Consider the following 72,089-nt stretch of genomic DNA (forward strand, 5'->3'; position numbering starts at 1 on the left):
CCCCAATGCAGCTATGTGTCCCCAGTGCAGCCATGGGTCCCCATTGCAGCCATGGGTCCCCAATGCTGCCATGTGTCCCCAATGCAGCTATGTGTCCCTATTGCAGACATGTGTCCCCATTGCAGACATGTATCCCCATTGCAGACATGTATCCCCAATGCAGCCATGTGTCCCCAATGCAGCTATGTACTCACTCTTATTGCCAGTGGTTTAGACATAAATGGATGTGTGTTGAGTTATTTTGAGTGGACAGCAAATTTACACTGTTATACAAGCTGTACACTCACTACTTTACATTGTAGCAAAGTGTAATTTCTTCAGTGTTGTCACATGAAAAGATATAATAAAATATTTACAAAAATGTGAGGGGTGTATTCACATTTGTGAGATACTGTATAATTATGAATATAAGAAACCACTATAATTCCATTTGAAAGCATTATAAACCTTCCTACCTGCACCTTGTGCTTTGCACCTGCATAGGATGTGCATTGATCGTGTAGTTTCATGGTGTCATTTGTTGCCTTGTACACACCAGGCAGGGCCTTCTTTCTGATTGGGCACACCTGGGCACAGGAGGAGGCGGGGCTGTGTGTGACGGCGAGCAGAGCGGAGGCAAAGCTGTAACAGTATGCTATCTGCTCTGTCTGCTTCGATCTCTGGCTTTCCTCTTCCTTCCAATGGGGGCACAGTGATGCTGCAATGGGGGCACAGTGAGGCTGCAATGGGGGCACAGTGAGGCTGCAAAGGGCACAGTGAGGCTGCAATGGGGGCACAGTGAGGCTGCAAGGGGCACGGTGAGGCTGCAATGGGGGCACGGTGAGGCTGCAACGGGGGCACGGTGAGGCTGCAATGTTGGGCACAATGAGGAATTATACTGTAATTCTTGAGAGTAGGTGCGAAAATTGGGACAGGCTTGTAGGGGCCCAGTGCATTACTTTGTCCAGGGGCCCATGATGCTGTTAAGATGGCCCTGACACATCGGGGCAATGGCTAGTGTTGAAACCATTGGAAACTCTCAAATATTTAACTAGCTCATTATTCAAGCCCCAACACCCCTAAAGGTCGTGATTCCTCCCTCTATGTGTGTATAGTGTAAATATTACTGCTTAGCGTCCAAATGCCAAAATTAAATAAATTGTAACAATGTTAAGATATCACACTGGGGAGGATGATCACCCTGATGCGTTTCGCCTTATCGGCTTCTTCAAGGGCTCAGAGGAGTGCGGAAAGAAAGAGTTGCTAGAGAGAAATATACATAACATTCCATATATACATCCAGAGCAAATTGTTCATCAATTATATATTTCAAAATCAACTGTTTAGTTGTAAAAACTTATAGTGGGTATGAGTATATCTCAGGATGATTCAGAGAGATCTCTACCACTGCGGTCATAAGATGGAATTCATCAGACGAATACACAGATTTAGGGTGGGCAATACCCTCAATACTCACATCGGGTGCCACTGACACAGTCCCAAATGAGAAGAGTGACATAATAAATTTATGATTCAAGACAGTATATAACACTTTGGCAAAAAAGGAGGGGAGGACATCGGTCATTAACATATATACTCCATCTGCGTGGTAGCATATTCAACAGCGCTGTGACTCTGGCGTGAATACACTGAAGGTGGCCACGAGAAGAGTCGCGTTTTGGCACCAGTCCCATCCTATATACAGGGTAGATTAGCATCCACCTGCTGAGCATTTGGAGTATTTGGATGAAGGATTTGTTTGGAGCAAAAGCCATATTTGTGGAGATAGAGGCAGGAGACCATTGGACTGTTTCTTTAAAAGGTATTGTGGCTGAAAACATTTCCTGGGATATCTCATGATGGGATTTTTTTCCCCTTGGGAACCACTAAGGAATAGGGATGAAGGAATTGTTGTTATGTCATTTCAGACCACTATGCTTTTAAATAGTCTACTTTCCCCCACAGTGGAGGCACTCGTATATTTTTACAGGTGTGTCTATGGAGTTTGTTTCTCAGTAAGATTATTGTGGTTGTTTGTATACACTATTGAGTTGGAGTTGATATATTAATGACCAATCTCCTCTCCTCCTTTTTTGCCAGTGTGTTATATACTATCTTAAATCATAAATAAATTATGTCACTCTTCTCATTTGGGACTTTGTCTGTGGCCCCTGATGTGAGTATTGGGGGTATTGCCGCCCCCCTCCCCCCAGATTTGTGTATTCGTCTGATGAATTCCATCGTATGCCCATCCTGTGTATGACCGCGGTGGGGGAGATCTCCCTGGCTATTTCATACCCACTGTAAGTTTTTACAACTAAACAGTTGATTTTAAAATATGTACTGTATGATGAACAATTTGCAATGGCTGTATACATTGTATATTATGTATACAGTGCTGGGAAAAGGAATTGTCCCTTCCTGATTTTTTTTAGTTTTTTGCATATCTCTCACACTTAAATGATTCAGATCATCAAACAAGTTTTAATATTACACAAAGATAACCCAAGTAAATCCAAGATGCAGTTTTTTAATTATTTAATTTATTAAGGGAAAAAAGCTGTTCAAACCTGCCTGGCCCTATGTGAAAAAGTAATTGCCCCCCCCCTGCTGAATCATTAATGAACTGCGATTAACTAAAATTTTTTGGAAAGCTGAGTTAAATTTCACTTGCCACACCCAGCCTGATTACTGCCAGACCTGTTGAATCGGGAAATCACATAAATTGAAGCTGTCTAACAAAGTGAAGCACGCTAACAGATCACCAAAGGCCACACATCATGCCACAATATAAAAAATTCAAAAACAGATTAGAAACAAAGCACAGTAAAAGTATCATTCTAGGAAGGGTTTCAAAGCCATTTCTAAGGCTTTGGAACTCCAGTGAACCACGGAGAGAGCCATTATCCACAAATGGAGAAAACTGGAACAGCGTTGAATCATCTCAGGGGTGGTCGCCCTACAAAAATTACTCCAAGAGCATGACGACGACTCATCCAGGAGGTCATAAAAGAACCCAGAACAACATGTAAAGAACTGCAGGCCTCACTTGCCTCAGGTAAGATCAGTGTTCATGATTCAACAATAAGAAAGAGACTGGGCAAAAATGACATCCATGGGATAGTTCCAAGGCCAAAGCCACTGCTGACAAAAAAGAACACAAAGGCTCATCTCACATTTACCAAAACACACCTTGATTATCCCCAAGACTTTTAGGCAAATATTCTGTGGACTGAAGAGACAAAAATGTAACTTTTTGGAAGGTGTGCATCCTGTTACATCTGGCATAAAAGAAATACAGCATTTCATAACAAGAACGTTATACCAACAGTCAGACATGGTGGTGGTAGCGTGATGGTCTGGGGCTGCTTTGCACCTTCAGAACCTGGACCACTTACCATAATTGATGGAATCATGAATTCTGAGCTCTACCAGAAAATCCTAAAGGAGAATGTCTGGCCATCAGTTTGTGACCTCAAGATCAAGAGCACTTGGCTTATGCGGCAGGACAATGACTTGAAAAACAACAGCAAGTCCACCTCCAAATTGTTCAACCAAAGCAAAATGTAGGTTTTGGAGTGGCCTAGTCAAAGCCCAGACTTAAATCCAATTGAGATACTGTATCATGACCTTACACAGGCCATTCATGCTGGAAAACCCTCCAGTGTGGCTGAATTAAAACAATTTTGCAAAGAAGAGTGGGCCACAATTGCTCCACAGCAATCTGAAAGACTCATTATCAGTTATAGCAAATACTTGATTGCAGATGTTGCCGCCAAGGGTGGCACAACGGTTATTAGGTTTATGGGGCAATTACTTTTTCACATAAAGCCAGGCAGGTTTGGACAGCTTTTTTTCCTTAATAAATGAAACCATCATTTAAAAACTGCATTTTTTATTTACTTGGGTTCTTTGTGTAATAATAAAATTTGATGATCTGAGTCATTTAAGTGTAACAAATATGCAAAAAAATAAAAAATCAGAAAGGGGGCAAATACTTTTTCACAGCATTGTATGTCTCTTTTCTCTCTAGCAACTCTTTCTTTCCACACTCCTCTTATCTTCCTCCCCAGTGTGATATAACATTGATACAATTCATTGAATTTTTGTAATTTGGTTGCTAAGCAGTAATATTTACACTATACCCACAAGAGGGAGGAATCACGACCTTCAGGGGTATTGGGGTTTAAATAATGAGCTAGTTAAGGATTTGAGAAAGTTTCCAATGGTTTTAAGGGATATGATATCCCTAATACAATTTTAATGTTTTTTGTATCAATAAAATAACCCTTTTAACCTATGTCTGTGTTGGAATCATTTTGAAAGGAGGTTTCTACACCTTTAAAGTCCCAACCCCTTTTTTCTTTTTTTTGTCTGTATGTTTTTAAGTAGACCATAAATAAAAGCACTTATTGTGAATGTTTTTATCTTTTTTCTGTATATATATATATATATTTAGCTGTGCATTATGCCATTTGACATGTACAAAGGTATACAGCACTAAACCTAGGCATTTTACTGTCATACAGAATGAGCATGTTATTTGTCACTAATCTGATCGACTGCAAGTAGAATTTAAATCAGCTCGGTAGCTAGCTCTCAACAACCTTAGAATTACTGTACTTATTGTAATAGATGGAAAGGAATCCATCTACTGTGGCCATAGAAAACATTATTCATGACGGGGGAAGAAAGTCATCATTTCTTTTTAGTACACCTATAATGTAAGAAAATAGTTTATTTGCAAAGATATACAGTATGGTTATTTTTAATTTAACCACTACAATACAGGGCACTTTCACCCCCTTCCTTCCCAGCCCAATTTTCAGCTTTCATCTCTCTAGTGCTTTCAGTGACAATTGCGCGGTCATGCTACACTGTACCCAAATGAAATTGTTATCATTTTGTTCGCACAAATAGAGCTTTATTTTGGTGTTATTTATTCACGACTCCGTTTTTTATTTTTTGTGATATAAGCGCAAAAAAGCAGAAATTTGGAAAAAAAGCAATATTTTCTTTTTTCTATTTTAAAAGAAATCCAATAAAATCAAATTTTGTCATAAATTTAAGCCAAAATGTATTCTGCTACATGCTTTTGGTAAAAAAATTCCGTTAAGTGTATAATAATTGGTTTGTGTGATCACGCACATATGTACGCAAATGATCATGTACATATGTGTGCAGGTGATCACGTACATATGTGTGCAGATAATCATTGGAACATGTGATTTTAGTGGGACATATGTGGGGGACATGTTTTTATTATTAGGGACATGTGTTTTTATTATTTGGGGACATGTATGTTTTGGGGACATGTGTGTTTTTGGGACATATGTGGGGACTGTGTTTACACTGTGTTGTGTGTTGTGTGTTTACACTAGACTGATGATCAGTGAGTAAAAAGCTGTAAAAAACATCTCATACTCACTGATCATCAGCCGGCTGCAACGTTCTGCTCTCCTCTCCTCAGCGATGACTTCCGTGTGAGGAGAGGAGAGCCGATTGCCTAGCAACCGGCTGTTTGTTTACATCACATGACGGCCGTGATTGGACACGGCCGTCATGTGATCAGGAGGGCCAATCACAGAGCCCTCCTGCCGATCTGAGATGTGCCGTGTCCGGGTGACACGAGCACATCGGGATCGCGCCCCTGCGTGGGCACGCGGGTACGCGCGCGCGCGATCCCGCTACTTCTGAAGGACGTTCCTGAACGTCCTATCAGAAGTAGACGGCTCCCACCCGGCCGTATATATGCATTGGCCGGGTGGGAAGTGGTTAACATAATTTTGTCTGTGGATCTATAAAGTGAATACATGAAGGCACCATTTTGTTTAACCTCGTTTGGCAATCTACCATTTCCCAAAGAGAACTTATAACCAATTTTCTTTTATCAGAAATTGCAGGAACAGGCATAGAAATGTAGCCAGGAGCTGGCTAATATTGCCTGCATTATCAGGAGACACTCTGCAGCATTGCTACAGTGAGACTGTTAGCTCCTTGTGCTCAGCTCAGACTCTATGTCATCACACCCTGAAGGCAGAGTGAAAGAGAGCTAAGAGTGGAGCAAAGCATCTTGGGACATGTAGCCCAAAAAGCCAAGTTTTACATTCAGTCGGACTGTTATGGACTACAAAGCCCAGCCGGCTGGGGAGTAGAATAGAATGCTGGGAGAGGTAATACAAAGCCTGTGTGAGATGGAATCTCTCTGTTGGAATCAAGGCCTGAATCTGCAAGCAGTGACTCTGTGCTAGACTGTGCTGCGGCTGAGTGGCGGCCTGTGTTACAGGGAGAGAGAGTCATCATGAGCAGGGGCAGGAGCATCTACTGCCAGCTACTTCTGATCACTCAGCAGCAGCCTGGAAGCCCCTTTTATCACATCCACATAGGGTTGCCACCTCTTCCCTTTAAAACCTAACACATATTAATTGCACAGGTTCTGAGGCTAATTTAACGCAGATAAGGCAAGTATGTTTATTTACCACCTTAATTAGCCACAGAACCTGTGTAATTGTAATGTGTTTAAAGAGATGAGGTGGCAACCTTACATCCATGCCAGATATAGCTGGACAGTAGCGTGATGCGACACAGGGTCGAGCGCTGTCCCTCAAGCCAGATTTTGCAGAGGCCTGCTGCGGGGCCCTCATGCCATTCTTCCACACAGAAGGTTGCTGGGATTGGTAAACGGGCAATTGCACATGCTTTGAACCCTAAAGGACACTGCATGCAGACATGCTTTTGTCATTCTACTAAGCTTGCAAGAGGACCCTTGTTACACTCATATCCACACTGATAAGGAATTTAGTATGCATCTTGTTTGCCAAGCTACATTGTGCCTCTCAGAATAAACGGGCAATTGCCCATGCTTTGAACCCTAAAGGACACTGCATGCAGACACCGTTGCTTTTGCCATTCCACTAAGCTTGCAGGAGGACTCATAGCCACACTGAGAAGAAATTTAGTGTACATCTTGTTTGCCAAGATACATTGTGCCTCTCAGAATACCCCCCCCCCCCCCCCCCCCCACAACATGTAAAATAACATTTAGTGCCTACCAAGGCCTACACATTAACCAAGGACTCTTTGTCAGACAATTGGTGTAAGAACTTACAGTTTTGCTTAGTGTGGGACTGTGGTGTCTGGGGAGCTTTCTTTTGGTCGTATTTGATCACCACTGCGGTTTTTATTTTTTGTGCTATAAACAAAAAAACAATATTTTTTACTCTGTTATAAAACATGTCCAAAAAAAAAAAAAAAATACATTTTGTTTCATCAATTTAGGCCAAAATGTATTCTTCTACATTATTTGGTAAGCAAAATCCAAATAAGTGTATATTGCTTGGTTTACTAAAACATTATAGTGTCTACAAACTATGGAATACACTTATGAAATTTTTATTTATTTTTTATATTAGTAGTGGCGGCAATCTGTGGCTTATAGCAGGAGTGCGATATTGCGGCAGACAAATCTCACACTAACACAGCTGGAACAGTGACACTAATAGAGTGATCAGTGCTAAAAATATGCACTGTCACTGTACACTGGCTGGGAAGGGGTTAAACATCTAGGGCAATCAAAGGGTTAACTGTGTGCCTAGCCAGTGTTTATGTATACTGTGGGAGGTGCTTTTAATAAGGGAAGAGATGGATTTTGTTCCCTGTCAGAACAGAGATCTGCCTTGTTTGCATAGGCAGATCCCCGTTCTGTGTATTTTACTGATGATTGGTGGGTGCCAGCGGACATCCAGTGAATAATCACAGCAAAAGCAGCTCGCTGGTGGCACACACATGCCCCCTGCAGGCGAAAGTGCAGAATCACACACACACACACACATATATATATATATATATATATATATATATATATATATATAAAAATCTGCATAGGACAGCTGCCCTGTAGAAGTAGAACTGCTATGGGGCAGTCTTTAAGTAGTCCTGCTGCAAATGCGCTTTTGCACTCGGCAAGCAGTAGAACTTATCAATGTGACCCATTCACCATGTAGTTGTGGTGCAGGTTTTTAGGGGTTAAACAGGCAGCGAGGAGACAAACCTAATGCCTCCGTACAGATGCATAAATCTAAACAGAGTAAAGACAGAGAGCTAACACTTTATTCTATCATGAAGATACATTTCATTAAAACAGTTGCAAACTCAACAGTGACAGGCAACTGTTTAGAGAAAAGAAAACCACTTTAATCAGACATATGGAACACGTAACATATATGGAGTGCAAATGTAAAGCTGGATGTACTGATTGTCTTCTGTACAAGCATCCTATCGGATTTTCCCAACTCAATCAGCACTGCAGGCTGTAGCCTGCAGCACAGATCAGCGTATTCTGATGGTGGGAGAAGCTCCTGCTGTCAGAATACAATAGCCTACTAGATGGATCTACCTTGAGTGTGTGGATGGGGGCATTGGGTCAGAAATGTATTTTAACCAGTGACTCATTTATAGCCAACTTAACAGAATACACTTTCAGAATACATTGAACAGCGCTGCAGCCACTGATTGAATGAAAATGTTCCAACATTCCCAGTAGATAAAAGTTGATCATTAGATGAATGTCTGTCAAGTAGCAATGGGCATAGATGGATCAAAATTCAACTGGTCCCTGCTGAATTTTTTTATCCATCTATGGCCATCTTAAAGTTTATATAACACACTATACTGTATGATATATAAGACTCAATTCACAAAGCTGACACCCCAGGATAAGACCCCTTTCACACTGGGGCGCTTTGCAGGCGCTACAGCGCTTAACCACTTCCCACCCGGCCAATGCATATATACGGCAGGGTGGGAGCCGTCTACTTCTGATAGGACGTTCAGGAACGTCCTTCAGAAGTAGCGGGACCACGCGCGCGCGTGCCCGCGCAGCGGCGCGATCCCGATGTGCTCGTGTCACCCGGACACGGCACATCTCAGATCGGCAGGAGGGCTCTGTGATTGGCCCTCCTGATCACATGACGGCCGTGTCCAATCACGGCCGTCATGTGATGTAAACAAACAGCCGGTTGCTAGGCAATCGGCTCCTCCTCTCCTCACACAGAAGTCATCGCGGAGGAGAGGAGAGCAGAACGCTGCAGCCGGCTGATGATCAGTGAGTATGAGATGTTTTTTACAGCTTTTTACTCACTGATCATCAGTCTAGTGTAAACACACAACACACAACACAGTGTAAACACAGTCCCCACATATGTCCCCAAAACACACATGTCCCCAAAACATACATATCCCCAAATAATAAAAACACATGTCCCTAATAATAAAAACATGTCCCCCACATATGTCCCACTAAAATCACATGTCCCAATGATTATCTGCACACATATGTACGTGATCACCTGCACACATATGTACATGATCATTTGCGTACATATGTCCGTGATCACAGAAACCAATTATTATACACTTAACGGAATTTTTTTACCAAAAACATGTAGCAGAATACATTTTGGCTTAAATTTATGACAAAATTTGATTTTATTGGATTTCTTTTAACTAGTTGCTGACCGCCGGCCGTCAAATGACGGCCAGGCGGTGCAGCTATTGTGGCGGGAGGCCGTCATATGACGGCCTCCCGTTTAAACAGGGATGCGCGCGATCGTGCGCGCGCATCCCTGTTTCTTCGGTGGCGGCGTGTCACGGAGATTCGTTATGGCTGTTTACCACGTGATCACAGATGGTCACACCCCCTACGTGCACGGCGCATGCGCGCGATCGTGAGCGCGCTGCGCGTGCACGTCGGTGGCGGCGTGTTCCCCGGGAACACTGCTCGTCACCGACACTGGTAAACAGCCATTGGCTGGCTGTTTACCCACGTGATCGGCTGTGATCCTTTCACAGCCGATCACTAAAATGTAAACAAACCGCGGTAACGGGATGTTACCGGGTTCTCCTCCTCACACACCGATCGTGTGTGAGGAGGAGATTGCGGTAACATCTCGTTACCGCATACAGTGTACACCAAACATACTGATTGCCCCCCCCCCAATAAAGAGGACCTGTCACCACCCCTCATAGTACCTGTCAATCACAGTCCATCAGAGTACCTGTCACAGTCCATCAGAGTATTTGAGTACCTGTCCCAGCCCATCAGAGTACCCGAGTACCTGTCCCAGCCCATCAGAGTACCCGAGTACCTGTCCCAGCCCATCAGAGTACCCGAGTACCTGTCCCAGCCCATCAGAGTACCCGAGTACCTGTCCCAGCCCATCAGAGTACCCGAGTACCTGTCCCAGCCCATCTGAGTACCCGAGTACCTGTCCCAGCCCATCTGAGTACCCGAGTACCTGTCACAGTTCATCTGAGTACCCGAGTACCTGTCCCGGCCCATCAGAGTACCCGAGTACCTGTCACGGCACATCAGAGTACCCGAGTACCTGTCACGGCACATCAGAGTACCCGAGTACCTGTCACGGCACATCAGAGTACCCGAGTACTTGTCACGGCACATCAGAGTACCCGAGTACCTGTCACGGCCCATCAGGGTACCCGAGTACCTGTCACGGCCCATCAGGATACCCGAGTACCTGTCACGGCCCATCAGGGTACCCGAGTACCTGTCACAGTCCATTAGAGTACCGAGTACCTGTCACAGTCCATTAGAGTACCGAGTACCTGTCACAGTCCATTAGAGTACCGAGTACCTGTCACAGCCCATCTGAGTACCCGAGTACCTGTCACAGTTCATCTGAGTACCTGTCACTGCCCTTCAGAGTACCCAAATACCAGTCACCAAACCATCAGAGTACCTGTCACCAGGCCATCAGAGTACCTGAGTACTTGTCACCAGGCCATCAGAGTACCCGAGTACCTGTCACCAGGCCATCAGAGTACCCGAGTACCTGTCACCAGGCCATCAGAGTACCCGAGTACCTGTCACCAGGCCATCAGAGTACCCGAGTACCTGTCACCAGGCCATCAGAGTACCCGAGTACCTGTCACCAGGCCATCAGAGTACCCGAGTACCTGTCACCAGGCCATCAGAGTACCCGAGTACCTGTCACCAGGCCATCAGAGTACCCGAGTACCTGTCACCAGGCCATCAGAGTACCCGAGTACCTGTCACCAGGCCATCAGAGTACTCGAGTACCTGTCACCAGGCCATCAGAGTACCCGAGTACCTGTCACCAGGCAATCAGAGTACCCGAGTACCTGTTCCAGTCCATCTGAGTACCCGAGTACCTGTCACAGTCCACCTGAGTACCCGAGTACCTATCTCCAGCCCATCAGAGTACCCGAGTACCTATTTGCAGCCCATGTCTCATAGAATATACGTTGGGGTGTTTACTTTCCAAAATGGGGTCATTTTGTGGGTAATTTCACTGTCCTGGTGGTCCAGGACCTTCAAAAGTGTGATGGGTAGGAATGAAATAAGATGTGTCATTTATGCTCCTAGAACGCCTGAACGTACTACTTCAATGTTTGGCCCATCTATGTGGCCAGGCTGTGTAAAAGTCCTACACATGTGGTATCACCATACTTGGGAGGAGTAGCAGAATGTATTTTGGGGTGTAATTTTTGCTATATACATGTTATGTGTTAGAAATATCTTATAAATTGACAATTTTGTGTAAAAAAAAAATGCGTTTTAATTTTTTTCCACATATTCCAAAAACTTCTGGAAAAAAATGAACCGTTCAAAAGACTCATTATGCCTCACAGATTATACGTTGGGGTGTTTGCTTTCCAAAATGGGGTAATTTTATGGGAAATTCCATTGTCCTGGTACTCCAGGGCCTTCAAAAGTGTAATAGGTGGTTGAGAAATGAGATGCGTAATTTTTGCTCATAGAACGTCTGAAGGTACTACATCAATGTTAGTGCTCTGTATGTGGCCAGGCTGTGTAAAAGTCTCACACACGTGGTATCGCCGTACTCGGGAAGAGTAGCAGAATGTATTTTGGGGTGTAATTTTTGCTATATACATGCTATGTGTTAGAAATATCTTATAAATTGACAATTTTGTGTAAAAAAAAATGCGTTTTAATTTTTTTCCACATATTCCAAAAACTTCTGGAAAAAAATTAACCATTCAAAAGACTCATTATGCCTCACAGATTATACGTTGGGGTGTTAGCTTTCCAAAATGGGGTGATTTTATGGGAAATTCCATTGTCCTGGTACTCCAGGGCCTTCAAAAGTGTAATAGGTGGTTGAGAAATGAGATGCGTCATTTTTGCTCGTAGAACGTCTGAAGGTACTACATCGATGTTGGTGCTCTGTATGTGGCCAGGCTGTGTAAAAGTCTCACACATGTGGTATCGCCGTACTCGGGAAGAGTAGCAGAATGTATTTTGGGGGGTAATTTGTTGTATACATATGCTGTGTGTGAGAAATAACCTGATAATATGACAATTTAGTAAAAAAAAATAAAAAAAAATAAAAAATCTTCATTTTGCAAAGAATTGTGGGAAAAAATGACAACTTAAAAAAACTCACCATGCTACTTACTTAATACCTTGGGATGTCTACTTTGTAAAAAGGGGTCATTTGGGGGGGTATTTGTACTTTCCTGACTAGTTAGAGTCTCAAGAAATGAGATACACCTGATGTACTGAAGGCCTCATCAGAAGTGATCAATTTTCAGTGATTGGCACCATAGTTTGTAGACTCTATAACTTTCACAAAGACCAAATAATATATACTAATGTGGGTTATTTTTACCAAAGATATGTAGCAGTATAAATTTTGGCCAAAATTTATGAAGAAAAATTACTAATTAGCAAAAATTTATGACAGAAACGAAGAAAAAGGCATTTTTTTCACAAAATTTACATTTTATTTTATTTATAGCACAAAAAATAAAAAACCCACTAGTGATTAAATACCACTAAAAGAAAGCTCTATTTGTGTGGAAAAAAGGACGCAAGTTTCATATGGATACTGTGTTGGATGACTGAGTAATTGTCATTCAAAGTGTGAGAGCGCTGAAAGCTGAAAATTGGTCTGTCAGGAAGGGGGTGTAACTGCACTGTACTGAGGTGGTTAAAATAGAAAAAAGAAAATATTGCTTTTTTTTCCCAAATTTCCGCTTTTTTGCGCTTATATCGCAAAAAATAAAAAACGGAGTCGTGAATAAATAACACCAAAATAAAGCTCTATTTGTGCGAACAAAATGATAACAATTTCATTTGGGTACAGTGTAGCATGACCGCGCAATTGTCACTGAAAGCGCTAGAGCGATGAAAGCTGAAAATTGGGCTGGGAAGGAAGGGGGCGAAAGTGCCCTGTATTGTAGTGGTTAAAATAGCGCCTGCAAAGCACCCTGAAAGAGTCACTCCATTCACTCCAGTGTGAAAGCCTGAAGGCTGGCAGGACGGTAAAAAAAGTTCTGCTAGCAGCATCTTTGGAGTGGTAAAGGAGCAGTGTGTATACTGCTCCTCCACCGCTCCTGCACATTGAAATCAATGGGGCAGCGCGGCTATACCACCAGCGGCGCTTTGCCGGTGGTTCAAACCCTTTCTCGGCCACTAGCAGGGGAGTAAAACTGCCCCGCTAGCGGCTGAATACTGCCACTAAAACGACGATAAAGCGCCGCTAAAAATAGCGCTGTTTTACCGCCAGCGCCCGCACCTCCCCAGTGTGAAAGGGGCCTAATAATACTTATTAAAAAAAAAGACAATTCTTTTCACCTGAATCCAATGAGCTTTGAAAATAAGTCACATGGATAAAATAAATATTCTTATCCTAGTACTAAAATTTTGTGAATTGAGCCTATAGAGTGTAGCTGTCAGAATTGTACAATGAACTACAGAGTTTGCATCAATGGATTCTAAGTGGGGAGAAAAATGACCTGATGTCAGTGATTCCTAGGACTTAAAAATCCCCTACATTAGTGAGGGATGGGGAATTGATCTGACCTCCACTGTCTGGATGAATAAATAGGGTGAGTCTGAGGTGTGCCACTTGGTGCTTTAGTCAGGGTTTACACTATTGCATCGCAGTAACATGTAATGTGCATTGGTGTGGCGTAGTGCCATACCAACATACTAAAGCTGGCCATAGACAGCGTAAAATCTGGCTGTTCAACAGGGACCAGATATATTTTATGTTAAGTTATGCTTGCAAACGTCTTTCCTGCTTTGGCCCTGGCTTTGACAACTTCTAAATACAGCCGGTTGCTGTGAGGCTCAACTGTGTTCTTTTCTTTGTCATCTGAGACAGAGCCCCATTCAGTAGCAGGCACGATTTACTACATGCCTTGATGGGAGGGGGAAGGAGAGGAGGAGGGAAAGAAGTAGCAGCAGCCTGACACAGACAGTGAGTACTCCGTGCTCAGCCAATCAAGAATCGGCTAATAGCAGAGCTGCACATGCAGGATGATTGGGAAACTAAAGTTACTGGAGCTTGTTCCCGTGCACTGACAGTTATGGGCGGGAGCAAGGCTCCATTTTTTTTACAGTCCCTCCCTATTGGACATTCAGTAACTCTGCTCTGGGGGGGAGTCAGACACCCCAAACCCCCCCCCCCCCCCCTATCTACGTCCCTGGAGGAGAGCTGGTAACCGGCAAGTGTGAAAGGGGACATATACACTGATAATCAGGGCACTGATCATCAGTGTCCTGATGATCAGTGCAGCCCCAACAATGGCAATTATTGCTGCCTATCAGTGCCCATCAGTGCTGCCTATCAGTGTAGCCTCATCAGTGTCCATCAGTGCAGCCTATCAGTGTCCATCAGTGCAGCCTCATTAGCGCACATCAGTGAAGGAGAAAGATTACCTGTTTGCGAAATTTTATAACAGAAACTTATAACAGAAAAAGAAAAACGTTTATTTTTATTTTTTTATTGAAAACATTTTTGGTCTTTTTTTGTTTAGCAAAAAAAAAAAAACCCAGTGGTAATTTAGCCACTTCAGCCCCAGAGGATTTGGCTGGCCAAAGACCAGAGCATTTTTTGTGATTCGGCACTGCGTCGCTTTAACTGACAATTGCGCGGTCATACAACATGGCTCCCTAACAAAATTGACATCCTTTTTTTTCCCACAAATAGAGCTTTCCTTTGGTGGGATTTGAGCACCTCTCCGGTTTTCATTTTTAAACCAAAAAAAACAAAAAGAGAGTGACAATTTTGAAAAAAAGCAATATTTTTTACTTTTTGCTATAATAAATATCCCCAAAAAATGTATAAAAAAACGTTTTTTCCTCAGCTTAGGCTGATACGTATTCGTCTACATATTTTTGGTCAAAAAAATCGCAATAAGCATTTAGTGATTGGTTTGTGCAAAAGTTATCGGGTCTACAAAATAGGGGATAGTTTTATGGCATTTTTGTAAAAAAAAAATGTATTTACTAGTAATGGTGGCGATCTGCGATTTTTATCGTGACTGCGACATTATGACGGACAATTTTGACACATTTTTGGGACCATTCACATTTATACAGCGATTGGTGCGATTAACATTGCATTGATTACTGTGTAAATGTGAAGGGGTTAACACTAGGTGACGGTGCAGGGGTTAAGTGTGTCCTAGGGAGTGATTCTAACTGTGAGGGGGAGGGGCTGCATGTGACACATCACTGATCATGCTCTGAATCACAGGGAGCTATGATCAGTGACAGTGTCCCTAGGCAGAATGGGGAGATGCTTGTTTACATTAGCATCTCCCCGTTCTTCCTCTCCATGAGACGATCGCGGGTATCCCTGCGGACCTGCGATCCGACTCACGAAGCTCGTGGTGGGTGCGCGCCTGCTATGCAAGCCCCACGAGATCACGTAGTATAAAGTGATTTTGCGCAGTGGAGCCAACCTGCCACAGGAAAACTGTGGTGGCTGGTCCGAAAGCGGTTAATACAACCAAAGTAGAGGTCAATTTGTGTGAAAAAAAAGATAAAAATGTCGTATGAGTATGAGTGTTGAATGACCCCGCAATTGTCATTCAAAGTGCGACAGTGCTAAAAGATGAAAATTGGCCTGGGCAAAAAGGGGGTCAAAGTGCCCAGTAGGCATGTAGTTAATAGCAAAATGTGCAAAGCACCCCAAAGCTTTGAATTCACTTTGCCATAGGCAGACATTTAATGAGAACCTGCTGTGAAGAAAGTTGATTAAAGGGGCTACAAACTCAAGGTGTATCAAAGTTATTTTTCAGTAAAGTAAAACCAAGTGTTAAAACATTGGTCACTGATCATTGCTGGAGGATTTGGGAGGACAGATTGCCAGACACAACCAGTGTGTCTCTGCCTAAAAAATATCCTAAGGCCGCGTACACACGCGCGGACTGTTTGCCCAACCTTGTTCGTCAAACAGTTTCGGCAAACAGTCCGCTCAAAATTTGCATGAGCGGACTTGCCCACACACGAGCGGACTGTTTCAGCGAACTGTTTGCCAAACAGTTCGCTCAACTTTTGAAATGAACGGACTCGCCCACGTAAGGAGGAGGCAAATCCGCCCATTTCGAGCGCGTGTACAGGTAGGCGGGGCCCGCGAAGGAGACGTCGCGGGCTCCGCCGCCTGGAATGGGCTTAAAGGGGAACCCCAACGCCGAAAAAAATCGGCGTGGGGGTTCCCCCAAAGTCCACACCAGACCCTTGTCCGAGCACGCTACCCGGCCGGCCAGGAAAGGGGGGCGAGCGAGCGCGCCCCCCTCCTGAGCCGTACCAGGCCACGTGCCCTCAACATGGGGGGTGCCTTGGGGAAGGGGGGGCCGCGCGGCCCCCCCACCCCAAAGCACCTTGTCCCCATGTTGATGAGGACAAGGGCCTCTTCCCGACAACCCTGGCCGTTGGTTGTCGGGGTCTGCGGGCGGGGGGCTTATCGGAATCCGGGAGCCCCCTTTAAGAAGGGGGCCCCCGGATACCGGCCCCCCACCCTATGTGAATGAGTATGGGGTACAATGTACCCCTACCCATTCACCTGTGAAATAAAGTAAAAAAAAAAACACAACACAGGGAAAAAATATTTTATTGCACAGCTCCGGGGGTCTTCCGTCTTCGGGGGTCTTCTCGCCGGACTCCTCCGCTATCTGTGTGTAGCTCTTTTACTAGCGGAGGAGTCCGGCTTTCTTCCTCCCCGCCGCCGGCCTCTTCTCCCGACTTCGGGGGTCTTGTCCCCCTCTTCGGTTCTTCTGCCGGGCCACCGCGCCTTCTTCTAGCTCTTTTACAGGCGGTGGCCCGGTCTTCTGTCGCCGCTGTCGTCGCCGCCGCCTTCCGTTCTTGTTCTTCTTCTTGTTCTTCTTCTTCTTCTCCTGGAGATGTTGACTCGACGAGCTCTCCGGCCGGAATGCCAGAGCCGCGCTGTGCGGTCACTTATATAGTGACAATGGGGCGGTGTCACATGGTATATGTCACATGGGTTGGTCACATGGGTTGATGTCACATGGGGACTATGACATCGTAAGGGGGCGGGGTCACCATGTGACCAACCCATGTGACATATACCATGTGACACCGCCCCATTGTCACTATATAAGTGACCGCACAGCGCGGCTCTGGCATTCCGGCCGGAGAGCTCGTCGAGTCAACATCTCCAGGAGAAGAAGAAGAACAACAAGAAGAAGAACAAGAACGGAAGGCGGCGGCGACGACAGCGGCGACAGAAGACCGGGCCACCGCCTGTAAAAGAGCTACAAGAAGGCGCGGTGGCCCGGCAGAAGAACCGAAGGCGGCGACAGAAGAACGGAAGGCAGCGGCGACAGAAGACCGGGCCACCGCCTGCAAAAGAGCTACAAGAAGGCGCGGTGGCCCGGCAGAAGAACCGAAGAGGGGGACAAGACCCCCGAAGTCGGGAGAAGAGGCCGGCGGCGGGGAGGAAGAAAGCCGGACTCCTCCGCTAGTAAAAGAGCTACACACAGATAGCGGAGGAGTCCGGCGAGAAGACCCCCGAAGACGGAAGACCCCCGGAGCTGTGCAATAAAATATTTTTTCCCTGTGTTGTGTTTTTTTTTGTACTTTATTTCACAGGTGAATGGGTAGGGGTACATTGTACCCCATACTCATTCACATAGGGTGGGGGGCCGGTATCCGGGGGCCCCCTTCTTAAAGGGGGCTCCCGGATTCCGATAAGCCCCCCGCCCGCAGACCCCGACAACCAACGGCCAGGGTTGTCGGGAAGAGGCCCTTGTCCTCATCAACACGGGGACAAGGTGCTTTGGGGTGGGGGGGCCGCGCGGCCCCCCCTTCCCCAAGGCACCCCCCATGTTGAGGGCACGCGGCCTGGTGCGGCTCAGGAGGGGGGGCGCGCTCGCTCGCCCCCCTTTCCTGGCCGGCCGGGTAGCGTGCTCGGACAAGGGTCTGGTGTGGACTTTGGGGGAACCCCCACGCCGTTTTTTTTCGGCGTTGGGGTTCCCCTTTAAGCCCATTCCAGGCGGCGGAGCCCGCGACGTCTCCTTCGCGGGCCCCGCCTACCTGTACACGCGCTCGAAATGGGCGGACTTTCCGAGCGGGAACAGTTTGCTCATTTCGAAAGTAGCCTACACACGGGCGGACTGTTCGCTCAAACACAGTTTCAGCGGACAGTTTTTCGGAATTTCCGAAAGACTTTGTCCGTCCAACTGTCCGCTGAAACTGTCCGCTGAAAGCCCACACACGGGCGGACTGTCCGCCCAAACACTGTTCAGCGGACAAGGTTGGGCGAACAGTCCGCCCGTGTGTACGCGGCCTAACATTAATCACCAACAAACAATGGCACTGCTCTGCATTACTGAAGACCATCTAGTCCTGAGGAAGTGGTAAGGAGGAAGTGGTGAGGAGGAAGAGGTGACAAGGAAGAGGATACTGTGCATCACATAACTGGCCAGAACACATCTGCAAAATGTATGTATAAAAAAAATCCCAAAAAGCCATGGGGGCAGGAGGATGGTACTGGAATTAGACTTTAAAACAACTGGGCTTTTCATTTTTGTGGTAACTCTCCAGGCTATAAGAAGTCATTAAAGTTTTTTTTTTTTTTAGCAAACTTTGCAATGAAATACAGAGATTTTTAGTTCACACATATTGCAATAAAATTTTTAGGCTGGCCAACTGCATTGAATGAATCCTCTTATGGCCAGTGCTACTCTGCTCTGCCAATGCAAATGCTACAGTCGACACAATGCCAACATTGGAAAAATAGACACAAAGTGGGGAAGAGCTATCGGGTTCAGGTCTGGTCACTGACCTGCAATGTAACAAAAAACAAGATATGCCTGTGCTCAAATCCAAATATCTTGTACATGTATATCAACCATCAGGTGCTAAAGGTGTGTAGCGCTGGCTCCTGACGAGCAGGCTAGTTAATTTTCCTGAAACCACAGTTGGGTTTTTGGGCTAATTTTCTAAATTTCTGATTTCAGTACCAGTCTAGTTGGGTTGCACTGGGTTCTCCTTGACCGCAGGTGTAGCTGTCACCGCCGGCAAGAGTGAGAACGCAGTTTAGCTGGGTGTATTGAATGCCACTGTTCTTTTTTCGGAACCAGCCCAGTGGGAGTGTTCTCCTGATGTGCATTGTGGGAGGTGGTATTTAAGGTACTGAGATCACGTGGGGGCTGGTCTGTTCTGTTCAGTTCGGGTGGTCCTCCTGACCCAGGCCCATGACCCTCCTGGCCTGTTGTGCGGTACCATGCATTTCGAGTCTCAGGGATGGCTAGCCTGACGCAACACAACTGCAGGGACAGGCCTGAATGGATTTCGGGGCCTATTGATCCAAAGGTGATCCGGTGCCGTCTCATCTAAGGGAGAGGCCCAGCAACTGGAAAAACCCCAGGGGAGGACTCTTCAGGAGAAGGCCATGCACAAGGCTTCCCTCTCTGAAGGAGCCTGGAGGCTTAGTTGAAGGACGGTACATGGATCTAAACTCATACGGCTGAGAGATACTGGTACAGTATGATAGCTTTTAAAATTTTTCCCTCAGTAATGCTCAAGTCTGTGGCAGAGACTTTGCTTAATACCCACCAGCTGCTAGGCCTAGTCAGAGGTCTATCCAGGGGTTGTAAAATCCAGCTGTGAAACGGTTGCTATTCTCTATATTTTTCATATAAGAGACTTTCCATTTTTGCAGTATAAAGTACCTGAACTTACTCCTAACCCTCTACCCTAAACTGAGAGACGCTGTTTCTGTTTCAAATAAATAACCCAAAAGAAGATTCAGTGTCAGTTTCCACATTTCTTTGGGCCATCTACCACGGGAACCCCTAGACGGAGAAGCAGTCAAGAAGGTAACGGTAAGCCCAATAAAACCAGCAGCTCCTTCGGAGGTCAGTGCTACAGGGGTGTGACCACATCTTATTGCTAGAAATTCTGGATAAACCTCTACACAGTGCTATAAACACTTTATAGCAAATTTTGCAATGAAATACAGGGATTTTTAATTCACACATATTGCAACACATGTTTAAGTTGGCCAACTGCATCAAAGTAATCCCTCTTATGGCCAGTCCTACTCTGCTCTGTGTCCACTGTAGCATTTGCTTTGGCAGAGCAGAGTAGGACTGGCCATATGAGGGATTACTTTTATGCAGTTGACCAGCTTAAACATATTGCAATATGTGTGAACTAAAAATCCCTGTATTTCATTTCAAAGTTTGCTAGAAAGGGTATATAGCACTGTGCCGAGGGTTATCCATAATTTCTAGCCTTAACATGTGGTCACACCCCTTTAGCACCTGATGGATTATATACAGTATATGTACAAGCTACTGGGATTTGAGCAGGAGTGGCCCGTCCATAAGCGGTACAGGGGCACTGCCCCCCTAATCCATGCACCTGGCCCCTAATCTACATGCAGGGCACCGGACGCATGGATTCCAATGGGTTTTTTTCTTTGTTTTTTTAGCAGCACGTGACTAGAGCCAGAGGCTCTAATTGGCTTCAACAAAAGGTGGGCTTGGAAGGAATAGGGGAAGACACAGGGGAAGCCACCATGATGCAGAGAAGGAAAAGACGCATTGTGAAGCCGACAAGAAGGAAGAGCTACCCGCAACCTAGATAGGGTAAGCGTGGGGCTGGTGGGCTGACGATCGATCGACAGGGGCCGGATGCAATCCACCAACTTTCTGTCAGGGGGGAGGGGGGTTGGGTTGATGGTGGTGGCTTTGTTGCCCCCCCCCAATAATTGTAGAACCAACCGTCACTGGATTTGAGCACAGGTATATCTTGTTTCAAGTGGAAGGAATAGTGCCCCATTGTTGGCGTCAATGGAAGATATTCTGCCCCATGGTTTGTGTCAGTGGGAGGCATTCTGCCCTTTCATTGGTGTCAGTGGGAGGAGTAGTGCCCCATTGTTGGTGTCAGTGAGAGGAACAGCGGCCCATCTTTGATATCAATCGAAGGAATTATGCCCCATTGTTGGTGTCAATTGAAGGAATTGTGCCCCAATTGTGGTATCAATGGAGGGAATTGTACCCCACTTTTGGTGTTAGTGGGAGGAATTGTGCCCTATTGATGGTGTCAGCGGGAGGAATAGTACCCCAAGGGCTGGATAAAAGCCCTTGGGGTACAAGCAAGCAAAAGCCACATCTGACCCTCAGGCCAGAATTTGGAGACCATTGGGGTATCACATCATATTGTATATCTGTATTTAAAGCACAGCATATCGATTAAGATCATCAACTGGACTAGGAACACAAAGGATATTCTGTAACAGAGGAGGGTAAACAAGAGCTCAAAAAAAGCTACATAGTGCAGTGATACCCTTAGTAAAATAGTACACAAAATTGTACAGTAAATATTGCCCTTACAGGTGTGGATACAGAGGGCGCACATACTTCCCTTTTGTCAGTTTCTTTCTCCGAAAATACTTTCTCGGAGTGCCTTGCGAGTTGACAGAAGTGAGAGTGGCCTGCTATCCCTCAGTGATGGTGTCTGATCCTTATTTATTCTCGAGTGTCTGCAGTGATATCCATCTTCCTACTCATAGCAGTGACTACACAGGCTTTACACCGGACACATCACAGGACTCTGAGGCTCAACTTTCTTATAAGTGCACTTCTGAATGCATTATTTACTTTGTTATATGTGCACTTGTGAGTGCAATATTACTGTCTGTTTTTATGTGTACTATTTTACTAAAGGTCTCCCTGCACTATAGAGCCTCTTGGTTTTTGGCCTAGGCCAAAATGATGTTATACATCCCAGGAATCTTTATGGCCATTTATTTTTCATCTGGAGGAGAAGAGGAAGGGTTTTCTCAGCTAAGCACACCCTCCTGCCTGAATGCCTGAGCTAAGGGCTGATGAATGCCAGGAAGTAAAGGCTACAATAATTATCTTCCCTTTCTAAAGCTGACTTAAGCTAGAAGTGTTTGGGTGTGTTTTTCAAAGTGATTTCCCAACAAAATAAAACATGAAGAAATGGATGGAAGGATGAGTTTTTGTTTTGAATATTAAACATGGATTTTCAGTTTTAATTTTTGTGCAGCTCATATACAGTTTAGTTCTGCCTTAATAACAAGCAATTTTTTTCATTTTAGTACATGCCCCAGTGCAGCAATGATCCATATGAAGCAGCCTAGTCACTAGTCTATCACTAATTTATATAGTATCACCTTCCATCATTGTAGTATCTTTTGCCCATTTGCTTAAAAAAGTACATAAAATAGATTGTTTGACAAAGTATTGATGTATTCGTGTAGCCACCTTGTACTAAAAAAGGGGGCTACTATTTAACCACTTCAATACTGGGCACTTTCACCCCCTTCCTGCCCAGGCCAAGCTTTCAGCACTGTCGCATTTTGAATGACAATTGCACAGTCATACAACACTGTACCCAAATAAAATTTTTATAATTCTTTTCCCACAAATAGAGCTTCCTTTTGGTGGAATTTGATCACCACTGGGCTTTGTATTTTTTTCTAAACAAATAAAAGAAGGCTGAAAATGTTGAAACAAATGTTCTTTTCTTAGTTTCTGTTATAAAATCATGTAAATGAGTACGTTTTCCCCTTCGCTGATGAGCACTGATATGCAGCACTGATGGGCACTGATACGTCACACTGAGGGACACTTATAGGTGGCACTGATGAGCACTAATAGGTGGCACCGATAGGCAGCACTGACGAGGAGGCACTGACGGACATTACTGATGGGTACGGGTTGGCAACCCTGGTGGGAATGAGTTGACATCCCTGTTGGGCTCTAGTGGACATCATTGATGGGTCGGCACTGTTAATCAGTGCAGACCCCCCTGTTAGGAGAGCCGCTGATCAGCTCTCCTCTAATCGTGCCTTGTCAGCGTGAATAGAGAAAAGGCTGATAAACAGCACTTCCTGGTTACTATGTGATCAGCTGTGATTGGACACAGCTGATCACATGGTAAATAGCCTACGTCATAGGCTATTTACTGGGATCGGACATGTGGTGTGTCAGACAACACAACACACTACCAATTGGAGCACGCAAGCGGCTTATCCTGCTGGACGTCATATGATGCCCCGTCAGGATAATAGAGCCACTCTGCAACCGTCATTCTGCATACAGTGGGCGGAAAGTGGTTACATTTAGTTTTTGGCAGGGTGGTAGGTAGCCCAGGCTGATTGTAGCAGTTTAACACTGTGTCTTTTTACACTAGGTCTTTCCCTAAGTTACAGTTGGGCTGTGAATTCTTATTGATGCCAGTAGGTGTCACTGACATTTCCTTCAGTCAGCCCAGTAGGAGGTTCAGGCCATTGGTGCATTCTGGGGAAGGATATAAATATTTGGGACTGGCTGAGGCCTGGGAAGGTGTTGCTGGATGGAGCTATGCTGTTAGGCCCAATAGCCTGCATGGGGACTAACAGGTGCTGAATGTGGTTCTGGAGTTGTCCAGCCTGGTGATGGGGAAAGCTATGGACCGGGGCTGGCAGTGGCCCTGGAGCTGTCCTGCCTGGGATGGAGAGAGCTTTGCCAAGAGAAAGACCCAGGGAGAGGGCCCTGGCTGAAGAGAGATGTTATGGTAATGGTATCTGGTTACCCCAACCCTCATTTTCTTACAATAAAGCTTTCAAAAGATAAAAGTAAATGGTGGTCAATGTCCTTCTCATTCCCTCATTTTAGCCATGGTCTCAGCCGTGGGGTGAAATGCTAGCCCACCCCCTGCCTCTTGGATGTCAGTAGCTTTAAACATTAGCAATAAATTGCAGCAATAATAGAGCTAAAGAATTAGCGACATCATAGACAGGCTATTGGATGTATATATATGTAGCACTACCCCCGAAGGAGCTGCTGGTTAGATTTGGGTTTACCGTTACCTTCTGTTCCACTCGTTTCACGCCTAGGGATGTCCCATGGTAGATGGCCCAGTAACTTGAAAGACTGACAACAGATCCACTAGAATGGATTTTATTTGCAAAAACATAGACAATGAACAGTCTGTTAAATTGTGATCAGAGGGTTGGAAAGAAATTCAGGTACTCTTAATGTCAAAGTCAAAATGTTGAAGAACTTGCTTACTTTGACTGCATCCAGAGAATAGCCATTCGCAACTTGATGTTCACTCAAGTTGGACAGTCCTTCTCTCACAAGGCCTAGCAGCCAACAAGGTGCTTACTCAGGAACAAGTCTCTGCCACAGACGTTGTTGTAGAACATACAAGATAATGTCTCTGCCACAGACCTTGTTGTAGAACACATAGGGAAACTAAGCTTGAAAACACTCGTAGGATACCTGGATCTTTCAGCCAGCTTGGCGATATCCACGAGACTGGATTCTCTTGGGTACTTCAGCCCTTCCAGGCTCTCTTACTAAGAAACCAACCCGTACATGGTCTTCTTCTGAAGAGTCCTCACCTGGAATGCTTGAAGTCACTGGGTCTCTCCCGAACTGGAGACGGCACCCAACCACCACAGAATCCTCCTTTAGTTTCCTTGCCTCGGGCTAGCCAGCCCTGAGACATCAAGATCGGGTGGACCTGCACCCCAGGCCATAGCCTTCCTGGGGGCTGGTCAGGAGGACCAGGACCATAAAGTCAGTACATCATTCTGGACCAGAACCCCGAACCACGTGACCTCTGCATCTTAAATACCCTCTCCCAGAAAGCACAGCAAGAGCGCCACTCCCACTGGGCAGGCTCCGAGAGAGCACCCAACCAGACCATAGTTCCATGCCTGCCAGAAGAGGCAGTGCCCCCTGTGGCCAGGCTGAACATCTCACAGTCCAGTCAGACTGATGCTGAAGCCCAAATTTAGACAATTGTACCCAAACCAAACTGCAGTTTAGGTATAACCTTAACTTTGAAAAAAAAAAGCCCATGCTCTTCAGGAGCCGTCGCTACATATATATTATGGATCGTTGTTTCACCTTACTTTTCTAGGTATGACTCTCATATTTCTAACCAGACAACACATAGTCAGAGAAGATGCTTGGTTTATTTGGTTGTGATAAAATTAATCTAATTTGGACAGAGTGGAAAAGGGTTTGAACCCCTGTCAGATTCTAATTGTTGATGAAGCCATTGGAGGGAGTTTCTGTCACCCCCTGTGTGGTCACCAACGCAAGTGAGGAAAATCTCTATAATGGGGGAAGTGCAATGTATGTACTCCCTTTTACCCGTTTACTCTGTTTGAGATTTAATATCTCTCAGATGTGATCTGGGTTAAATGAGAGTTCTTTGACCATAAGTGAAAGCTTTAACACAATAACAAAAATGTATTGGTTTATAGTAAAGTATGCCTAGACTAATACACACAATCTATTTGTATAGGGTAAGGGTAAAAATCATGTATTACATGAAGGAATACAGAAGGATGGATCAGGCAGTCTTTAGGAACTGTAGCTGGATAAGCAGACCTCAGCAGCAGCATACAGGAACCAGCAGACAGCAGGGAACCCACAGGAACAGGTTGATCACTCAGGAGCAGGCACACAGAAGAGTCGGGCAAGCTGGGTCAAACTAGACGATCAGTACAGGAACAGATGCAGCAGGCAGAGGCAGGATTGTGGAACAGGCTGGGTCGGTAACGGATGAGCACGGATGGACCAGGGGATAAGGCAGGTGCAAAGTCGTAGAGAAGCTGGAGGTCAGAGGCAGGCAGAAGGCAAGAAATGTCACAGGTCAGGCCAGGTCAACACACGAGCAGATCAGATTCAGGCAATAAACTCAGGAACACTGTAGATGAAGCAGCAAGGTCTGAAGGGAGAACAGGGTTTAAATAGCCCACCTGGCGCCGGTAACTGCACACATGAACTTGCACGCACACAAGTTGCCACGTGAGCATGCGCCCAGATGCCCACAGGCACGCACAGACAGGTGACGGACCACTATCCCCAGCCAGCCTTTCTTGACAGGCGCGATCCCATGAGCCGTCGTTATAATATTTTATAGCTATTAATGGAGATTTTACATAAAGTCACAAGGCAACATTACATACTTTATTGTATGAATATAAACTTTTATTCCCTGCCTGGTGCCTGCTGTGTTAGTTTGTTGATATACTTTGCAAGGTAGATGAATAGACACGCATAGCAGGCACTAGGCAGATGACACATCTATCCATCTGTAGATCACTTACCAGCACTAGGTGTGTGTCATTCAGTGTAGGTCAGTGTAGGAAGCATACATGCTACAATTACATTGTGTATACTTTGCACTGAAACTAAATATTCTTTGTACAGCCCCCTGGCACAGTGTATAGGTATACTTCTAGCCCGCTGGGCTAGCAACACGCCGTAGGTTTAGCGCTGTGACTGATGCGGAAAGAATTGGCCATGACGGTTGCCCTTGCTCTGATATAAGAGGTAAAACATTTCTGGACCTTGAATGCCACACTTCTTCAGATCAGTTTGACTGTGTAGCATTGTAATGTTGCTGGCTGTTTGCCATATTTAGACCACTTCTATTTGTTTTTTGTTATAGATCGTAATGTAGGCAGTGATATTGTCGTCCAGACACTTGATCAAAGCGTCAACTTTAAATTACTATTTTTATCATCCAGTGACACCCATGGTGTCTCACTCTTGGTTATGATGAGTTCAACTATGATGGACATTGGCAAACTGATTTCCCGCTATTAATACCTCTACAGCACTTCTGCTTGCTTACCAGCAAGCTGAAAAATATTTTTATACAGCCATTTTCAACCCTACGGTAAGGTTATGTGTTATAACAGATATTTTGGATAAGCCTTTTTTACGCTGCAACAATATCTACCATATAGTGTATATTCTATATATAATTTTTCTCTGGAAAATGTATCTATAGGGATATTGATATCCTTACCTTTTATTTATTTATATATAATTAAGTATTTGTCAATTACTATTAGCTTTCTATATGGATACACCATTTATATATGTTTGACCCTCCATATACTGCTTGGTAGCTTGATAGGCAGTGCATGCTTAATTCTATTTTTAGTGTTGGTTGCACTGTGTTTCCATGTGCATCTGCTTGCAGACTCCCATTCTCCGCTTTGCTCCTTTTCCTCTGATGGTCTTCTTGGGGATGCGTGCCTTCTGCTTTTCTGTCCTCTTTCGTGTATGGATCCTGGCGTTATAGCACCCTCTAGGCATCAACATGAGTTATATGTGATAGACACCCAGGTTGTGTCTTCTCTTTTTTGTTTTCCTGTATAAAATAATTCATTCTGTATTAAAATTATTGTTATTATGTGTTTTTTGATTTGTATATGTATATATTTTTTAGTATGAACCGCTCCTGAAGAAGCGCTAATTGAGCACGGAACATGTCGAGCTATCTTTTCTAATTAAAAATCTGGACACACACTCCTGACACCATTTTTCTGGGATTTTGAATATTTTTCTGCTACCGGATATTAAATCAATGGCTTTGTATTATTGATTGTTCTACTACATGTTATACTATAAGCATTACTGGACAATATTAATGATCAGGCAGTATGGGTTACAGTAATATTATTTTTTATGCAAATAATTGTTGTACTATACATATGTGACTGTCTAATATATATCTGTAATAAAATATTTTCACTATTTTATAGATAGAGTACTTATGTGCCTTATAAAGTCCATTCAACATTAGTTTCTTCCTCTTGCAATTCATATTGGGATGTTGACACATTAATTTAGGTGTGTTCGCAGTGTCACCCTGCGATACATATGTTTTTTTACACATTTCTTAATTTTCACTGACATATGATAACACTGACCTGATATTTCCAGAGCTGCACCAGGAACTGAACGGCAAGAAAGTGACATTGTAGGTCACATGATTAGCCTACAGGGGCCAATTTGAACCTGTTTTCTGCAGTCAGTCCAGGTGGGAGAGACCTCCCTGTACTTATTTTCAAATAAGCAAAGATGCTAATGTCATACTGAGCAGCAGAATAGCACCAATACTCTTATTTGTCAATGAACTGTTGTGGATATTCTACTATACTCTTGCGCTAATAAGCGCCCATTTCATCTAATGGTATAATACATCTTACCTATCACTCTATTTCCCGCATATCCCCAATGAAACAGACATGACCACAGCTTATGTCCTCATCTCAGCATGACTTTCTCCCGAGCAGTGCACTGGCTTTTTTATTCACACACACAAAGGAAGTCACAAACAGCAAGCCCTGCCCCAACAGCCAATCGCTTCCTCCACAGGATGTGACAACACAGGATGTGAATGTCAACACAGGATATGAGTTTATACAACAACCAACGACTACTGTTCCTGCTGATGGGAGCTTATCTGCAGGTGTACATCATGGCACCTCAAATATGTTGATCAGGCATACAGGGGTGACACAAGCGCACATTCGCTAAACCGATAATGTGTTTGCAGAGCGAACACATCCCCCCCAGATGAATGTCTGTGCACCGCACAGGGGCCCTTTCACTGGCAGACATATCCTCACTCTGCAAAAACCTCTCTCCAACCTCAAGAAGTTTTCCACGGATCTCAACTAGCGTCAGTCTGCCCCAGTCAGCTCTTTAGAGCAAGTTGCGGGAGAAATAACACTGGGAGACACTATGACAATACATATTAAAATACATCTTCATAAAATTTCCACAACAGAACACAATGGCACACTTAACAATATGAGAACATCTGGGCTGATCGATGCAACAGGAGGATCTTCCAAATCTCTGTTCAGAACTATTTTGTGTAAGGTTACAAGGGCCAAGTAAAAAATTTCTAATCAAATATGTTTCATGAATTAAATGAATCCTCAATTAAAATAAAAGCTATGTGCACCTCTATAATTCCCACAACTTTGCAAATCTGATAACTTCTTGAGTTATGTTTTTATGGTAATAAAATCAGTACAAGCACTGAATAACGGATAACATAAACACTTTAATTCCTAATAAATAGTTTTGCATTAGGAGTACCAGTGCAATGCAGCACGCAGACTGCTTTATTTCTCCTGAGTACTGTTAGAATCTCCTCTGTGAAAACAGAACAACTCTGCGGCTTATGGTATTATAGTCGGCTTTGTTATTAACATGGGCAGATTGATCAGTTCTCCGCTTTACACATTCATTCAGCCTTTCAAAATGTTTTTTTTTTTGCTTTTTTGTTAGACATGCTGACTTCATACTGTTTTTTTTTTTTTTTTTTTTGCTGTAGTTCTATTGGTTTTATTATTATTATTATTATTATTTTCTAAAATTAACACTTAATAAATTCTATGCATTCAATTGATAGCAATGCTCCTAGAAGTGGCAAGACATTATTTTTCAGCTCCCCACACCAGTATTGGCCATCCTTACTTTAATTCCAGCCCTCGCTGCTAGTTTGTAGCTAGGTTTAGAATATTATTATTATACAGGATTTATATAGTGCCAACAGTTTCAGCAGTGCTTTACAACATGAGAGCAGACAGTACAGTTGCAATACAATTCAATACAGAGAGCACTGCTCGTTAGAGCTTACAATCTAGGAATGTTAAGGTGGTTGTAAACCCTTACAACACACTTTGACCTACAGGTAAGCCTAGATTAAGATATGAGTGTAACATGAAACATTGTCAGGAAGGGGGAATTAACCTTTAATACATGTAAAATAGCATGAAATGCTAGAATCAAATGCTGTCCATATTTGTTTGAAACTTTTAACAAAATATCTGATCACTTTTAAAGAAAGAAAAATATTTCATTAATATAATAAACAGGGATTTTGAAAGACATGCTGTATAGGACATCCAGAAAACTTGGATGTGTTCCTATTACATCCAATTTCACTCCATACTGACTTTCAATAACTAATGTAACTCAACTCACCTGTCTGACAGTAGATACTGTAAATTGCCAATTGGTTTGTTTAAAAAAAAGTAATAATGTGTAATGGCTGCAGTAGTACTGTATAACAATGCACTGTTGATGTCCTGAGAATGATGGTGAGTGAGAGCAGAAGAAGAAGCCACATTCTACAAGTCGTGGTAGGACTTTGAACACTAGTAATGAAAAACACTGATGATGTGTGAGTAGGAATTAAAGGAGAACTATAGGCAAAACTATTTTTTTTAAATATACAATCCAAGGAACAGACCCCAGACGAAGTCTACTGAGATGAAACGCGTCGGGAGGACTCCACTGCCACCAATTTTTTTTTTTTTTTACAAGCGCATGAAACACTTTTAAAATGTAAGTGTGTTACTTTTTAATAACATTTTCATTGTCATATGGAATTACGCTATATGGTCTTCTCTATCCTTTTCCATTTACCGGTTGAAACTTGATAAACTATACTCCTGTGTGGAGACAGACTCTAAAAGTTTTGGGATGCAGTTCCAGAAATCGCATCCTATGTTGTCAGCTGACACTTATAAGCTCTATTGACTCATAGAACGTATCTTTATAGGTGGTGGTACTGTCACACTAGTGATTGCGTGTCAACATATATTGTTTGGTGTCCTGAGGAACGCCCCAAATCAAACCACGTGAGATTTTTGCATGTTGGACTTTTCCACTTAAAGACTTTTTTGCACGTTTTGTTTTATATTCATTTATGTTGAAATAATTAGTTTTTTTGTGCAAGTTCACTACTAGCCTATTCTATGTTTATATATGTGAGATGATAATTTTTGCACTGGTCAAATTCTTTGTATCCTTTAAATTTGGTACGATTTTTGATATTTCTTGCACTGGTCACGTCTTTTGTAGCTTTAAATTTGATATTATACTATTTTTTGTATCTTTCATATTTGATACCACTCTAGTATATGTCACTAGTTTTATTATATAAATATTACTTTGCACTTTTGCAAGTTAGGTGGTCTTGGTACTCTCCAGCCAGACTATCATATTTAGCCCTACACCCTATATACTAATTTAAAACTTTTTTTTTCTCATTTTGTAATACTGAGATTAAATTACACACAGGTGGACTCTATTTACTATTTAGGTTACTTCTGAAGGCAATTGGTTCCACTAGATTTTAGTTAGGCCCCTTTCGCACATGCGGACATTATGTCCGTATTTCATCCATCCGTTTGCGGATGAAATACGGACATACATGCATTCCTATGGGATAGCGGGTGTTTGCGGATGAACATCCACAGACACCCGCTATCATCAGCCTCCGCAATTGTCCGATTCTGCAGACGGAGTTAAATCCTATTTTTTTATCCATCTGCAGAGCGGATCGGATGAACACGGACAGACGGTCCCTGCACAGTGTGCAGAGACTCGCCCTGTTATCCGCCGGCTCAGCAGGGACAACGGAGCGATCCCCGCTGAGCAAGCGGATCCTCACGGGGCGGATCATTACTGATCCGTCCCGTGTGAAAGGGGCCTTAGGGATATCAGAGTAAAGGGGGCTGAATACAAATACGCCACACTTTTCAGATATTTGTAAAAAAAAAATTGAAAACCATTTATCATTTTCCTTCCACTTCACAATTATGTGCCACTTTGCTCTGTCACATAAAATCTCAATAAAATACATTTACATTTTTGGTTGTAACATGACAAAATGTGTAACATTTCAAGGGCTATGAATACTTTTCCAAGGCACTGTAGCTGGGCACCTGAACATGGACATTCCCCAGACCCTATGATTCTACCTAGGTTGCCTTGTGGAGAAAAAAAATCTATCTTCAGCAGTGATGATACATTATTAAAATGTCTGACACACCGCAACACCTATCTCGGTAAAGAGTCTCTGACAGAGACTCTTTACCATATGATCCGCTGTGTCCAATCACAGCTAATCATGGTGTAAACAGGAAGAGCCATGTATCGGCTTTTCTCACTCATGTCTGACAGACACTAGTAGAGGAGAGCCGATCGGCTGATTGATTATCAGCGCAGCCCCCCAGGATGCCCACCCAGGACCAACAGGGTTGCCACCAAGACCACCAGGGATGCCCACCACTGATGGCCACCAAGTATGCCACCCATGGCCACCAGGGATTCCAATCTGTGCCTAAAAACGATGCCAATCTGTGCCCATAAGTAATGCCTGCCAGTGTAGGCTGACCAGACGTCCACGTTTTCAAGGGACAGTCCCCGGATTCAGGACGCTATCCCCGGATGGAATATGTCCCGGTTTTCTACCCAGATTGGCATGGCAGCAGCCATGGCACTATTTTCGGCTGCTTAGTCTCAGGCGCTTCCGCATTTTAGCTCCGGGAGTCAGGCTGTATCGCCTGTTGCCCATCCCATCAGCACTTCCTGGCTCCTTCCTCACTCCGCCGCCTGTCCAATCAGACTATCCACCTCAAATTGGTGTCCACCCAACCCCATCCACGCTCCAGCCTTCTGCAAGCAATGCATGCATTGTGCTCAGCCTACATGTGAAAACCAGCCTGAGAGGGGATGCATAATTGGTGAGTGAGCCATCCGCTCCATGAACAGCTCTCCTCTCTCCCCAGACTTCTTTGCTTCTTTCCCTTCTCATTAAATTTTTTCCCCTGTGCAGACTGGTGGAGAGGATTGTGCAGACTGGGGGGAGGATTGTGCAGACTGGGGGGGATTGTGCAGACTTGGGGGGGGATTGTGCAGATTGGGGGGATTGTGCAGACTGGGCTAGGGGGATTGTGCAGACCAGGCTAGGGGGATTGTGCAGACTGGGGGGGGGGGGATTGTGCAGACTTGGGAGGCTACACAGTGCTCTGGAGGGTGGTCTGAGAGGAGGCCTGTAATGTACACAGTGCTCTGGGCGGTGGTAAGAAATATTTTTTTTTATCTCATGGACGAAATGGGAGAAATAATGTATATATCATACAATGATTCCATAAACACATACCACATACACTACATATATCATTTCAGGAAAATATGCTTATAAAATAGTTTACCTTTTGCCAATAAAAAAAAAATGTCCCCGGATTTAATTTTGAAAATCTGGTCACCTTATACCAGTGCCTCCTTTACAGTGATGCCCATCAGTCCCCATCAGTGCAGCCTTTCGGTGATCATCAGTGTCGCCTATCAGTGCCCATCAGTGTCGCCCATCACTGCACATCAATGCCCACCAGTGCCGCATATCAATGCCCATCATCAGTGCCACCTCATTGGTGCCACCTCATCAGTGCCGTCTTATCAGTGCCCGTCAGTGAAGGAGAAAACTTACTTATTTACAAAATTGTATAACAGAAAATGAAGAAAAACTTTTTTTTTTCAAAATATTTGGTCTTTTTTTATTTGTTTAGCAAAAAATAAAAACCGCAGAGGTGATCAAATACCACCAAAATCTATTTGTGGGAACAAAATGATAAAAATTTAGTTTGGGTACAGTGTTGCATGACTGCGCAATTGTCATTTAAAAAGCAGCAGCGCTGAAAGTTGAAAATCGGCTTGGGCAGGAAGGGGGTAAAGTGCCTGGTATTGAAGTGGTTAAAGCAGTAGCATATCTATGCAAGACAAATGCCAATCTTACTAGCACAACAATGATAAAGTAGATAAAGTATCAATGGCACGTACAATAATTTTACGGTTACAGTTATACGATATGGATTTCAATAAGCACATCAATACAGCTTACACAAATTGTCATCAGTAAAATATGGGTCAGAAACTGGACAAATTGACTCTAAAATTCCACAGAAAGAACTGCACACTGACACTGAGATGCCAGACTTTCTCCTGTGACCTAGTTCTTCATCCGGCTGCTTCTGTCATCTCTACTCTTGCCTTTGATACAGTTTGACTTTTCCTTACTGTACGCTCTCCACAGGGATTTGTGAGAAGATCTGTCTTGTTAGTTTGTCTCATCAGCCAATGAACCTGTGTTTTCTGCATTTACAGATGTCATGCTGTGTGTCAGAAGCTGTTGAGAGCAGAGCCTCATGAGGATAGATATGTTTGATGGTATGATAGTCAGGGATTCATGGTAAATACTGTCTACTTTGCTGTTGTATTCCAATGCTGAATAGTTCTAAACATAAGTATTTAAGCAAAAGATTCGTAAGGATTCAAACGTTCAACTGTGTTTAACTGCAACTGTGCAGTGACAATGAACTGCAAAAATCATGACAGTTTCTATTTTTTTAACACTTTAGAAAAAGGTATATATATATATATATATAAAAAATGAGGACATCTCATGTTTTTGCACACATCATTGGGACAAGTGTAAGATGATGTTTTTTTATGTTTCTCATGTCGTGTACACACGACCGGACCGGACAAAAGTCTGTTAGTTTTGAACGTGGTGACGTACGACGGGACTAGAAAAGGAAGTTCAATAGCCAGTAGCCAATAGCTGCCCTTGCGTCGTATTTGGTCCGTCAGACCAGCATACAGATGAACGGTTTTCCCGATAGAAATTTAGTCCAGATTTGAAACATGTTCTATTTCTAGCTCCGTCTGAATTTTTGAACAAAAAAGTCAGATGAAGCCCACACATGATCGTAATATCAAACAGAATGATTCCGTCTGACCTTTTCGGTCGTGTGTACGCAGCATTATGCCTTGTACATACGTTCGGACATTCCCACCACAAAATCCGACGGTTTATGTCTGAAACTGGTGTTGCATACACTAGGTCGGACAAAGTTGTTGGAAAATCCGATTCTTCGGAACGTGGTGACGGTCATTGCATATGACAGGACTGCATAGAGGCTAGTAGCCAATAGCTTTGGTTTCGTAATTTGATCTGAGCATGCGTGGCACTTTGTCCGTCGGAATTCTCTATAAACGATTGGAAAAAGTCTGATTGGATTTTTTTGTCTGAAAATTTTAGATCCTGCTCTCAAATTTTTTCCGTTGGAATTCCCAACTGAAAAAGTCCAATAGAACCCACACACGTCCGACGGATTTTGTGGTCGGAATGTCTGACCGTGTGTACAAGCACAATACATTTGGCAATTTCCGACCGTGTGTACGCAGCATAATACTGCGCAACTAATGATAAATAATAAAGCTATCCTTGCTAGCCTCTGGAAACCTCTGGCTAAGTAGCAGCTGTTAAAGAGGGTAATAATTAATCTGGCTTTGTTATCACAGAAAAGTCATTACATTTATGCCGAACCATTTATTTTATACAAAAAGAAACATTTAGGTTACAGCAGTGCAATGAGTGAGGCAATAAGGTTTCTGCTGGGTATCATGGACACATGCACACAATTCTGCAGACTCTGTAACATACCACACATGAAGGAAACTGTTTAAATTAAATAGTAGCATAATTACAATACATAGTCAAGTTTATGATTTAAAAAAATCAGTTTATCAGGCATTGCTGGGCTTTGTAACTAGAAAAACAGTATGTTCTAAAGTGTATTGAAAGTACCCTGTATGTAATGCTTATTTCTAGAAAAGAAAATGATACAACATTGAAAATATATAACATATCAGTGTATAAATGTGTACTATATTAATGTATAAACATTCCAAAAAATTTAAATAACATTGATAAATCCCTGGTATAGTTTCCCTTTAAAGCCCAGTTGAACACTGTTTATATATTATTGTAGGGCTACATTTATATTAGTGGGCGGGGGTGGCCACAAGCGAGAATCAGTAGATATTGCCGGTGGAGTGATGCGTCGTTTGCAAAATCAGATTTGTACCACCACTGTTTGCATGTATTTGCTTCATCTAAGCAGGTATACCTGAATATAGCTTCTGACCAACCCTCGCTGCTGACAGTGTGGGGTTTATTTACTAATACTCTAGAGTGCAAAAATCTGGTACAGCTGTGCATGGTAGCCAATCAGCTTCTAACTCCAACTTGTTCAATTAAAGTGGTTGTAAATCCTCCCCCACAACTTTGTCCCATGTAAATCAGCATAAAAAACCCAAATGAACACTGCTTGTAGATATCTCCTTACTTGCTTAATATTGTTGTACTCGTTTTTGTTCTTTAGAATGACGTCACTGAGCATGCCCAGATCTCCCCTGATTTACGGCACACTGTGCTTATCTATCTGTTATCAGGACTTCCTACGGCACACAACACTGGACTCCGAGGAGGCTGCATAATCACGCAGAGCTTCCTCCTACACACCATGTGACCATGTGACATCACATGCAGTGTAAAGCAGGGAATGGGACAGCATTACTGCAGTCTTATCAGCTGCAGCTGATAGGGCACACACATGCAAACACTAGATAATCAGCACAAGTAAATACTATGAAATAAAACAAGTCAGCTATGAACAGGGAAGCAGGGTTTCCATAGAAACGTTGGGTTGAGAAGGAGGCTTGGTTAACAGTACAGGAAGTGCTCAATGTAAGGACGGAAATACAGTCCACTGTGGACTCAGAAAACAATACTTAAGATGGCGCTGCCTTACCCCTGGAAACAAGTTTTTTAAAGTTTCTTTAAACAGTAAGTAATATGCGATTTGGGCTGGATTACAGTGGCTATAGTTTGATAATTACTTATTATAATGGACTAAATGAAAATAAGCATCAGAGTGGGAGAGTTTACTTCCTCTTTTAGCTTTGACAAAAAAATACAGAAGCTTATTGGCTACCACGCATAGCTGCACCAGATTTTGCACTCTCCAGTTTTAGTAAATCAGCCTCCAAGGATGGCGTTTCTTAAGAGTTTTCCACACAGCTAATCAGCCAGTTTATATACAGTAAATAAAAAACAAACAGAAGGCGCTTCTAAATGCAGTAAGACAAGACTATTTATTGCCAAAGGATAAAAACACACTTATTAGAAGTAAGAAGGGGGAAGGTTAATTATATCCATCAAAGTAAAGTTCAGACATAGGCTGTCCTACAGGTAGTCCGGTGTGCAGCCAGTTGACATGGATCCCAGCCATTCAGCAGAAGGGGGTCGCAAGGAAAACCACCAGGAAGATCTGCGGCGCTGCTGGAACCAACATCTCAGACCTGTTTTATTAGATAGACATACGTTTGCTTATCGGAAAGCTTCCAGTATTAAAAGCAAGCTGGCACCAGCAAACTTAAAAATAAGCCACCACCACCTTGGTGCCAGCTCCTTGTCTTCCTGGCCATAATTGGCATGTATCAGCGCTGTAAGCCCCTCTGTAAAATCTGTCGGTTTGTCCAGCATGGACAAAAGGAATAACATGTTAAGAGCAAGACCTATCCCATAAAGGCGTTCCACACATGCTTATCTGACTATGTAGTCTATTGTCTTATGTGTCCATGTAGTCTTTTTTATGTTGGTCGCACCATAAGGTCACTACGCCAGCAATTTGGTGAGCACTGCCAGTACATTACCAAGGGAAAAGACATACATAGTGTGCCCAAACATTTTCTGGAACATCACAACAAGTCAACTGAAGGTCTGAGGGTCTGGGTCATTGAGACCATATCTAGAGATCTCCTCCTGGCCCATTGATTCCGTAAACTGTGCCAGAGGGAGACCTACTGGATTTATTCATGATGTTTTGTCTCCCGGGAGGTTGAATGAGGAGTTTGAAATTAATGCTCTAAATTTCATATACATGGTTTTGATAAATAATTTCTCCCTTTATGTGTTCAGGTTCAGAAACATAAATACACACATAGTGGGAGAATCACGCCATGCACCTATAACTGTAAGTTTACAGTCTATAGAGTTACACACATAACTATACTATGTACAATGGTGTTCATTCTGTCATAATATTGCCAAGTACATTTATCCCTTGTAGGGATGAGCTTCGTGTTCGAGTCGAACGCATGTTCGACTCGAACATTGGTCGTTCGTGCGTTCGCCGAATTCCGAACGTTTGGGCCGTTCGCGGCAAAATTCGTGTGGCCCACAATGCACTGCGATGGCGCAATGCATTGCTGTCTCACGATTGGCCAAGCATGCACTGTGACCCCGCATGCTTGGCCAATCACAGCGCCAGTAGCGGGCAGAGCAATGGTTGGCCACAGGCATCCTGCCTGTGGCCAATCATAGCTCAGACTGTGTAGTGCACGCCCCACACTATATAAAGCTGCCTTTCAGGCGGCCTCGTGTAGTGTTTGTTAGCATCTGAAGCAGTGGGTGTTCTGTGTACCTTCAACACAGTTACACACCAATCGTTTTTGGCTGATTTACTATTTTGCTCTTGTGTAGTGGTTACTGTCTGTGCCCTGACCGCAGTATACACCACTATATTCACCTCACCTATATAGCTAGTGATCTAGCTTTAATAATAGAGCTTGCAGTCAGTAGTGTTAGTGCGTGCTGTCTGCGTGCTCTGTACCCAGTACATACCACTATATACACCTACATAGCTGTTCTCTATTTGAGCCCGATTGTCATTTGCTGGAGTTATTGGAAGTTGTGTGTGCCTCCAGCACAGCACAGTATACATCTGTATATACCCCTTTAACTCTGCTGTTTTCTTGTTATTGTCTGCGTGCCCTGACCGCAGTATACACCGTGATATTCACCTCACCTATATAGCTAGTGGTCCATCTTTAACAATAGAGCTTGCAGTCAGCAGTGTCACTCAGGAGATAGTGCGTGCTGTGTGCCTGCTCTGTACCCAGTACATACCGCTATTATCCACCTACATAGCTGTTCTGTATTTGGGCCCGATTGGCATCTGCTGGAGTTATTGGAAGTTGTGTGTGCTTCCAGCACAGCACAGTATACATCTGTATATACCCCTTTAACTCTGCTGTTTTCTTGTTATTGTCTGCGTGCCCTGACCGCAGTATACACCGTGATATTCACCTCACCTATATAGCTAGTGGTCCATCTTTAACAATAGAGCTTGCAGTCAGCAGTGTCACTCAGGAGATAGTGCGTGCTGTGTGCCTGCTCTGTACCCAGTACATACCGCTATTATCCACCTACATAGCTGTTCTGTATTTGGGCCCGATTGACATCTGCTGGAGTTATTGGAAGTTGTGTGTGCTTCCAGCACAGCACAGTATACATCTGTATATACCCCTTTAACTCTGCTGTTCTATAAAAAAGGCATCTGCAGGAGTTAGTGGGTGTTGTGTGCCTCCAGCACAATATAAACTACCCAACTACTGTTTTACCCAACTCCCTTCAGGCCATTACCATGTCTGGAAGGCCAGCAAGGAGAGGCAGACAGGCGCGAGCCGATAAAAGAGGGCAAGCAGGCTCTGTGTCTAGAGACAACAGTGCTGGTCGGGGACGCGGTGCATTGTCATCAGCACGTGGCCATGGGACATGCTTGTCCTTCTTTTCTGCAGCTGGACATGTTGAACCGCAACATGCCAACGACTTGGTAGAGTGGATGACCAAGCCCTCTTCATCCTCCTCATCCTCTCTCACCCAGTCTCAGGGTAGTAGAAAAGCAGCTGCCAACACATCGTCGTCCCTCCTCTCAATGTCATCATCAGTGACTCCTTCCCTAGACCCACCACGTCCTCCTGAGGAGTCTCCTGAACTCTTTGAGCACAGTGTTGGGTACATGCTCCAGGAGGATGCCCAGTGTTTGGTGGGCTCTGATGATGACACTCAGCTAGAGGAAGGCAGTAGCGTGAGCACAGAGAGAGGGGATGCTCAAGAAGGACAGCAATCTGGCAGTAATGTTCCACAAGCTGCAGCATACTGCCAGGTTTGCTACAGCGATGAAGAGGGAGGGGATGATGAGGGCACTGACTCCACGTGGGTGCCTGGAAGGAGGGAGGAGGAGGAGGAGGAGGAGGAGGCACATGTCCAACGAGGCAGGATGCCCTCCGGGGGCCAGCTTAGGGGCAGCACACCGACTGAATCACACCGCAGAGCTCCGCCTGCGCAGAGCGCTTCCTCTGCGCAGAGCGCTTCCTCTGCGCGTTATTCTAAAAGTTCTTTGGTGTGGGCCTTTTTTGAGACGAGTGCATCAGATCGCACCGTTGCTATTTGCAACATATGTCTCAAGCGTATCTCACGTGGCCAAAACATCAGCCGCTTGGGCACCACATGCTTGACCAGACATATGTTGACCTGCCATGCAGCTCGTTGGCAAGCATACCTCAAAGACCCACACCAAAGAACAAAGCGGACCTCTCCTTGCTCCTCATCAGCTGGCATCTCCAACCCCACTAGACCTTCAGTCCTCTCTGAAACCTGCTCTGAGAGGAATGAAGGTGTAGAATTAGGTGTGTCACAGCCAAGTGCTTCCGGGAACTCTGCTAGTGGTACATCCACGTCCGATTATAGCAGACAAATGTCCCTGCCCCAGCTGCTGGACCGGCGGAAGAAATTTACTCCCAGCCATCCACATGCCCAGCGGTTGAATGCTAGCTTGGCTAAATTGCTAGCACTTCAACTGCTGCCTTTTCAGTTGGTAGATTCGGCCCCCTTCCGTGAGTTTGTACAATGTGCGGTTCCTCAGTGGCAGGTCCCCAAACGCCACTTTTTCTCACGGAAGGCAATTCCGGCTCTCTACCGGCATGTGGAAGGCAATGTCCTTGCCTCGCTGGACAGGGCGGTCAGCGGTAAGGTGCATATTACCGCTGACTCATGGTCCAGCAGGCATGGACAGGGACGTTACCTGTCTTTCACGGCCCATTGGGTCACTCTTCTGGCTGCTGGGAAGGATGCAGGACAAGGTGCAGTAGTATTGGAGGTTGTTCCGCCACCACGCCTCCAAAATGCTACTATTGGTTGTGACACACCTCTCTCCTCCACCCCCTCCTCTTCTTCTTCCTCCACGGCCTCTTCCAGTGCTCTGTCCTCAGAACCAGCGGTGCTCCGTAGGCGTTGCAGGGGCTACGCAAGTACGCAGGCAAAACGATGCCATGCCGTGCTTGCGCTGGTTTGTTTGGGGGACAGGAGCCACACTGGGGCGGATGTTTTGTCAGCTCTGCAGGGGCAGGCCGAGAGGTGGTTGACGCCACGCCAGCTTAAGCCAGGAATGGTGGTTTGCGACAATGGCACCAACCTCCTCTCCGCCCTCCGACAGGGACAACTGACCCATGTGCCCTGTGTAGCTCACATCCTTAACCTGGTGGTGCAGCGGTTCATGGGCAGGTACCCCGGCTTACAGGATGTCCTGAAACAGGCCAGGAGAGTCTGTGTGCATTTCCGCCGATCATTTAATGCCTGTGCTCGGCTGGCTGAGCTCCAAAAGGAGTTGAACCTGCCCAAGAACCGCCTTATATGTGACATGCCCACCAGATGGAACTCAACATTGGCCATGCTGCAGCGGCTGCACACGCAGCAGAGGGCCATCAATGAGTACCTGTGCGACTACGGCACCAGGACAGGGTCAGGAGAGCTTGGTTTTTTCTCACCACGCCAGTGGGGCATGATCAGGGATGCATGCACTGTCCTGTCACCGTTTGAGGAGGCCACAAGGATGGTGAGCAGTGACAGTGCATGCATCAGTGACACTATACCTCTTGTCCACCTCTTGGAGCATACGCTGCGTGGAATAATGGACAGGGCACTTGAGGCAGAACAGAGGCAGGAAGAGGAGGACTTCCTTGCCTCTCAAGGCCCCCTTTATCCAGACAGTGTTCCTGCTGTGCCACCCATCACACAGGAAGAGGGTGAGGAGGAGGAAGAGGAGGAGGAGGATGATTGTGTCAGCATGGAGGTGGAGGCTGGCACTCAGCATCAGCAGCAGCAGTCTTATAGGGATGATTTACAGTCCCAAGAAACACGTGGACTTGTACGTGGCTGGGAGGAGGTAGCTGCGGATCATGTTGTCCTTAGTGACCCAGAGGACTCCGGACCGAATGCCTCAGCTAACCTACGCTGCATGGCCTCCCTGATCCTGCAAAGCCTGCGGAAGGATCCTCGTATTCTTCGGATCAAGGAGAGGGACCATTACTGGCTGGCCACTCTCCTTGATCCACGGTACAAGGGTAAGGTTGCCGACCTTATCTTGCCATCGCAGAGGGAGCAGAGGATGAGACATCTCCGGGAGGCCTTGCAGAAAGCTCTGTGCAACGCGTTCCCAGAGACTGGGAGGTCACAAACTCCTGGTCCTGGACAACGTGTTGCTGAGGCATCAGTCAGAAGGAGCGGTGGAGAAGGTGGCCGTCTGACTGATGCGTTCAGACAATTTTTTAGTCCGCAGCCCCAAGGTATGATTGGTTCCAGCACCCATCGCCAGCGTCTAATTTACATGGTGCAGGAATACCTAGGGGCAAGGTCAGACTTGGACACCTTTCCCACTGAAAATCCTCTGGCTTACTGGGTCTTGAGGATGGATCACTGGCCAGAGCTTGCACAGTATGCAATTGAGCTACTGGCCTGTCCTGCATCCAGCGTTCTTTCGGAACGCACCTTCAGTGCTGCTGGTGGCTTCGTTACCGATCACAGGGTGCGCCTGTCCACCGAATCAGTTGATCGACTGACCTTCATCAAGATGAATCAGTCTTGGATCACCCACAGCTACCAAGCACCTGAAGCTGATGTAACCGAATAATTTTTTTGAAATACCACATCCCTTCAAGACTGCCTATGCTGATGCTGAGTGACTGTCCTGTTATGTTGATTGTCTATCCTCTTCCTCCTCCGCTGATATGTTGGAAGAACATTTTTGGTTCTGGGTGATGCCAGCAGCCCAATTTTTCTGCCCCTGTTTAACAGGGGCGTTTAAGTACAATTTTTGATGCAATGCTTTGCAGCAGGGCTAATTCCTGCAAAAAAACTAGAGTGTATGGCAGAGGTTGCAGTGTGATGGCACCAGTGCCTAAGGCCCAATTTTTCTGCCCCTGTTTAACAGGGGTGTTTAAGTACAATTTTTGATGCAATGCTTTGCAGCAGGGCTAATTCCTGCAATAAAACTAGAGTGTATGGCAGAGGTTGCAGTGTGATGGCACCAGTGCCTAAGGCCCAATTTTTCTGCCCCTGTTTAACAGGGGCGTTTAAGTACAATTTTTGATGCAATGCTTTGCAGCAGGGCTAATTCCTGCAATAAAACTAGAGTGTATGGCAGAGGTTGCAGTGTGATGGCACCAGTGCCTAAGGCCCAATTTTTCTGCCCCTGTTTAACAGGGGCGTTTAAGTACAATTTTTGATGCAATGCTTTGCAGCAGGGCTAATTCCTGCAATAAAACTAGAGTGTATGGCAGAGGTTGCAGTGTGATGGCACCAGTGCCTAAGGCCCAATTTTTCTGCCCCTGTTTAACAGGGGCGTTTAAGTACAATTTTTGATGCAATGCTTTGCAGCAGGGCTAATTCCTGCAATAAAACTAGAGTGTATGGCAGAGGTTGCAGTGTGATGGCACCAGTGCCTAAGGCCCAATTTTTCTGCCCCTGTTTAACAGGGGCGTTTAAGTACAATTTTTGATGCAATGCTTTGCAGCAGGGCTAATTCCTGCAATAAAACTAGAGTGTATGGCAGAGGTTGCAGTGTGATGGCACCAGTGCCTAAGGCCCAATTTTTCTGCCCCTGTTTAACAGGGGCGTTTAAGTACAATTTTTGATGCAATGCTTTGCAGCAGGGCTAATTCCTGCAATAAAACTAGAGTGTATGGCAGAGGTTGCAGTGTGATGGCACCAGTGCCTAAGGCCCAATTTTTCTGCCCCTGTTTAACAGGGGTGTTTAAGTACAATTTTTGATGCAATGCTTTGCAGCAGGGCTAATTCCTGCAATAAAACTAGAGTGTATGGCAGAGGTTGCAGTGTGATGGCACCAGTGCCTAAGGCCCAATTTTTCTGCCCCTGTTTAACAGGGACATGTAATTACAATTCTTGATATAATATTTCACAGGAGGGCCCCTTCCTGTGCCCACCCAGAGTAACGGTGAGGACTTATAGTGTTGTGGCACCAGCACCACAACCACCAAAGGTCAATTTTTCTACCACTGTTCAACAATGGCATGTAATTACAATTCTTGATATAATCGTTCACAGCAGGGCGCTCCAGCGGCCACCAAGAGTCACTTTGAAGGCTTACAATGTTGTTGCAAAACCAACACCTTGTTCCGCCATTTCTGCAGAGCATATAGGGCAGGCCCCTACTTTCAAACATCCAATTTACAAACATCTCCTACTTGCAAACGGAAGGAGACAACAGCAAGTGAGATGAAAAAAGATGGACGACAAAACAAATTATACAGGGGTGATAACCCTTCCCTATGTTTTCCAAAAAGCTTAAAGATATTTTTTTTGACTGGAGCTACACTTTAAAAATGTACCGGTTGAAAATGACAAACAGATTCAACTTAACACAACAAACCTACACAGTCCCTGTCTTGTTTGCACCGCCTGTATACTGCTGTTCTGAGTATATAGGGCCTGGGGGCCACACGCATTTCCTTTTTTTAATATGGGTACGGGGTTCCCCTTAATATGCGTACAAGACCCAAATAGGCTGGTAATGGGCAGGGAGGGCTACCCATGCCATTTTTCTGAATGATTTTCAACCATATTGCAGGAACCAGATATAACATTAAAACCGCAAGCAGTTTTAAATGGTGTTATTTCCGTTTAATGTCATTTTGTGCAGGGACTGTTCTAAACACGGGAAACACGTGGCACTTCACAGGCATACTATAGACAGCCCCCAGGCACCATATTTAAAGGAATATTTCACTTTTTTTTTCACTTTAATCGTCATTAAAATCAGTGCTCCCGCCAAAACGGTAGTTTTTAAAACTTTTTTTTGTAGTGACCCATGTCCCCTGAGGCAGGAGGCAGATCGCCAAACCCTTTTTAGCACACTATCTTGCATATTAGCCGTTAAAATTAGCACTTTCCAATTCGAACGTTCGAGTCCCATAGACTTCAATGGGGTTCTAACGTTCGTGCCGAACGCGGGGGTCGTTCGCAAGTTCTGGTGCGAACCCGAACCGGGGGGTGTTCGGCTCATCCCTAATCCCTTGCTATCATCAGCATCCTCTGTTTTGTATGTATAGTATACTACTACAGGCATACCCCACTTTTAAGTATACAATAGAGTTTATTTACTAAAGTTGGAAAGTGCAGCATCAGGCTCACTTCTGCATAGAAACCAATGAGCTTCTAACCCCAGCTTGTTCAATTAAGCTTTGGTAATAAAACCTGGAAGCTCGTTGGTTTCTATGCAGAAGTGAGACTGATTTTGCACTTTCCATCTTTAGTAAATAAACCCCATTGTGTACTTAAAAGTGGGGTATGTCTGTATACACATACCGTATATACTCGAGTATAGGCCGACCCGAATATAAGCCGAGGCCCCCAATTTACCCCCAAAAAAACTGGCAAACTTATTGACTCGTGTATAAGCCGAGGGTGAGATATGCCTGTCCATCCCTGTGTGTGTGTCCGTCCCTGTGTGTCCGTCCATCCCTGTGTGTGTGTGTGTCCATCCATCCATCCATCCCTGTGTGTGTGTGTGTCCATCCATCCATCCATCCCTGTGTGTGTGTGTGTCCATCCATCCATCCATCCCTGTGTGTGTGTGTCTCCATCCATCCATCCCTGTGTGTGTGTGTCTCCATCCATCCATCCATCCCTGTGTGTGTGTGTCTCCATCCATCCATCCATCCCTGTGTGTGTGTGTCTCCATCCATCCATCCCTGTGTGTGTGTGTCCATGTGTGTGTGTCCGTGTGTGTGTGTGTGTGTGTGTGTGTGTGTGTGTGTGTGTGTGTGTGTGTGTGTGTGTGTGTCCAGCCTACCTGTGTCCCGAGCCTCCGTCCCGTGCCTTGCCTCCTTGCCTCCGTCCCGTGCCGTGCCTTGCCTCCTTGCCTCCGTCCCGTGCCTTGCCTCCTTGCCTCCGTCCCGTGTCGTGTCGTGCCTTGCCTCCGTCCCGTCCCGTGCCTTGCCTTGCCTCCGTCCCGTGCCTTGCCAGGATCGCCTCGGCGGCCATTCTAAAATTCAAAAGCCCCGCCTCCGCCTCCGCCTGTGATAGGCGGAACACTGAATTTCCCAGCAGCCTGTGTTCCGCCTATCACCGATATCGTCTCATCCTCGTACTACGGACGAGGATGAGACGATGTCCGTGATAGGCGGAACACAGGCTGCTGGGAAATTCAGTGTTCCGCCTATCACAGGCGGAGGCGGAGAAGGAGGCGCGGCTTTCAAATTGTAGTATGTCCGCCGTCTGTCTGCTCGATACGCTGATCGAGCAGTCAGACGGCGATGACTCGAGTATAAGCCGAGGGGGGCACTTTCAGCCTCAAAAAAGAGGCTGAAAATCTCGGCTTATACTCGAGTATATACGGTATATACACACACACACATACATATATGTGCGCTCTCTCTCTCTTACGTTGCTTGACATACCATGTGGGATGCCAATTCACTTTATTCCAGACGGTTCCCAGAGAAATATATGTGTGTATTGCTAGTATTTGTAGTTCAGTTGATCCTCTGTTTCCACCCCTATTGTCACGTAGAAAGCTGGCCCTTGACCATATGTACGGATGTTGCCCATACATTTATGCTATTATTAGAATCACATGGAATGCTGGTAGTTGTAGCCTCCTGCTTTATGTTCTTTCCTTGGTTTACGGTTTCAGTTTTTTGTCCAGCTGTAATGTTATCTTCATTATTTATTTTTGTTGACGTCACTTCCGGGTCCTGCGTTCCATGTTGGTCCCAGAAGTGCGGCTGGTCTTCCTGGTGGTTTTCCTAGTGGCCTCCCTCTGCTGGACGGCTGGGATCTGTGTCAACTGGCTGCACACCGGACTACCTGTAGGCAGGGGCGGACTGACCATTCAGCCACTCGGGCACTGCTCAAGGGCCCCGGGCCACTAGGGGGCCCTATCAGGGTTGCCAGCCTCAGTAAAACCAGGGACAGTATGTAAAAATCTGTGGTTTTTTTTTACATCTGCCTCTGAAATGTCCCTTACCGACATCCTTTTGGTCTAAAAATCCAGAGATTATAGCTGCCCCACCTATCCAGTACCTTCTCAGCCAATAGAAACATATCTGTGTATACTGTGTGTACATGTATGTGTAACCTGTTTGATTGTATACTGTGTGTGTGTGTTTGTATATACTGCGTGGCCCCATAATCTCTGATTGCCTGGGGGGCCCCATGATCTCCTATTGCGCGTGGGATCTATGAGTTGTCAGTCCGCCCCTTCCTGTAGGACTGCCTATCACTAAACTTTACTATGATGGATAGAATGAGCCTTCCCCCTTTTTTACTTCTAGTAAGTGTGTTTTTATCCTTGGGCAATAAATTGTCTTGTGTTACTGCACTTAGAAGCGCCTTATGTTTGTTTTTTATTTTCAGCACTCCGGAGATTTGCTTCCCTCTTGGAGTGCTGCTCAAGTGCCAACTTAGTCATCTGTTGCCTGATCCACACCACCATCCCTGCGGACAATTATCTCTGGTTTGTCCTGTCATCCAGAGCGCCCTTCTTCTCACCACTTTGTATATACAGTAAATGGCCATAGCACAGCGTGCAAATGCATCCAGAGGCTGTGTTTAGCCACCTCTAAATGCAGCAAATTATCTGCCCCTGGCAGCCCATGTAAATGAAGCCTTGTGTAGTCAGACTGCATATACAGTAAAAAATTTATGTCTATTTTTTAATAATTAAGTAATGTGTATCACAGCACCACAACCCTCACTAAAAAACCTAAAAAAAAATCACAAAACTAAAAGAGCCGCCAGATTTTGTATTCCATTGTACAAAAGGCCTATTTGAGCCATGATGTATTAAAGGGGTTGTAAAGCTTCGTTTTTTATGATCTAAATAGGTTCCTTTAAGCTGGTGCATTGTTGGTTCACTTACCTTTTCCTTCAATTTCCCTTCTAAATGTTTTTTTTCTTTGTCTGAATTTCTCACTTCCTGTTTCTCCTCAGTAAACTTCACACCATCATCCGAGCGGTGTTTAGTCAGCCAGAACAGCTTACTGAACAGCTTACTGAACAGCTTACTGAGGAGGAACAGGAAGTGAGAAATTCAGACAAAAAAAAAACAAAGAAAAAAAACATTTAGAAAATAAAAAATGAACCTTTACAACCCCTTTAAGCATGTGAGCAGCCTATACCCTACAACACATGATTGTCCCTAGATTGTGTCCAGATTCTTTGCTTTCTCCAGTGTAGCTACATACTTACTGCTTGTTAAATATGTAAATATTTGAATGCTTATTAGCCTGGCCACATGTTTATTTTCTGCAGAGGTTGAGCTAAATTTTTCAGATGTATTTTAGAAGTAGTTCTTAGCTTGTTCCTGTTACAGATTTATTGTATTCTTCTTTCTGAGTGTGAAGCAATCAAAGCTCTGGCTTTGTATCTTCCAAGTAAAAGAAGCTGATTAGGACTCATTAACAATTGCTCATGTTCCACTTTAAAACACATTGGACTTTCGTTCAATATTCCTATATTATTTGCTATAGTAGTTTGTTTTCAAATGAATCTAATCACTAACAACATTCTAAATAGATACATATGGTATTTATTAGTTACAAGACCGTGTTAAACTTGATTTCCATCGTTTACCACATGACTTTTTTCTACAGGCTTGCAGATATGTTTTTCCATGATGCTGAATAGTTAAATGGTAAGAATCGTAAACAGAAATAGCAAAACGGATCAATGAGCATAATAATAGGGACCTGATAAAGAAAGAGGGACACAATTTGCCTTCAGAACACCTGCACTACCTTTTGGAAGAAGGAAGTGGAATTATGATTGGTAGTTTTTGCTCTATACCTAAATAATGTCAAATATTAAACTTATAATTTTGAGTGCAATGTACCTTATATCAGCCATAATCTATGCTCACTGAGGCAAAATGGGCATATGATCTTTCCCTGGCACCATGACAAAGGTACTCCCTTGGAGGCCCCTTGCCTGGCTGGCATCACTCAGTAGCTCACTCCATACCTTCCTCAGGCCTTACAGCAATGAATTCCAGCAGCAGCCATGCAAGCATATGCCAGCATCTTTTGTTTACAGAAGTTCCCATTGCAAGTTAGGAGACGGAAGAGTCAGAACAATGGCAGCCTTTAAAATCTTTTTTGGAACTATTGGAACACAGTTGATTACATATTTAAACACTTCAGTCATTCCGAATGGTGATGATGCAATCCTTCACTACAACCAGTTCTAGCTTGAAGCGCCATGCTCCATTGATGGCACAATCCTTCAGTTACAACACGTGTCAAACACAAGGCATGTGGGCCAAATACAGCCCACCAGGCCTTGCCATCACGCCCAGTTTTTCAGAAAATGGTGGAACTCCATTCCCCCACCTCCGACTCTGGCACTCCTGCTCCCAGCTGTCACTTGTCAACACAGAATCCTTCTGTGTTGACAAGGGACAGCTTTGCTCACAGTGGCTTCCGCAACTAACAGATCCCTGCATGCCATCATGGCGGGGACAGATCATGAGAATCTGAGAGATATGCGAGGAAGCTTTGGTGGGTGGTTGGTGTAGCATACTGTGCATCACGCACCCCTGTACACAGCATACTCCTGAACTCTATACATAGCACACACATCTGAACCCTGCACTCTATGTAGTGCACCCCTGAACTCTGCACCTTTGCATAGGGCACCCCTGGAACTGCCCTCTGTACATAGCACACCCCTGAACCCTAAACTCTATACATAACACACTTCTGAACTCTGCACATAGCATACTTCTAAAAGTGTGCACTATGTAGGCATTGTAATCTTGAACTCTGCAGTCTGTACATAGCACACCCCAGATATGAATAGCCCTTTATGTGCAATCATATGTGATGTGGCCTGCAATGAAAATTGAGTTTGACACCCCTTAGTTACAATAAGGTAAAAGCAGATCAGAGAGACAAGTTAAGGAGCAGTCTATACCTTTAGAGGTTGTGATATGGTCCTACATCCCATGCCCAAGGAACGTGAGTTATCCCATAAGTCCTGTACCTCTGCTTTCTTGCTTTTCTCCTAATAAGAAGCACTTCCTAGCTATCTATGGTACACCCCACTCACTATTCTAGGGACCACTAGTTACTATATAGGTACCTACACTGCCTACTCGCACTGCAGCATTCCCAACCCTAACTATGACTAGTTCTAGTGGCCAGTTTGGGGAACTACACCGAGCACTACAATGCACCTAGAGTATTACAATCTAAAAATTGGAGCGGAATCCCCCAAGGGACCAGTTGCATGTAGCATCGTGTCCCATTTTGATTTGTTGCACTGTTGTGTAATAAAAGACAATTTTTAAAAAATTCTTTCTGTACTGGCTGAAGCTCCACTCCAAGCTGAAGCCAAATTTGTGGGCTTTCCTATGGGTGAGCTACAGCCAGAACTGTAGCTACGCCTCCTCTCTTGCAGTGTTCCAACTTACCCTGCTAACACTGACCATGTGCTGAATGATGCAGCGCCAGCTCTTATATATGCATCATCTTCTAAGCAGTGTGGTCGGACAACAATAGTGAAGGGCGGAACTGCCTGACCACACTGCTCAATATGTACAGCATAGATCAGAATGGTTCCAAGTGCCACAAGCACTTGTTCCCTTGAGGAATTCAGTTTGGGTTTTTAGAATGTAGTGATACTTCTTTAACTCGGTCAGCTATTTATCGCATGATAATTTTCTCCTTAAAACGTTTAATTCACAAGCACAATGCAGACTTTCTCCACCACTGACAGTAGCTATACTGCCCAGAATTTTGCTATCCAGCAGCTTTAAAGTACCATTCCACAATACTAATAAACACAAAGCTGTCCTTTTGCAATTACTAAGGTATTCCTTGACCTGCAAACGTGTATACTGGATGTACAATGTTCATTGAGGGTGCTTCACAGAACAGAATCATGTGACAAGAGGCTGCAGCCTCACTCAGAAAACACACATGAGAGCTTGGTTAAACCCATGTAAATGTATTACATAAATTATAAAGTAAAGTTGACTAGACTTTCTGACATTAGCAGAGCTGTGGTAATTCATGAATGACATTAGCAGTTCACTTACTCTTCAACCGCTTGCTGACCAGCCGCCATCATTATACTGCGGCAGGTCGGCACAACCCCGCAAATCTTCCTAGCTATATGTCGGCTCGTGGGATCAGGATAGCAGGCGCGCCCACGCTGCACAGTGGAGGTGCCGATGCTTGGGGCCGACGGTCACGAGCATGAGGGACAGAACACGGAAGTGTGTGTGTGTAAACGCACAAATCCCTCTTCTGTTCTGAGAGCAGTGACAGAGTGTGTATTCCTATTAGCTTGGGACCATGATCCATCACTTCCTCTAGTCAGTCCCCTCCCCTTCAGTTAGAATCACCTCCCAGGGAGAACAATTAATGCCTTTATCGCCCCTAATTGTTATCCCCTTCACTGCCAATTTATACAGTAATCAATGCATTTTTATAGCACCGATCGCTGTATAAATGCCAATGGCCCCAAAAATGTGTCAAAATTGTCCGATGTGTCCGCCATAATGTCACAGTCCTGATAAAAATCACAGATTGCCACCATTACTAGTAAAAGAAAAAATTAATAATAAAAATGCCTTAAGACTATGCCCTATTTTGTAGACGCTATAGCTTTTGCGCAAACCAATCAATATACGCTTATTGTGATTTTTTTTTTTACCAAAAATATGTAGAAGAATATATATCAGCCTAAACTGAGGGGAAAAAAATGTTTTTTTTTATATATTTTTGGGGGATATTTATTATAACAAAAAAATTGATTTTTTTTTTCAAAATTGTCACTCTTTTTTTTGTTTATAGCTCAAAAAATAAAAACCGCAGAGGCCGATCAAATACCACCAAAAGAAAGCTCTATTTGTGGGAAAAAAAGGATGACAATTTGTTTTGGTACAGCATCACACGACCGCGCAATTTTCAGTTAAAGCGGCACAGTGCAGAATTGCAAAAATATGGCCCAGTCATTCAGCAGCCAGGGCTGAAGTGGTTAAACTTAACATTGCTAATGCATGCTACAGTTCTGATAAATTCATGAAATTCTAATAGAAAAAAAAACTCAGTATGAGCTTCAGCTGGCATTTCTTTCCACCATCATAAGACTCATGAGAACGATCTTCAATTAAGACAATCGCAGTGAGCTAAAACATGCTACATAGTCCATCTGACCTTGTGCTGGGTACAGTTACTTAATACCGTATCAATAAAAGTATATGTATATTTTGAAAGTTCTAACAGTAATCAATATTTATGATAAGATACATCAATCTATAAGTTATCTGAAATAGAATGCATCATAAATGTTATCACAAGCTAATTAAATGCTACAAAGTCCAAGGTTAATGTGATATCACGGTGTACGCAGGTTGATAAAATGTCTTATGGCTTAATTGAACAGCATTGTATCACAATTTGTAATGATTTAGTAGTGGTACCAAAGGAACATTCTCTTTAGCTTTGAAAAAAAAAATATTAAAAGTTCATATTGGGTAGAAGGACAATCACACAAAAACGGTGTTTGAGATCTGGATATCACAACCTCGAAGTCTACTGATTGTGGCAGGAATCTCCAGCAGTGGTTCTGGATTCTGTGATTAGTGTGGATTTGAAACCTTATTTTTCATCATTTTAATGAGGAAACATTGGGGTTTATTTACTAAAGGCAAATCCACATTGCACTACAAGTGCACTTGGAAGTAAAGTCACTGTAGATCTGAGGGGGACATGCAAGGGAAATTAAAAATATCATTTTTGCTTACACATAATTGGTTAATATAATCAGCAGAGCTTCCCCTCATTTCAGATCTTCCCCTCAGATTTACAGCAACTGCACTTCCAAGTGCACTTCTAGTGCAGAGTGGAGTTGCCTTTAGTAAATCAACCCCATTGCCTCCTGGAATTAAGTTTATCTGGTTTAAACCCAGCATTGTCACCTAGTATTTTCTCAAGTGAAGTCCTGGCATCTGAAGTGATGGGGAGGTCTCTCCAATATACAGGGCAAGAGGCAATTGAGGCACGAGTCCTCCAAAGCTGGAAGTGGCATAATGCAGTTGGCCGCGTATATGGGTTACTGGGAAAGGTTGAAATCAAGGCAGATAGACTAAGCCAGGAGAAGCTTAGGATGGGTGGCTGTATGGATGAGCCTTATAGGAAGACAGGGGGTGGTGGGAGGCTTTATTATAGATGACTACATTAAAGGTAGTGTCTTACAATGTTCAAGGGCTTAATACCCCCAGCAAAAGAGCCAACATCTTAAGAGAAATAAAATATCTAAACGCAGATATAGTTTTACTCCAGGAAACCCATATTGCGCAGGATTCTAGCCTGAAGATTTGGTCCAGTGACTATCTGCTGTGGTTCTATGGGGACTCCTCAACCAAACGTGCTAGGGGAGTCGCTATAGGATTTTTCGAGAAATACAAGATTTGAACCCGAGGAAAGTAGGGCGGACCCGGAAGGGCGCTACTTTTTTCTAAGGGGCAGAATAAATTAAATAAAGTATTCAATAGCAAACATCTACAGACCTAATAGAAACCCAATAGGGTTTTTCCTGGGGGCAGTGGAAAGGTTCATGGAATTCAAAAGGGGCTGGGCCATGATGGCTGGAGACTTCAACTTTAGCATGGATCTGGGAGTAGACAATACGTCTCAGGCACAGCGGACTGAGAATGAGCAGTGGAAATTACTCAAAAAAAAGTTGCACCAACATCAACTGATGGATGTTTGGAAAACACAACATGTAAAAATACGGGACTACTCAACCCACTCTGCTGTGCATGGGACGTACTCAAGGATTGATTTATTTCTGGTAGAACATAAGATGTTGAACTCTGTGCAGAGTTCAAACATAGAAATTGGTGTTTTCTCAGACCACGCCCCAGTGTGTCAATAAAATTAAAGATGGAGGGGGAAAGCAAGGAGGCTAATAGGTGGAGACGAAGTACTGTTGCAAGACACAAAGGTTGTACAGAGGTTAAAAAGAGAACTAGAATGGTACTTTACAACAAATAGTACGAGTACCATCTCAGAAGTTACGGTATGGGAGGCCCACAAGGCATTCATTAGGGGGGTCTTGATTGCAATAGAAACTGAAAAAAAAGGGCAAATAGACAGAAAAGAGAAGGGTTATATAAAGAAATCCATGCCCTTGAACATAGCCAGGAAAACATAGGGGAGAAAAGGGCAGAACAAGAAATCATTATAAAGTGAGATCAACTAAAATAAATGATCAAACAAGAAAAAAGCGTCCTTTATTACCGGTTTAAAAAAGAGAGATGCCAATGGGGGGATATGTCGAGTAAATATCTTGCTAAAATGTTAAAAAATAAAAATAAAGCTAACTTTATTGAAAGTATTCAATCGGGGAAAGGGGGAAAGGTCTTTTCAACTCCTGATATTGCTCGGACCTTTCAAGAATATTACGAGAACTTATACTCAATAACTCAAAAGGACCCCGGATATCATTAAAATGGGACTAGACAACTCCAGAGGTTTCTTAAACTAATGCGGCCTTAAAAAATTACCTCTAGATAAAGTTGGCCCCATGGAGGACCCCATAACAGAAACAGAAACAGTTAAAATGTTAAAAGAGTCAGCAGTCGGGAAAAGCCCTGGCCCTGACGGGTTTACGATTGCTTATTATAAAAAATTTAGTGACATCCTGGTCCCTAAAATGGTTTCTTATATGAATGGGATAGGTGCAGAATGGGAAATACGACAGGAAACGCTCGAGGCGGAGATTACCATTATTCCTAAGGAAGGAAAAGACCCTACTCTGTGCTCTAGTTATCGGCCCATTTCCCTATTGAATGCTGATGTAAAGCTATTTGCTAAGATTTTAGCTAATCGATTGAAGACAGTAATGAATGAACTGGTGCACACAGACCAAGTAGGATTTGTCCCTGGAAGGGAGAGTAGGGACAATGGCATCAGAACCCTCTTGGCAATACATAAGCTGAAAGAGAGTGGATCCCCAGGGCTACTGCTGTCAATAGACGCCCATAAAATGTTCGGCAGAGTAGACTGGGGATTTATGCAAAACTCTCTGGAGGCATTCGGAGTCGGCCCTAAGATGACAAGGTGGATAAATGCCCTATATAAGAAACCCACAGCGAGGGTCAAAATAAATGGGTCTTTATCGCAGCCCTTTGAAATGTTTAATGGAACCATTGTTGGCTAGGATAAGATTGAACCCCGACATCATGGGAATACAGATCGATAATGAAGTGCATAAAATAGCGGCATATGCCGTTGACGTTTTGTTTTATGTCACCAGCCCTGGACAACCCATCCCAACTTATTGCACACCGTAAAGTTTGGTGAAGTATTGAACTTTAAAATTAACCCTTCAAAATCAGAAATTTTAAACATAAATGTCGCCCCGCAGGAAGCACGAACGCTTAAACAAGACTTTCCATTCATATGGAGGGACAACAAAATTAAGTATTTGGGAGTTAAAATAACACCTACAATTGATATTATGTACCAACAAAATTTTATTCCGCTAATAAACGATATTAAAACTGAGTTAAATACCATAGCTTCTAGACAAAAATCCTGAAATAATAGGATAAACTGCCTGAAGATGATAATACTCCCTAAGATTTTATATAAAATACAAATGATACCAATCCCAATTCCAGAAACATATTTCAAAAAATGTAATTTGTTATTCCGCAGGTTTATCTGGAGGCATAAAAAGCCACAAATAAGCCTGGGAATACTCTTAAGAGATGAGAAACAAGGGGGACTGGGGGTTCCCGACATTAAAACCTATTATTATTCGATTCTATTGGGATGAGTGGTTGAATGGGTAAAAGACAATAAAGAAAAAAGTTGGGTTAAGTTAGACAGTGGGATTAATAAAGTTCCTCTGGGTAAGGAAATATGGACCCCAACACATACCAGAGAACTAGATGCTCACACGCACCCAATTACACGGTTAGCCATGGCAATTTGGGATAGTGTCCACAAAAAACAAAATTGGTATTTTAATTCCCCACTGATACCACTATGCGACACTTGTTATTTTACACCGGGGATAGAAAGGATTCACGGTGGGTGGTTTAAGAATAAAGAAGCACAACTAAAAGATATTATAAGTAATGGTAAAATTTGCACTTTTCCGTAATTAAGGCACAAAAGAGAGGTGTTAGATATAAATTGGTGGAGGTATGCACAGTTGAAACACTTTGTGGAATCCCTCCCCAGCCGATCAGGTCGGAAGACAGCCTGTGCCCACTAGCGGCTGTGTGTGGCGACTGATGGTAGGAGAGGGATCTCGAAGATATATAAAATTTTGAATGACTTTAAAATTTCGGAGCCCCCTCCTTATATTAGAAAATGGGATGAAGAGTTTGGGACAGGAAGTATGGAGGCAGAGGTGTATAAAATATTAAGGATTCCGCATGTGATTTCATCGGACCTTAGTTTACTGGAAATGAAGTACAAGTCTATGGCACGGTGGTACCCCAGACAGATTACACCAATTTCAGAGCGGGGGCCTCTAACTTATGCTGGAGGGGATGCCCAGAAATAGGAACCATGTTCCACATTTGGTGGACTTGTCCTAAAATTAAAGTATTCTGGAAAGGAGCACTATCAACAATAGAAAAAATCTCGGGTCTTAAAATACCATAAGAGCCAAGGGTTTGCCTGCTCCATGGGGTAAGCATACCCATAAAACCATATAGGAGAACATTGATACCAGGTCTCCTAAACGCAGCAAAGAGTTTAATCCCCCGCCAGTGGAAAGAATCAGAGAGCCCCTCTCTGAAAAGTTGGTTTCCTAAAATGAATCAAATTTATAATCTAGAGCTATTAAAGTATAGCGGAGAAATAGGAGAAATAGGGTTCGAAAAAAGATGGAAAGATTGGGTAAAATATAAGCAATTACCGAGATACGCAGACAGGATATCAGAAAAACCATAGGACGACTAAGGACCAAAAAGGCTAGACTTTGGATATTTTGGAGAGACCCAAGGGAGGGACGTGGGTGGGGGGGAATTGAGCTGGGTGGGATAATATTTTGTAAACACTTGTATACTGTAAGTGTTTGTAGCCCTTATTTAAAAAAAAAAAACATATTTAAGTAATAATTGCTAAAATGATGTTGAAACGAGAAGGGATAACAATGAACAGCAGAGTTGATTCAAGTCTCTCTAAAGTGTTCACTGAAGTGGCAAAAAAAAAAAAATGACTATATAATATATCTTATGTCAGCACGGTATATTTTTGTAACAGTTGGAATTAATTTGATGATTATTATGTGGATTTTTGTGCACACCTAGCACTTTACTGTTTACTTTAGCATTTTATATATTTGGAGCGCAACACCTTATATTGATATTGTTTACAACGCCATCCTTCTAATTCATATTTTGGCTGACAAGGTACTGTGCCCCAAAAAACTTTCCAGCTTGTCCAAGTGTTTATTCTATTCTGCATGATGCACACATGTCAGTAAATCAACACATCAGTTAGAATTATTCACATGAACAGTGAAAGGCTGGGAAGCCATTTGTAACACTTGCTCTGTCCTATGTTCATTTTACATCTAATATATCAGAAAACAGAAGCCATGTACAGGCACCTGCCATATAATTTTTTACTTCTGTCAATCCCTGGGATTTACAAAACCCAGCCAGATGGGTAATGTCAATTTCCCTGTTACAGTCTTAGCCCTTGTACACACGGTCGGAAAATCCGATGGAAAATGTCCGATCAGACCATGTTGTCAGATAATCCGACAGTGTGTGGGCTCCATCGGACTGTTTCCGTCGGAATATCCAATGGACAAAGTTTGATAGCTGGCTATAAAATTTTCCGACAACATGATCCGATGCGCGTCAGTTCCGAGCGTGTGTAGCCTAGTCCGACGGACAAGGTGCCACGCATGCTCAAAATAAATCCTGAGATGGAAGCGCTCGGTCAGGTAAAACTACCGCTCGTAATCGATATAGTACATTCGTCACGCTGCAATGTTAAAAATTCTTTAATGCAGCGCATTCTCTTTTTCTTTACAATGCTACAAAAATGAAGCTGTTTTGCTGCTCATATTCACACACACTTCTCCAAAACGTATTTCTTTATTCTTTTTCCTCATTTCATGAATACAATATTTGAATTTGTCACATCTCCCCAATCATTTTTTTGTTTTTGTTTAAATTTTGTGGTTGTTTTTTTAATCAAGATTTTTCATCTTTGCAATTTTTTTGGTGTGTTTATTATCTTTTTATTTTATTGTTTTCTTTTTTAATCTAGAGGGTGTTGGTGCCCCTTGTTATTAATTTGACTTTGTATTTTTGAAATGTACCTGCCTACTCACAAATAAACTCCTTTTTGAAGTAAAACACATAGGCAAGGACAGGCAAGAACCAAAAAAAAACCTTTATTTAGGTGTCAAACAAATAAACAGGAAGGCAATGCTGGAGAAACTGGTCAATTTGGCAAAGCCTTTGGCCCCCAGGGCAGACATGAAATAATCTGAAAATGCAAAATTGGTGGCCTGAGGAGTACATATCTCAGGGAGAGCAGTCTGGTCCAGAAGTCCAAGAGATCAGGAAGAGCAGATGCCATCTATGTCCCCAGGCTGTGGTCATACAAGAGGCTGCATCTTTTGTCAGACCAGACTGAACCCAGGCCATCACTCCCTGGTCTTCCTTAGGCACTTCCCTCCAGGCTTCCTTCCAGGTTGTGGCTCGGCTCCTGTAGTTGTGGCAGGAGGAGGAGGAGGAGGAGGAGGGCGATGGTCGACCTCCAGGCTGCCACTTGCCACAGCCTCCTCCCGGCTGCCACTTACCACAGCCTCCTCCCGGCTGAAGTCTTCCTGTGTATGAAAATGGGACAGTTTTATTTTTTTGGTCATCAATCACACAATTTTGTGCTCATGACTGTTGCAAATTGAATGTTAACAAATAGAACAGAGTGTCATTCTGAGCCCAGCATTTTTCATTCTTGTCCCAATCATTTTTGGTCACTACTGTCTATTGATATGTAAACCACTTTGTTAAATCACAATAATAACATCTAGTTAACATCACTAAATGTACAACAAGAAATATGTTCAACAGTGCTATACCTGTCTGAAGCTGGGCCCCTCCACATGTTGCTGCCTGGAAGGCCCAGGTTGGACGTTGGAAGCCACAGCTGGGGGTGAAGGAAGCCTTGAAGGAAGATGGTAGAGTGGTGGCCTGGGATCCCCCTGGTCTGCCAGAAAATGCAGCCTCTCGTAGTACACCATGCTGGGGACATAAATGGCATCTGGATCTCCTGATCTCAGGGAATCCTGGAACTTCTTGGGCTCCCTAAGATATATACTCCACAGGGCAATTTTGGCCTTCACAGGTCATGTCTGCTGTGGGGACCATGATCTTTACCAAACCAAGCAGTTTCTCCAGCGCTACCTTTCTCTTTCTTAGGTCCTTATAAAAGGGGTTGTTCATCTGCCACAGGCAGGGCAGCTCCCTGAGCAGATCAATGAATAGCCCCATAAAATGTGACTCCTTGAAGGGATCCATCTTGTCTGCAAGACACAACACAAGACAAACCCTAATAATAATGTCAGGCTAAACTCTCCTAATCTTGTCCCAACTTAGGCCTGTATAGAAGCAGTAGAGGCTAGTGATGTACAAAGTTTAAAATTGTACCTTCGTGTGAACCATCGGCGTGTCAGCTCCTCACTCTGCTCACAGATCGTACGTACGAAACACGCGTGTTGCGTTTTATATACAGTGCTCATGCGTGAAACTCCGCCCGCCCCTGACATTCTTTCTAGACTATTCCCCACCCCTTCTTTTTTGGCGCAGAGGGGAGAGCACATTGTGGAGACACAGCAGGTGTGCACTAATAATTCTAATAACGAGGAGGAGGACGAGGAAAGCCTGGAGCCTAAAACGTCCCGATCCCGGAGGAGAAGATTTAAGGCCTCAAATATGTATTTTGGAGAGATGTTGGAGATGGTGGACATATTGAAGAGGAACAACTATGATGGGAAATATGGAACTTACCCAAACCCAAATATTAGAAAGACCAAGATCATGACTAAAGTTGTGAAGAGTCTTCAGAAGAATTCTGGGGTATGATGATCCAGGGATCAACTGAGAAAATGCTGGTCAGACCTGAAACTGAGGGAGCACGATCAGTACAGAAGGATCAAGCGAGTTCTTCAAAAAAGTAAGTAGTTGTCATGTGTTCATATTATTAGTATTGCTTGCATGCTGCTCCATGTGCTTTGATTTAATGTTGTACAGTTTAAAATGGCCACTTTCATGTTCATGGGTTCAATCATTCATAATAAACATCATTCGTTAGCCCACTCCAAAACCAATATTTTGCCATGTTGCACTTGACTACATTTGTTCACACAACAGGTAAGTATTCCAGCTTTAGAAAGTGTCAAAAATAATGTTTTCACCTTTAAACTCTGCCATAAAACACAATTGTACGACACTTCCAAGCAATGTTTCATATTCCTATTTCTGCCCTCAAATATCTGTGTGTTAAGTATTCCTTTTTTACATTCTGATAGGGGAGAGAAGACTCGGGACGTCTGAGGACACCAGGGACCCCACATCTCCCAAAGAAAGGGAAATACCAAAAGCACAAGCAGAGGAGGAGGAGGAAGGAGAGATTGTTGAAATTGGTAAAATTGTCACCACAACAGGTGAATGTCGGAGACCACAGCTTCAGGTAAGCTAATCAATGTATGCCTGCATATTTATAATACATGGTGTGTTTTTTTTGCTTTCTTTTTAGGTGATGTGGATGTTGTAGAAGAAGAATCGCACTTTACCAGTGAAAGTGCCCAGATCCTCATTGGGGAGATAATGGGGTGCAATTGCGATTTAGAGAATATACAGAAAAACATCAATAATGTTCAACAAAAAATGAAGAACATCATTGATGTTTTAGGGAGAGTCTGAAACACCCAAAACTAGCTAGCATCCATTTCAAATTTTAAAAAACACTTTGTATTTTTAGAAAAGCCAAATTTGGAAGATTCACACAGTGTGTCAACATGTACTATCTCCCATCATGGGGGATCAATGTATGCGTTTTGTGGGTGCAACCCCTTCCTTGCTACTAAAATGGCTGAGATGAAGGGGTTGCACCCCCAAAACACGTACATTGATAGCCCATGATGGGAGATAGCACATGTTGACATTAGGCATGGGAACAGGAGGAAACTGGCCACTTTATGATTCTCAATTTGTGTTTTCCAGGGGTGACACCCCATCCGATGAAGGCAATATCAGCACAGTTTTTACATACTCATGTCTGATATTGTCTTTGCTTTTCAAAGTTGAACTTTGTAAGTTTCTGTATTCTGTATGTTATGCTTTTGATACATGCCTGTTTACACAAAAACGGCAAGTTGGGAAGGAGACCACACAACCAAGTGCTGCACCTGCCTGATGGAGGGGGGAGGAGCTGCTGATTAGGATTGCACTGTAAGGCTGACATGCTGCTGCTACAATCAGCGTCTCTCTATCCTTGGAGCTGAAGGAGGGATTTGGATGTAACCGAGTTATGGTTACCTGTCTTGCCTGCATGTTGTTGAGGTGACCGTGTACCGTGTAGAGCTGAATTGGCGGTCTGTAGCCCACAAGCTTACTACTGCAACTTACCGATCAAAACTGAATCAGAGAAGGAGGTGAGGAGGCCCGTGGGGTGCCGCAGAGCGAGGAGCAAGGTCGGTGTTCCGAGGTGCAGGTGTTTATCTGGATGACTCCGTCTTACCTGTGTTGTTCAGGGTCGGAGACGGATAGGAAGCCTGGTTCCTCCCATTGGCGACCTTGGGAGAAACCTGCGGCAGTGATCGGGAGAGCTTCAAAAGCCTCGGAAAGCACTCGGCAGAGACCGGGAGGTCTCGGTAAACTTCGGTAACCTTTGTGGGAGTCTCGGGGAAGAATTGGAAAACAGCGGGGAAATACAGAAAGGAAGGAAGGAACTCCGAGACAGAAACTACTGTTGGTGGGATCCTGATGGAATGGATGAGTAACAAGAAAACACAATACAATAGACTCACCCCTGAGTCTATCAACAAGACAGCCAGACAGTAACTAGGAGCCTGGTGGTTTGAACGGGAGACTTTCAGGGGACAACAGAAGAGGTGAGTGAACTGTATGTATATGTGCATACACGGAAGACAATAATAATACTGGAGACAGCTATATAGAACTGTAAATCTACTGAAGTAATAGCTGCATTAGTCACAATTCTCCAACTGCACTAAATGTATTAATCTGTACCAGAACTTTAAATACTAACTTAGAAAACCTTTATGCTAATCAATTAAGAATAACAAAGGTAATTACTACATTTGATTTCGTCCTTTGTATATCTCATAGTTGGAAAATATTATTATATCTGATCTTGATCCAAAAAAGCTGGTCTTTTGTATATCTCATGGTTGGAAAATATTATTATATCTGATCTTGATCCAAAAAAGCTGGTCTTTTGTATACAGTATCTCATGGTTGGAAAAAGTTTGAAAAGATTGAAAATACAAATGGGGAAAACTTTGCACATGTGCTGATCTGGGAATGACACAATTGAAGATCGATTGAGTGTTGTGTGCAGAAATTGTAAAGGACTGAGATTGACATGTATAGAAAACATATAAAAGAAAGGAGATAAAAGCGTAAATACAATATAACAATAAAGCTAGATATGGCACCAAAAAAGGGAACAAGTCACTATACAATGGTGGGAATAAAAAAGAAAAGAAGGAGGGTATAAATAAAAACACCACTGGGGTTCAAACAACGCAAACTACTGATATAAAGGAGTTTTTCCAGCAATTGCAACCGTACTCACAACCACAATCACCCCAGACAGTTCAAATACTACAACTATCTCAAGACGCATCAAATCTAGTGGAATCATCTCTAGCATCAGGAACATCAGGAGAGGTGTCAGCAAACCATCCTAGAAACAGCTCCCCAATAGACACATTGGAAATAGCAATAAAAGAAAAAAAGGAGAAAGATAAAGAAAAATGGGATATAAAAAATATATATCCTCTCTGCCCACTAGGGCAGATATGGATCAATACATTCAGAGATTGGACAAATCATATAAAATAGAAATTCAAGAGATAAAAATAATCATTTGGAAACACAAGAGAAAGTAGGGAATATGGACATAAGAATGGAAAGTATGGAAAAAGAGATGATGCAGGTAAAGAAAAAAATACAAGAGCAAGATAAAGAACTAAAACAAGCAATAAATGTTATTGATGAGCAAGAAAATAAGAGCAGAAGGAATAATATAAGAATAAGAGGATTAAAAGAGAATGTGAAAACAGGAGAGCTAATACAAGTACTACAAAAGATATTTCAAGAAATAATACAGGACCCACTAGAAAACTGAAATAATAATTGATAGAGCACACAGAATTATGGGACCAAATAAAGTTGACCTGAGTAAACCTAGAGATGTAATATGTAAACTACATTATACTCAAACTAATGATAAGATTATGACAGCTGTACGGAAAAATAGTCATATACATTATGAAGGGACACAATTATTATTTTTTCAAGATCTCTCTAAGCTCACGTTTGATAAAAGAAGAGCATTAAAACCTTTGCTGGAACAACTAACCAAGAAGAATTTGCAATATAGATGGAAATTTCCTTTTCAATTACAGGTTCAATACGAGGGTCAAACAGTAACATATAGGGATTTGGATGATCTAGTGAACTTGCAGAAGACTCTCCAACTCCCAGAAGTAATAATACCGGATTGGCCTAAAGGATTTAAGAGACTGTATAAAAAAGTATAAAACTTTAAGGAACTGTGAGGAGAGTGGGGGGAGGGAAGATGGATGGGAGGGAGGGAGGACAGGGGTATGGTGGGTGGAGGGAGGAAATGGGGGGGGGGAGGGGAAATTTTTGTAATTCTAAAGCACATGGAGTAATAATCACATAGAAATGCAACACCCTGTGTAAATGATATGGAGATTATAAATATCTGGTAGATAGAATTAATAATGGAAAATATCACTGATCACTTATTATTTTATTAATTTAATTTGAACTATAAGGGGGAGGTGGGGTGGATGGGTGGGGAAGACAGTACAAAGGGTTAATAGTAATGTTTCACATGTGAAATAATTTATAGAAATAAATGTAACAAATCCAAAATGAAATTAATATAAAAGGGCACCTAAACACAAATGGGTGGGAAAAGAATGGGATATTAATAAGGGGTGAGAATTAGTAAAGATGAATGGGTAAGGAGAAACAGAAGGGAAGATATGATGTAAATATAATAACACTAAGTTAGATGAGTTAGGATTATCTCTTCCCTCCCCCCGTCTCCTTTTTTTTTTTTTTTCTTTCCTCCCTTCTCTTCTCCCTTCTCTTCCCTCTCCCAAGTTAAAATATAGTGGAGAGAGGGAGGAGAGGGGGAAAGAAGGAATATAAAGACAATTCGGGATTAGTAAAGGAAGGGGAAGGACAAACAGGATTTAAAAAGAGGAAAATCAAGGCGAGAGATCGGGTAGAAAAATAATAAAAATAGCATGAGAAAGCCGATAGGTAGCAAATCTGGATCAGTAGCTTCGGTTCTTCCTCGATAGGGACCTTACTATAAGTAAGTTAGACTCATTGAAGTCAATAGATAAGGGATAAGAGGTGTGGGAGGGAAGGGGAAGGGTGTGTAGAGTGTGGTAGAGCGAGGAAGAATAGGGAAGTGTGTGTAAGGGTGGTGGGACGGTGAGCTGAAAGGGGTTTGTTTTTTTGTTTTTTTCTTCTCCTCTTGGTCTGCCCTGGGTTCCTGAGTGCCCCTCTCTTGATAATCTCTCTCTAGAGTGATGGGAGGGGTAAAATTTGCTCCTTCAATGTAAGAGGTATTAACTCCCCCTCAAAAGGAAATCAAATATTACAATTTCTCCATAAGCAAAAAATAGATATTGTTTTATTTCAAGAAACTCACTTTCGTTCAGATCACATACCCAAAATAAATGACAGGAATTATACTACATGTATACATGATACATTTTTATATTCCAAATCAAAGGGAGTATCGATTGCGTTCCATAGGGATTTACCATATCAAATATTACAAAAATATAAAGCTAAAGATGGCAGGTCCTTAATAATAAAGGTCATGCTGTATGGTAAAAAGGTCACAATAATTAACCTTTACCTACCTAACTACGAACAAATAGAGGCGGGAGTGAAGGCCCTATCGGACGCAATGGAGAAAGCAGAAGGAACAGTCGTTTTGGGTGGAGATTTTAACTTTATAATGGATATTAAATTGGATACTACTAATACACAAATTCAAAGGAAAAAAACTAAAATAAAGGAGTTTAAAAGCCTACTGGGAAAATATCAACTAAATGACATATGGAGGGCCCAGCATCAAAATGGAAACATTTTTTACTTACTACTCGAACATTCATAACTTCTATGACAGACTGGATTATTTCTTTGTAAATCAATCCGGCCTGATGATGGCCCCAACATCAGAAATTGGAGGATTTTTGTGGTCGGATCATGCTCCGATATATTTGGATCTTAAGATAAAGGAGTCAAAAAAAATTAATGGAGTATGGAGGTTGAATGATAATTTAATTAAAGATAAAAAATGTGAAACAGATATTCAACAAACAATAAAGGAGTTTTTAATAATACGTGAAAAAGATGACACCTCGCTCCCAATTCAATGGGAAACGCTAAAGTGTTTATTAAGGGGAATATTCGTCAAGCATGGATCAAGAATAAAAAAAGAAAAGGAACAAAAGAAATCTCAATTATTACTAGAGATTGAAAATATAGAAAAAAATACATAAGCAGAGCCTGGACCCAGCTGATAGAATAAGGTTAAAGGATAAACAAATAAAGTTACAATCGATGCTTGATGAAGAATCCCTTCGAATTAGAGATAAAAATAGAGCGCAATTTGGAAATAAACCTTGAAAAATTCTGGCCAAATCATTAAAAGTACAGCAACCGTTGAGTTGTATAGTAAAAATCTTGAAGCCAAATAGCGAAATGACATATGACTCAATAGAGATATCTAAATCCTTTCATACCTATTATACTAAATTATACAACATAGAAGAACAGCAAGATAATAAAGAAAAAATGGGAAAGACGGAGGAGATATGTAATTATATAGAAGAAACAGCCATATCAAAATTCTCTAAAGACGTTCTCTGCTCCACTATCAGGGAGTTGAATTGTTCGGTTGTTGTACTTATGTTACTACCGTAATATGGTTTGAAAACAAGTTGTTTCTCGAAATGGTTGGGATCCCAAGCCACTTCTTGGGGGGGACTGCTCTCCTCCCGGACACAGAATTGATCCCGTAAGGGGTGTCTGGGAGGAGAGGAGAACCCTGCCAAATTTAGGTTGCGCTCTCCAGCTTTACTTATTTGAGGAGATCACATAAGGTGACTACATATAGTTGCCTCCACAGTTCTATGTATACTGTTCATTCAGCTGCAATTCTTCGAAGTTATTCTGTATGTCACTATAGCTGTTAAAATGTAACACATTGTACGTCATGCGATTTTTGTACTATTTGAAAACCTAATAAAAATTTATCTTTTAAAAAAAAAATTCTCTAAAGAAACTATAGAGGAGTTGGAGAAAGAAATCTCAACAGAAGAGACTCAACAAGCACTGAGGCTCATATTGTATTAATACCAAAACCGGAGAAAGATCATACACTATGTAAGAACTATAGACCTATATCGTTGACAAATATAGATATAAGAATATACTCAAAGATTATATCTAAAAGAATAACATCGATTATACCAGAGCACATAAATTTGGAGCAGACAGGGTTTATGAAAGGAAGAGAAACAAAGGATAATATAATCAAAACCTGTACGCTAAATGGAATATGCTCAGAGAATTGCCATACCAGCATGCCTCCTAGCAATAGATGCTGAGAAGGCATATGATAGGGTGGGATGGCGGTTCTTGGAAGAAGTGCTAAAGCAGGTAGGAATAGGGCCAAAAATGTTGGGGAGGATTATTGCATTATATAACAACTCAAGAGCCAAAGTTAGAACAAATGGAATCTTATCAGAGTATATAAAGATCTCAAATGGAACCCGACAGGGATGTCCCCTATCCCCACTGATATATGTAATAGTGATGGAGCACCTTATGGAAGCCATAAGAAAAAATAAGGATATGTTTTCCCACAGATTTAAAGCAACTGCAAGATTTGAATTATAATACAACAGTGTATAATATAAAAAAAACTTAGAAAAATATTATAAAATAACATATTCATAGTTAGGGAAAATAAGTATCGTAAAGATGGAAATATTGCCAATAATTTTGTATATTTTTCAAACAATATCTATAAATCCATCAAAAAAATTGATGAAGGATTTGAGAAAGATGGTGGGAATCTTTATATGGTCCCACGAAACTCCTAGGGTAAGTAGAGAAACATTAATTAGATCAAAAAAAAATGGAGGATTAGCGTTACCTGATTTTTCTAAATATCTGCAAGTGGCATCATTGATAAGAATAATAGATTGGCAGCATAATGCGAATAATAAGCAATGGGTCAACTTAGAGGAAGAAATGGTGGGGGATAAAAATAAAACATCTACCATGGATAAAACCTAACTTAAGACTGAAAGAAAAGGAATTACAAATTTTTGTTAAAACTACATTAGAAATGTGGGATGCTATAATAAAAAAAGGAAAATTGTCTTCTATGATAGGACCCATGACTCCAGTATTCTCCAATCCTGAGTTTGAGCCAGCACTAAAAGTTACAAAATATTTAAAATGGAATATATTGGAGCATGAACGAACGGTACAGATCCCGGTGGATGGGAAAATACCACTATTCCAGGTTCTGGGACAAGAATTCAAAGACAAATGGCTACAATATTTTCAATTAAGAAGGTTTATTTATCCAATCAAAACAAGAATTAGCAGACAGATAACTAAATTTGAACAAATAGCAATTGATAAAGATAAATCAATTAAAAAATTATCTAAAATATATAATTTATTACTTCCTTCTGGAGATATTAAGGAAATAACAGGAGTGAAAAAATGGGAGGAAGAAACAGGGAACATATTAATGGGAAAAGAATAGGAAGAAATCTTTGAGTACATAAACTATCAATAGCAACAAAATATCAGGAAAAAAATTATAAGATCATAATAAGATGGTATAGGAGTTCAGTGGTAATGAATACGATAAATAAAGAAAATTCTGAAAAATGTTGGAGATTTAAGATAGAGAAAGGGACTCTTAAACATATATGGTATAGCTGTGGTAAGATAAGAACATTCTGGAATGAGATAATGGAAATTTATCAAAAAGTGGTCGGAATAGAGATAAACACAGATATAAATACTGTACTATTCTCTCTTATATCAAAAACATTAAAAAAGAGGAGGTAAAGCTATTGCATTATATGACAACAGCAGCAAAAGTAGTATTAGCACGTAAATGGAAAAAAACAAGTAGCCCAACGATAATGGATTGGGTATATGAACTGAACGAAATGTATCATATGGAAAAACAGATAAGGGAAGAAGGGTATATAAAAAATCAAATATCAAAATGTTGGATAAAATGGGAGGAGTTTTGGTTATCCGGGAAATTGAAGGAATATTTGTAAGAGGAGGGAAGGAAAAGGGGGAAGGGGTTGGGGGGAGGGGTGCAGAGGGGGGGGGGGTGGAAGGAGGAGGGGAAAGGGAAATAATTTTGCACTTTTTTTTTCTCTTCTTTTTCTTTTTTTGAGTGTTGAATTGTGGATAAATGTATGTATGTATGATGTAATATTAGATAAATGTTAAGATGATGTATGTTTTAAAAAAAATACAAATAAAAATAAATTTAAAACAAAAACAGCAAGTTACAAAAATGTTACCCAAAATAATGTTTTATATACACCAAATATCTTGGTTTGTTGTAAAACCTTTTTCTAAACGCACATGTAAATGTGCTTTGAGTAAAAAGTTAAATTATCAACAATGTGGGGCTTCCTTTTTCAATGTGCAAAAGCAGTATTTGCAGTAAAGTTGTTGTTTTCTGTGGCAATGGGTGGTATTTACTAAAGGCAAATCCACTTTGCACTCCAAGTGCAGTTTCAGGTGCACTTCTGCAGTGCACTTGTAGTGCATAGTGGATTTGCCTTTAGTAAATAACACACCCAGTGATGTTTAAATTTCCCCAATCACGCCATTTTCATGACCCCACATATTTCTGCCATGGTGCTGAAAATGAGCAATATTTTTGTCAGTAATGCACTACATACATTATCAACAAAAACAAGGTGTGTGTGTAGCAGACCCACAACATAATAAGATTATCTGAAGAAGAGACTGTCACCTCATCTCGCTCTGAAATTGGGTTTGCACTGTTGTAGAAAAAGGCCCAAAACAACACAAATAAAACCTAGGAGACACCTAAAACAAAGCCAAGCAGTAAATGAAAACAAAGATTATTGGAGTTTGAAAGAAAAATGTATTAACAAAATGTCTCTCAGACATTGTCTGGCATATCATTGGCCCCCCTATCCACAAAGTACTCCAGATATCTGGATCTGACCTGGCAGGCGCTTTGGGGGGTGGCAAGCCAGGACGAGCAGCTTCAAGGGCCATGAGGTTTACATTTTCCGTCAAGTCTGCATCAGGGCCAACTGAGGCCACATAGTTGGCTGAATGTTTTTTTCAAAAAATTGTGCAGAACGCAGCAGGCAAGCACAATATGATTTAGTTTATATTCCTGCCATGTGTATTGGCGTCAAAAATAGGCGGAACCGGCTGGCCATTACACCAAAAGTGTTCTCCACTACTCTTCTGGCTCTGGCCAGCTGCACATTAAAGATCCTTTGATTCGGGGTGAGGGTCCTCATCGGGAAAGGCCGCCAGAGCAAGAGCTTCATCCGCTTTGAAAATGAAGGGGAGTCCTTTGACATTCTCCTCTGGAGGTGGCAAGCCCAGACTGCCACTCTGGAGACACCAGTAGAACTCCATCCGTGTGAACACTCCACCATCCGGCATACGGCCATTTTTCCCCACGTCCACATACAGGAAGTCATACATCACTGACACCACCGCCAACATCACGATACTATTATATCCCATGTAATTATAATAGTAGGACCCCGAGTTGGGGGGTGGGACAATGCGGACGTGTTTCCCATCAATTGCACCTCCACAATTGGGAAAGTCCCAACGGCTGGCAAAGTGGGAGGCCACAGTCTGCCATCCCTGTGGCGTTTAAGGAAACTGTGGAGTCAAACAAGAAAAAAAATTCGTAATTTTGCACATCAACATTGCAAGCAGATTAGACACAAACATTTTTGGCCAATATCAGTATAGCATTTCTGGAAATTAGTATTTAAAGCCAAAAGTATAAGGTCCTCTTATCAGATTCCTCACCCCCCCATCTGATGGCCCATTGGAAAAAATTAGGGGGGGGGGGGTGTTTTGGACAGGTAACCCTCTCCACTTCATTGTGAGCTGAATGCAGAAATTATGTGTGATACTTTGGCCAGCCCCTCCTTACTTACACTATTGGCAGCCCACTGGACAGGTCAGAAGTGTCATAATACAAAAAAAGGAACAAATGGAAGCACATTTTTACATCCTGCTATTACCTATCAAGATAATAATAGGAGAAAAAAAAACTTTAAACAGTAGCATTTGAAAGTATTGAGGCAGGCCCTTGCACTACATGCTTTGGTGAATTCATCAATAAATCTGACCAGAAAAAAGGTAGGTAGAGTGTGTATTGGGTTTGGCAAAGTCAGCAGATAGAGGATTGCTATCAGCTGACCTAGCAGTTGGGGGGAGGGGAGTTTCTAATTAGTTTGGCCCACCAAAAAAAAAACTCTGGCACTCTGCATTAATTTAAGCACACACATAACATTTGTACACATTTTAGGGGGTGTTTAGGGGAAAGCAATACTATGGAGCTGACAAAATACATTGCTAAGTGACTAGGCTATAGGTTTATGGCCCAAGAAGAGCATGCTGGGGAAGTTAGCAAAGGCAAATATACATGGACAAAAAAGGAACTTGAAAAGCTTCCAGCATGCATGAGGACAAAGGGGCACAGCATATAAATTACAGCACATTGCAATCATGGTAATTAGGGAATGAGGAAAGAAATACAAGACATTAGCAAACATTAAATACATAGAATGTGATGTTAAAGGAGAAAACTTACCTTAATATAGTCCTTCTGCAGGACCTGTATGATGGCAGAACAGGTCTCTGGAATAATGATCCCCAGAGCCTGCGGGGAGATGCCTGTCGAGAACTTGAGGTCCTGAAGGCTTCTCCCTGTCGCCAAGTACCACAACGTGGCGATGAGCCTCTGCTCCAGAGTGATGGCTTGCCGCATGCAGGTATCCTGCCTGCTGATATAAGGGGACAGCAAAGCCAGCAGGCGGTGAAAAACGGGGTCCGTCATCCGGAGATAATTCCTGAAATCATCAGGGTTATTCTCCGGGATCTCACTAAGCAAAGGCATGTGCGAGAACTGATCACGCTGGAGCAACCAATTCTTGGTCCACAAACTCTTCCTCGCCCTGTTCAATCCAATTGATTTTGTAGAAGAAAGCAAGGTACTTAGTAAAAAACTCAGAGAAAATGGGTATCCGGAATCTCTTATTCTTGAAGCCCAAATGCAGTATACACAAGATAGATTACCAACCAAAAAAGATAGAACATTTGATCATTCCGTCCACTTTACTACTAGGTTTCATCATGGACACAAAAAAATGGAATTCATCCTAAAAAAAACATTGACCTATCCTTCTAGAGGATTTACATTTAAAGATCTTGTTACCAAAATGCCCAAAAGTTACATACAGAAGAACCCCCAGTATAAAAAACAAAATTGCTCCCAGTAAGCTTAAGTCACAACCCACTCAGTCCATTCCACTGATTTGTTTAGTGCCATTTTATGGCATGTTTCAGTGCAAAAAATCCTTGTGCAAAACATGTAGCTTTGTACAGCATGGACAAAAACAGTTTACAACTAAAGGCAAGTCCTACGAGATTGGTGAGTTCTATAATTGCTCATCAGACTTTGTAGTGTATTGCCTACGTTGCCCATGCCCTTTACTCTATGTGGGCTGCACTATTTGCCCACTCAGAGAGAGGTTTTGGGAACACCGTAGGAAAATCGAGGCAGGCAAGGACAAGCACAGTGTCCCTCGC

The sequence above is a fragment of the Lithobates pipiens genome, unplaced genomic scaffold (genome assembly GCF_037356315.1).
Source record: "Lithobates pipiens isolate NorthernLeopardFrog02 unplaced genomic scaffold, aLitPip1_a1.2 Scaffold_8, whole genome shotgun sequence".
Lineage (NCBI taxonomy): Eukaryota > Metazoa > Chordata > Amphibia > Anura > Ranidae > Lithobates > Lithobates pipiens.